Source organism: Ambystoma mexicanum, chromosome 3p (genome assembly GCF_040938575.1).
Source record: "Ambystoma mexicanum isolate Mex_15411 chromosome 3p, UKY_AmexF1_1, whole genome shotgun sequence".
NCBI classification, from domain to species: Eukaryota; Metazoa; Chordata; class Amphibia; order Caudata; family Ambystomatidae; genus Ambystoma; species Ambystoma mexicanum.
The window spans coordinates 165,838,785-165,910,619 of record NC_090925.1 but is presented as its reverse complement, the minus strand read 5'-3'; the positions used below and the strand labels follow the sequence as shown (position 1 = coordinate 165,910,619).

At 46.8% G+C, this 71,835-nt stretch overlaps 1 protein-coding gene and 1 non-coding gene across 3 annotated transcripts; both read left to right on the top strand.

Moving 5' to 3' along the window:
- Positions 1-13,519: 13,519 nt before the first annotated feature.
- On the top strand, positions 13,520-59,338 carry YBX3 (Y-box binding protein 3). 2 transcript variants are annotated; one of them, XM_069650558.1, is made up of 10 exons: positions 13,520-14,138; positions 23,900-23,963; positions 24,791-24,824; positions 28,614-28,703; positions 28,986-29,108; positions 29,695-29,898; positions 32,942-33,042; positions 33,529-33,712; positions 43,388-43,502; positions 58,693-59,338. In XM_069650558.1, exons 1-9 carry the CDS (start codon positions 13,976-13,978, stop codon positions 43,463-43,465), a joined length of 1,041 nt encoding a protein of 346 aa, XP_069506659.1. In that variant the 5' UTR covers positions 13,520-13,975; the 3' UTR covers positions 43,466-43,502; positions 58,693-59,338. The 2 variants fall into 2 exon arrangements, with proteins under 2 accessions (XP_069506659.1, XP_069506660.1); XM_069650559.1 differs by lacking the exon at positions 29,695-29,898 and having other exon boundaries at positions 13,753-14,138.
- On the top strand, positions 24,471-24,607 carry LOC138581610 (small nucleolar RNA SNORA57). The gene has a single exon (XR_011304671.1). It is a non-coding gene; the product is annotated as a small nucleolar RNA SNORA57 (small nucleolar RNA).
- Positions 59,339-71,835: the final 12,497 nt, after the last annotated feature.

Genomic DNA, 71,835 nt, shown 5'->3' with positions numbered 1-71,835 from the left:
GAACATTTTAAAGCAGCCAACATAAAATCAATAGAGTTCTGTTTAGTAGAGCCAGCCAATCCGGATGAAATCTGCCACATATATGACACCTTAATGAAAAACCATGTCAAAGTATTCTCATTTTCTAAACACCCTGGTAGAGGCGCCCGGGCCCCTAAAGGCTCAATAGGAAATGAAAATTAGGAAAAAAAGAGCTTCTACAAAGACGCGTTTATAAAACAGGAACCATCGATCTACTGAGTCAACGCTGCAAACCGGCTGCAAAACACAGGAACTTACCTTAACACAATAGGCCTGGGAATAACTAATAACCGCAGCAGAGGATAACTACAAATCCTCTGGGACTTGGGTTGCTCATAGACCCAACTTTCAGAGACCCCTCCCGAAGGCTATTTCACCAGAAGCATGTTTCAGTCATTTTGATACCCTCTATAACCCACATTCTACAAGCTTTACTGTATCTTGTGCTTGCTCCTCAACAGCCTCACATTCCGAGAATGTTGTTCTGCAGTTTGACATTAATTACATTTTAGAAGCTATATACATAATCATCAAAATCTGGTAAAATAGCGTAGGCCCTGACTTTTTATAAAAAGAGGTTTTTAAATTATATTTCATGCGATTTGGGCTTTGCGTCTGTTAGGGAGAATTCTCTTATAAGGCTAATTTCCGAAACCTAGTGAGTCCCCCAGCAGCTGTTCTGGATTTTTGGGGTTTGTTTTTTTCTCCTGCTAAGAGTGAGACTCTTTTCCTCGCACTCTTAGGCATGATTTGAGGTATGTCTTTGACTTTTTGTGTGCTTATGGGCTATGGGGTCTTTTACTCCATAGGGTATCATCTGTTTTTCATGTGGGTTACACAGCACCCTCAGTGCAGTAACACAGGGGTGTCATAGTGACCCCCAAACATAGACTCCATACCCTGGGACTGACTACTGTCTCCCAGGGCATGTAAAGTCACCATTGACTTTACTAGTCCAAAATTGTGAACAGAACCAGTACAAACCATCATATTGTGGAAGTACTGGAAGGGGTTAATTCGATTGCCCCTGGGTCTGTTTTCAAGGGGGCACTGTCCAGTTCCCCCCTTGTCGAGTTTTTGGCTGGTAGCAGTGGTTGCCACGCAAAATATTCCACCGGAATATTTCCTACGGGGATTTTACCATTGATTTTAAACGCATCACTTTTTGGTGCAATGTTAAAGATACCGCCAGTTTATTTAATATTAAATCAACGATTGGGTCTTTTCGCCAGAACTCTTTTCTACAATGGCGTTTGTGTCAGTCTCTTAACTCCAACCAAGGTCGGGCCCTTTGTTCCACTTTTTGGCGGGCTTCTCCACAGAAGCCCTCCAAATGGTGCCACTCTGTCTGGGTTCCACAGGATGTGTGGGGAGGGGAATTGGCACCCTGCACTGCGTTGCCTTAGCAACCCAAGTCGCACTCTATGCTGATTGGCCCAGCATGTTCGAGTGACAGCTAGGCTGTTGAATGGGTGTTTTTCTGCATATTAGCAGGGCTTTTGGGACTGGAACTTCAGAAGTCGCCACAGGACCTAAGAATCCGAAGAGGGAATAAGCTGAGCCATCTGCAACGACGACACCAGCGGTGGAGCCCTGCTGCAACAAACTCACCACTTTCCCAACGATAAGAAAAGATCTTCTGCTGGACGAGTCTTCTTTCTCGGAGCTGGTGGGATCAACCAGTTCGCCCCTTTCGCCTTCCAAAGACGTCTCCTGGTCGAATCGCCCGTGCCAAGCACCCCAGCGGACGGATAGCCAAGCTTCACCACTTTGACCGCGAATAAAAGGAACGCACCTTTTACCCGACAAACTCCGCGGCTGGTTTCATCCCTGTGCATTGCATCGACTCCAAGTTTCCACCTCGATGAGATCCTCTCTTCCTCTGGTCGAAACAACGAACTGCAACCACTGCCAGGAACAACTGCCACCGCTGGAGCTTCCTCTCTCTTTAAGGTACTGTGTTCTGCCTGGCCTCCCTTTCTCCGGATTGCTAAAAGTGACCCTTAAATCCATGGCTTTCCAACTGGGTTGGCCCCAATCCTTCTAACTTTACTTCTTGAATCACCCCAACCTCTTTTGAACATTCTGCAAAGACTTTTAGTGCATTTTAAACTGTGTGATCTTGTGCACATTTCGCTTTGCTCCATTTAAAGTGGACCTGGCCTATGAACTTTAGCTCTACAGTGTATACTGCCTTTACTCCCTTGCTTTGAACTTCTAAAAGTGTTGGGAACGGTTTTATTTCTATTCCCTGCCTTTTTCTCTCCCTTGAACTTAACTATTGGAGTGCCATTTAGGTTACGCGCTCACATCTGTTTTAACAAATCGGGGTGTTTTAACTCCGACTTGTCTAATAAGTTATCAAGGGAGGTGTGTATACTTTACCTGACTGTGTTTTAACTTGCTTTTTATTTAGAGTGCTAGTGTATTGCCTAAAGTGTGTTTTAAATAAATAATTATACACTTTTGATACAAAGCTCTGCTCAGTGTTTGTTTGCTCTACTGTGTTTTTAGCCCTATTGTGTATACTCTATATACTGCCCTACTCTTCTTGAAAGAAGTCTGACTGCTCAGCCACAGCTACGAGGTAAATAAGGGTGGAGCAGACTGCAACCAATTGGGTTTACTGCTTACTCCTGTAGTCTTAATCTTTTTGCAGTGTTCCCCAAAGGAACTGCACAGGATTCTGCCTAACAGCGTCTTAACTGGAATTTTTAATATATAAGTGAAAACTGACACACCAACATTTAAAAGTACCTGCTCAATTTAGGAGCAATGAAAAGACAGCAAATTACAGACCAATATCATTTATTGATAGTGTAGTCAAAATCTGTGGGAAGATCATTCTAGAGAGGATCAAAATGTAGTTGGGCAACAATAATATATTGGCTACAACTCTGCTGGACTTTAAAGCTGATCTGGTCACAGAATTACAGTTCCTGAACTTCTACCTAATTGCAGCTGGTTCAGTGTAAGCAAAGGTAGAAAATCTCTTTGTTGCTTTTATGGATGTAGCAGCTGCTTTCACCTCAGTGGACCGTAACTGCCCCTGGAAAACCCTAGCAAACATGGGGGTTCCTAATGACCTTCCTTGCATTATTCTAAGTTGTTATGACAATAGATATGCTAAAGTTAGACTCGACAAGTCGGGTGGGGAAACTAATCCAATTCCCATCATGAGGGGAGGGTGAGACAAGGCTGTCTCTTGGCCCACATTAGTTTAACCCCTCTACCAATTCTCTTTATGCCACTCTCTGTCGAGCCATAGTTGGAGTCCCCCATTCAAACTGTGTCAAAGTCCTCATCCTCTCTTATACAGACAACAGAGTGTTGCTGGCACGAACTCTAAGTTCCCTACAAAAAACGGATAGACATTTATGTCAGCTATATGAAAGATAGCAAGGATTTGGCCTTGGTGAATAGAATTTACAGCATCATTCAGGCATGGATGGCTACTCACGGCCTCTGCCTGAACGATGATAAAACAGAGCTTCTCATCCTGGGATCTGCATCTCTTCTCACTAGACTTGGCCTCGATTACTCATCATTTATCTTCAACAGGAACTCTATTAAGGTTGCCAAAGAAGTAAAAAACCCTAGGTTTTCACTTAGACTCCACCCGAACATTCACTAAACAGGTAAACACACTAGCCTCTTCTACAGCATAAACATGCAGATTAATTAGAGCTGGTAAAACAATTCCTCTCATCCAACAGTTGCCTGATCCTAGCCAGAGCCCTCATTATATCCAAACTCGATTACTGCAACACCCTGTACATTGAGGCCAACAAATACATTATTAACAAAATACAGATACTCCAAAACAATGTCCTTAGAGCTACTCTCTGTATTCTCTAGGCAAGAATAGATCTCTGAAACAAGAAGGAAATACAAGTGGCTATCCCCACATGAGAAAACCCGACTAAAAACAGCATCCATCATCCACAAATGCCTAAACAATAAAGCACCACGATATCTAAAAGAAAGATTTTCTAGAAAAACATCTAATAGACCCACGGGACTAGTCAACTCCAACTGCCTTCAGGTGCCTCGCTTTAAACTATCCACCAATGGAGGAACCAGTTTCCCAGTCAAAGCAGCTCAACTGTGGAACTCATTACTCATTGGAACAAAATTTGATTACATGGCTCCTAGAGAATGACGATAAATGAACTTGTAGAATATCGCCACACCTGTAAATAATCTTGCATCCTCTTGTATTTAGATTGTCTGTATATTCCTTACCTCCATTTACTGCATGTATCTTATATCCAATACCTGTTAGATTAGATGTTATTTGATACCACTGTAACTATTGTAACCTGTGTACCAAGCTTCATGACTTCTTACTTACTGCGCCCGATACCCTCGGGTCTGGCGCGCTTAATAAATATATACATAGAGATATATCCCACCCTATTATCTCAGCGGAAAACACAAATTTGGGGTGATCACTCAATAATTGCTTTACAGGTGACCTTAAAGTTGCATCAATCATCTAATAGAATTGTTTATAAACGTCTTAGAGTAATTGAGCTGGTTAGAGAGAGAAAACATTTTCAATAACATGTGCTTTTTAATTCATATAAATAAAAATAGAGAACATTAATACAAAAATATTCAGTGCTCAACATAGATGTCCGTGATGTATTCCATAGTGAACATATAGTCAAAAGAAAAAACATTTATCTTCAGGATTCATAAAAAAAAAACATTCCACAATCTGACAAACAAAATGAAAATATCAAAATGTGAATTCAGAGTGAGTTTTTGAAAGGGAAACATTTGAATTCAGTTCCCTGATTTGACCCCCTATAGTAGATATCTTGAAAAAAGCTCCCTATTTCGTTTCCTTGTAATTATTCAGCTTTGGAAGACGAGGCAGGGGTTAGTGAGGGTTCTAAGAATTGTTCTTGGGCTTTGCTTTAGCCACGTATCTGGGTCTCATCTGGTAAAAGAATTCTTTACGCATAATAAATAAACAAAACAAACAAACAGGGGTATGCCAATCAAACCATCAAAATCTGCAGTTGCTGGTGTTTGGGAGGAGGGCATTTGGAAAAGTGAAAAAAAATGCAAGGCTGCATGCATCCCACTAACCAGAGTAAAAAAATGTGATTAACTGGGGGTCTGTTTTACAGAGAATGTATCCAACTCTGTCCACGCCAAGAAACAGCAGGTCAAAATGAAACAGGCAATTGGCGGTATGTTTTTCGTTTGCATCCAAACTCAAAGCCCAACCACTAAAAATGATGCTCCCGGTATACAAAGCCATGGTAAGATCCAGTGCCCTGTGGGGTTTGTGAGGTGGCCATGGGGCTGCATATATGCAAACGTCTATTGTCACTGCCAAAATCAGCTCCAAAGTTAGCCATCCACAAAGCTTGGCCTCTGATACCTGGAAGATCAAGATGCTCTGTTTCTGATCTCTAGAAGCAACTCTAAAGCAACACCAAAACTAAAAAGGGACAAGAGTTCCATGGCTGCAATTTGAATCACAAAAACGAATGAAATTCCTTTTCCCCCACCCAAACTAATCTTTTCCTTAGATCCAAAAAAAAACTGACAGTAAATAGTCTCAACAAGCTTGAGGGTACTCTTAAACACGAGAGGAAATCCGCCAAACTTACTAAACTACTGATTCTGCGGTATACTTACCTAGAAGTCTGTTCTTAAAAGATAGATTTTATGTGACATGGCTACACTTTAACTACTTAGATGCAAGATTCATTAAGCATCTTAGCCCTAACATCAGACGCAGGCTGAATTTGGCTCCTCTTTTTCTAATATAACGGATAGTCCATTCCACATTTTGTTGTTTTGCGCAGAATACGATTCTTTGAGACAAGATTCATTCATCAAGTAAGAGTGGGCCATCCGGCTTTTTTTTTTTAACTGACACCTATAGTATCAGTTACTGACGGTACGTATTTACCGTTTTCTTTAGAAATCACTCACTGAGAGCACAACTGGCTGGAGATAGAGCACGGACACGGGGGGAGTGCACGCACCCCACTCCATGGTTACGCAGAGACCCCTTTTTTTTGCAGAACCCACAAGCAGGTACACCTTCATACCTTAGTTGGGGGTATCGCATTTACACTTGCGCAGTCTTATGCTTAATAATAAGATCAATACTATTGCAGACATAATGGGCTACAGTGTTTGTACTGTTTTTTGAAAGTATATACTTATTAACATTACGTAAGGTTGTCCAGCTAATGTTGAATAGAAGAACCAAGTTCCACGTTATAATTAATATCTGTGGCTGCCTCGCCTCCATAATGGAACCCATGAGAATCTAGATAACGTGATGGGGTTTAGTAGATTTGACCATGTAAATTAATTGAACTATCAGTGGTATGTGGTAAAAAAAAAAAAAAAAAAACACGTGGGATCCTTTACTTTTGTTCTTTTTTCCCCTCTTTTTTTATTTTTCTGTATGTCCTTATAACTACCTGTGGTCACACATGATATTGCAATCTTGTGTTGGTTTTTTTTTATTATTCTTTGTTTTATTCGTTTCCCCATTTTTTTCATTATCCTGTTGAACGCTGTTATTATCTGGATGTCTACTTTGTGAATTAACATATGGTGCTGTGGGTGTTTCACCTTGGATCCAATGGAAATGGTCTTGGTAATAATATTTTGAACTGAGTTACCGTGGGCCAATTGAATTGTATTATATTGAATAACGTGCTGGTAATGAATAACTTTCATGTTTCCACTTGTGTCACGGAGTGGTGTCCTCTGATTGTCATCAATTGCCTATGATGGCCATTGGTTGTGAATTGTTACAATTATGTCTTAACATGATCAGGTTCTTTTTTGTTTCTTGTACATATTTTAGCTCGGATAACTGGGCACAAGCTTGTCTGTAAATATATCATACTAGCCCTGAAGATGGACGAGGGTCCGAAATGCATTGGCAGCCATTTCTGGCAAAGGCCACATATACTGGCTCAGAAAATGTGGTGTGTGAAATACAATTGGTGTCTTTGCAAAATACTATGAGTTGCCTGGAGTATTATTTGGAATTAAACAAAGAAAGTTAGACAAAAGAGGTTTCAACACCTTGCATTTAATATCTATCTAGTCACTATACTAGATTAAGGGTGTGCCAACCTGCACCAAATGTAATTTTGACCTTGGTTCACAGTGCTACGAGCTTTATTGTGCCAAAGTTTTAGGAAATGGAACTTGAGACAATGCCACCCAGCTTTTTTATGTTTATTGTCAATGGACTCACATGTATGTTGGGCTCTCTACATTTCACACGAAGGCTCTGTATATTGATGAAGATGCCGGAGGCTACCCAACTCATAGGCCACGTAGATATTGATTACAGCTTACTGCAACTATTGTGCTTGTATTAATTTTTTTACTTATTTTATCATATCTAACTGTTTTTTACATTTCTTGATATCAACATTTTAACTTCTTTGCAATTTCTTTCTGGGTGAAATTGTGTTCATTTGTATATTGACATTCCTTGTATGGATATTCGTCTAAATTAACAAATAAAAGCATATTCATTCATCAGAGGGTACAGTGTAGAAAGCGAGAGAGATAATGGCGGGATAGAAGGGGGAAAAGAAGGTGGGTGGAGTTGAAAGAAGGAGGAGTGTAGAATATCACAGAGACAGGAATATCTGGGCGTGAAAGGAAGGAACAGATTCGGGCTTTAAGTGTCTGGAAGATATAACCTCTTAAAAAACGAACTCAACTTTAGTGTAGGTCTTATCTACAAAGTCCCAGAGGGGGGTTGGACAGATAAAGTGATTGCCTGTAGGCCCTTGTGGACAGCCAGGTAGAACTACACAGTAGGGATAAACAAACCATATATATACTAACCTGGAGAGTAGGGAAGCCCGGGTTAGGGAGCATCTTGGTTTCTCCAGTCAGAGATAGGGATGGCCATTAGAACACCATTTCACAAAACATAATAAAAACCCTTGAACTGGCTTTGGCAGTGTAATATGCAGGGCCTGAACGAAGACACAGGGACAAGGTATGTATAAATGGAAATATACTTTGTTACAGGTCAAAGGTAGAAGTTAAAAAGGAGAGCAGGCTTCAACATACTCCATCTCTCAGCTTCCATCCTGAAGTCCTGACCCAACCGCCAAACCCAAAACTCCCAGACTGCATTACCGAACACATTTCAGGGGCAGCCCACATCACAAACACCAAAGCATGCAGGATACCACACAGGCAGTCAGTGCGTTACCGAGGTTGATACTCAGATGACCTCATCACACTTGTTTCTTTTGTTGAGCATATTTTGAGCTTATCCAGATGAGATGTTTTAGACACACACATTAGTGCCCTGGTACTTGATGAAGGGGAAAAGAAACTTACACTAGAAAAATTCTCCTTTTTGACATGTTTCAATAAGGAGTTTTTTTAAATAGTCATGTTGGGTAGGGGGGGCAGTAGTAAGATCTGGAGAGAGTGGGGTTAGTGATAGTTAAGGAGATGCGGAGCAGAAAGGTGTGAAAAAGAGAGGGAGTGTGAAGGCTGGGGGCAGGAAAGGAGAAGAAGGACGTAGGGGAAAAGAAAGAGGCAGTAATTGTTATATCCTGCATATGTATGAGTGGGGTCTGAGTCAGTGTAAGAGCTGTGATGGAATGCTAGTGGAGCTTGGAGTGTTGGGGCACCTGGGGATTCCAAGGGAGACGGTTAGGGACTTGGAGCTGGGCAGGGAACCAGGGAAGAAGCTACTAATGATCTCTCTCTCCTAACTTCTATACTGAACCTGTAACTAAGACAATAAAGCGTGTTTCTACTTTCTACATACCTGAGTCAGCCTGGTTCCTGCTCCTTGTTATTACTGGCTCAGGGTAGATCCTGCAGGAGGCAGGATACATCATTTGGCGACGAGGATGGGATTTAAAGAAGCGAACATTGGAGTGAAGGTTGGAGGGAGAGAGATGCCCAATTTACCTGCGCCAAACAGCTCTGAAGTCGGTGAGCTGTTGGAAATAAATGTGGAGTTGGCGCTGTCTATGGAGGTGACTGACTATTTCATTGGAGGCACCAGTCAGGCTAGAGGAAAAGCCTGTGGTCAGTGATAAAGCAGCTGGAGGAGTATTGGGCCTTTGCTGGAAGGAGGCCGTGTGGCAGGGAGAAGGTGCCACCAGTAAGCAGCTGTCATCTTTTGGAGCCTGAGCGCCGTTGCGCTTTTGCTGGAGAAAGGGTCTGTGGAACTTCAAGTCCGGAGCAAAAGAGTTTCTGCTGAGAAAAAAAAAAAAAAAAAAAGAAAAGTGTTGTGGTACACATTTTCGTAAGTCCTGGAGGGTCGTATGGGGTCCTGGGTGGCGCGCGCCCAGTTGAACCCCTGCGTTCCAGCTCTGCCGTTGAGCTGGAACGCATGCAGGCAGCCCCTCACCATTATTTCCTCGGAGCTCAGGAGCCTGCAGAGGAATACAGAGGAAAGGACGTCTGTGCGTGTACAAACGTGATGACGTTTGCGGAAATTCAAGAGCTTTATTTCATAATGGAACTACGGAATGTTGGAGTGAATAAATTACACCGGCAGCTGCAGATTAATCTTTGACGGAAGAGAGGTGAAATGAAACATGAAGCCGTGAAGTATCGGTTGAAAATGGGAATTTGGAACACGCAGCTGAATTAAATCAAACAAACATGGTTGAACAGAGTAATTTCGATACGGGGAGTGCACAGCTGTTTTTTAAGGCATCTCCGTTTTGGAGTTTGAAGTTTCAGTGGACTGTGCATGAAGACAGATGGCACTTTGATTTACGGACCACGATGCCAGTATTCAGGTTAAAGTTATCTTGGCAGATGTAATGTAATACATTTTTGCGAACTCGAAATGGTTTTAAATTGAAGTTGCAGCACATTCAGTGCACACAATGACAAGATGCAGGTTATACGTTTATTTTTCGGAAGACGTCATTTATATATATGCACTAGTAATAATGTAAAGTTGTGTTTATTGTTGCATATATGGGCAGGCAGAAGTTGCATGTGTGCACAGTGGATTTGGGGGCGCTGTTTTTTTTTTTGGAGATGTTTTAATTTGCTTTATTTTTAAACGAACTGCACATCATTTCTGGAGGAACTTTGAAGTATAGAATGGAAGTAGAATTGACGTATGGCACAATAATATGGAAGAATTATGCATAAATGCTTGATTTTTTTGTAAGCATTGGGGGAAGCATTGAGCATGTTTATGCTTAATGTGATGTGCATTTTGGGGAAATGCAATTTGTGGGGAAACAAGAATTGAAGTTTAGCATTAAGAATTTTAAAGAATATGCAGAAATGCTTGATTTTTGTTAGAAATTGCACATGATATGGTTTTTTGGGCGAATCTTTGATCTTTCGTATGCATTATGTAATTTGCATTTTGGGGAAATGCAAATTTTGGAAAAGCACAATTTTTGGGAATTGCAGATTTGGAAATTCTAATTGTCTGATCTGCGTTTGCATGTGTTGAAGTTCTGTATGATTGTGGATTAAGTCTGCGTATGTGAGCGCAAGCTTATGGGGTGTGTGACACAAGGGTGCGCACAGGAGGCAGCAGGTTCTGCAGTTGTAGTGCATTTTTGTGCTAGTACATGTGTGAGAGGTAGCACGTGTGTTTTGTAGTGGTGTGTGTGTGGGGTGTTGTACGTTTGTGGATGTTGACGTGTGGGAGAGTACACGTTTATATGCGGTGTATGTTGCGCAAAATAGGAATATATAAATGGGAGTTGCATGCATGCAATGGGGTTTAGGCTTATACACCCTGGCCAGGTGTATTGGCAGTAGTATAAAACCTTCAGGAGGAACCCCAAGTTTTGTTTTGAGGAGGCTGGACACAGAAGGGTGTTCCAGTGAAGTTGACCTAAGGGCATGGGCCCTCTTCGGAGTTGTTTTGTGGATTTACAACGCAGTGGTGCGTTTGGAAAAGGAAGTGAAAGGAGAATTTTTTTTTCTCAGATAGTGTATGTTTACATTATAGGGGCTACACTAGTTGTCTGCGTTGTAGGTAACCGCACGGCAACATACTTCCTTTAGTTGAGTTTAGGGTTTTCCCTAGTTAGTTCTGTGATGCCAGGCGGTGCACTTGGGAGGAGGATTTTGTTGTTTTAGCACGCCAGTTTGCAAGTGGTATGGAATAGGAGTGGAGGGCACACAGTATTAGGCCAGTGTTTAGTATATAAGTTGTGGATTGTACACTGGTTTGGGTTACTGGATTAATTTCAGTTTTTATTACACTTTTCAAAATATTTTTAGAAATTCCAGGTCACACCATTTGATTTTTCATCCCAGTGGTGTGCCGGAGCTTTTGGGTTGCAAAATTTTGAAATTGCACTACACTACTGTTCTTTTTTCTGGTAGTGTTAAAATTTTTACATCTGAATTTTGGGTTTTGCAAAGGTGAATGTGCAATGCACTACTAATTTTGTCATTTGGTAGTAAGTGCATGTTAACATTTTTTCATAGCTTTTGCTATGCAATTTTTAAGCCACAATTCCTTCCTTTTGTGGTTGTGTTTTCTGTGATCTTGTGTTGTATGTCTCTTTCCTAGGTTTTTCATTCCTTTTTCATGTTTTCTTTAGGAGAGAAGGATGAGGCATGTTGTTGGGATATTTGTTAGAGTGCAATGGGATCTTTGTTGGCATGTTTAGGACTATTGTGATGGCCCTGTGTAAGTTTGCAACATTCGTGGCTACACAGTTTTGGCAAGGTAGTTAGCCTATTTTTGGGGCGTTTTGGGTTGTGCTCAAGTGTGGCAGACTTGAGGTCAAGAGTGGCAGTCTTGGCGGAAGGTGTTTAGTTTAGGAGGGTCGATGTCTGTAGTTTTGTTTTGTTTGTCCATGTGGCAAGGTAGTGCTTGGTGGTGGCGGCACTGAGACCCTGGTGTGGCAGGCCAGGGTGGAAGGAGTAGTAGAAATGTTGTGGTTGTTTGGTCCTAGCATGGTTGTGAGTTGTGTGTTTTCTTTTGATTGAAAAGGAGGGGGATGTGTTATATCCTGCATATGTATGAGTGGGGTCTGAGTCAGTGTAAGAGCTGTGATGGAATGCTAGTGGAGCTTGGAGTGTTGGGGCACCTGGGGATTCCAAGGGAGACGGTTAGGGACTTGGAGCTGGGCAGGGAACCAGGGAAGAAGCTACTAATGATCTCTCTCTCCTAACTTCTATACTGAACCTGTAACTAAGACAATAAAGCGTGTTTCTACTTTCTACATACCTGAGTCAGCCTGGTTCCTGCTCCTTGTTATTACTGGCTCAGGGTAGATCCTGCAGGAGGCAGGATACATCAGTAATATCAGGGAGAGGGGTGGAAGGTAACAACTGAGGCTGAGACTGGACCAGAGAATCTGAGATTGGCACTTTTCCTATCAAGCCACATTGACAGCCCTAGGACGTGTCAGGGTACGGTATCATCACTGGATGAGATAGAAAGATAAGGATGTTGCCTTTAGGCCTGGATTGCCAGCTAGCACTATAGGAGTTACCACCACTAGCGGACAACCCTGGGATTTAGGGTTGTCTGGGCTAGGGAGGTGAAAGCCAATGGGAGTTGATAGAGGGACACCGAACAACGTACCCCCTCCTGTATCAACACAGAAAGACATAGCTCTTAAACATTTGTGTTCCAAAGGCGGGTGAAATAAACCGATTTTGTTTTTGGCGGGTGAGACGCCCATTGAAATGAATGGGTGTGTGGAGGCTTGGCGGGTGAGTCAGCCTTTTACAAGGCAGGTTACACCCGCCAAAAGCGTGAGTTGAGAGCTATGGAAAGATGCCGAGTCAGGTTTTTTTTTAAAAAAAATACGTTGTTTTTCTGTACATGCTAGTCTGGCAAAAAATCCGGCAAGTTCCAACGTTTTTCAAAGTAACCATTTCGGAACGTGTGCTTAGCAATATTAACAAAAGTAGCATTTTTCATAGGTGTGCATTTATTTTAAATTTCTTGTACTCTTAATACATTTTAAACCATTAATTAAATGTACAGTAGCCTGAGAACTCTTTCGTGGGACTTTCGTAGCTCCTGGGCGATGAGAAACACACAGACGGAGAGTCCCAACAAAATTCACCTGCCAAGTTACTTTGCAAGGAAAGGGCTACTTTCTTTTTCTAGAGGGAGAAGCGATGATTTTTTTTCATGTGTCGGAACCCTCCATTCCCACGCCCAGCTCCTGAAATGATCACAAGAAAGTGTAGCGCGACTGTATAGAACGTAAAGGGACGCCTGCGTGTGACGTAGACCGTAGGACACGTGATCATCGGGGCACGTTACCAGGTCCGTTCCTCTAAGACTATAGTCACGGAGAAGAAAGACTGGAGAGGACAATTTAGAGCAATAAATGAGGGTATGAGTAATATTTAGGGGCGAAGACGAGACAAAAAAAATGAGGAAAAACACAACTAAGGAAGGGCGCTTGGGCGCGAAAGAATGAGGGGGAAAAATTGAAGGAGAAATAAATGCGGGGTAAATAGGGTTTCGAGGTCAGACAAGGAGGATGCGAATGATGAAAAGAAAGAAAGACTTTGGGGTACCCTGAGAAGCTGAATAAGTGGAAATGGGGTGACTGGGAATGGGGTTGTGCGAGCATTTTCCTTTAAAGCAAACACGGGTCACCAGTCGTTTTCCCCCCTCCTAGAGGCCGAAGGAGGTGGGGTGAGTGGAAGGCGGAGGGGGGACGAGGGGAGGGCGCACGGCGAGGAGCCCCTCCCACGTGTATAAAGGCCTGGCGGAGGCCATTTTAAGGCAGTAAGACCGAGAGAGGAGCCAAGGACGAAGTTAGAAACCTACTGAGACCCTCAGGTTACCACCAACGGCCTCCCACCCCCCGCCTCCCCAGTACCCACCATCCTGCACCAGTACCACCTGTACCACCAGGGTGCCAAGCCAGGGGAGGGGGCGCGCCAAGGAGCCGCAGGGGGAAGATAGTAACCAGAGCCAAGAGCAACCCCCCCGGAACCATCAGCAGCCATGAGCGAGGTGGGAGAGAAGAGCCCGGCCCCCCCAGCAGCAGCACCAGCAGCTCCTCAGGAGGAGAAGGCCCCAAGTACCACCACCACCACTACTAACACCACCACCACCACACCAGACAGCGAAACCATCACAACCACTGCCCCAGACAAGAAGGTGCTTGGTGAGTATGGGCGGGGGGCACTCCACCATCTTTCCCGCTGGTGTCCCTGCGGCAGCGCCCCAAAGTAAATCACCGTATAAGGGAGTCTCTGGGGGCCACAACCGAACTGGAAGCTATTGGTTATCTAACTTGTATCGTGACCCCCCACCCCGTTTTGTGATTCTGTAAACGAAAGGGTGCACGCACCACATGCAACTCCCCCCCCCCCCCCCCAAGACAAGATGGTGTCTCCGTCTAGGGCAGTGGGTGGAGCTGGGAAGCGGAATACTGACCAAGTAGGGTTGGGATTTATCGCTGCCATCATCGAGTTCCCAAAATATTGTCTAGCGGGTGTCCGTTCTTGCTCATCCACCTGGGGTTATGTGTTCACCGCCTTCGGGCGTGTGTGCACAGAAGGGGTGACTTCTGCTTCCTGGTCTCCATTCACCTCCACGTATCCTCTGGGAGGGGTCACACTTGCCACGTGTTCTGCTGCCCGAGGCACCCTGCTTTGAGACTCTTACCTACCTCGACGAAAGCGCCTGCCTTTGCCTGTAGTGGATCGTGGGGTTAATAGCGCGCCAACGGGGCATGGATTGCTTTCGGGAGGCGAATGCCTATCCTCTCCGTTCACGGCCTCTCGTCGGAGAGGTGGCTTTGGTAGAGACGGGCCACGTCCTCTGTAGTGTACATTCGTGTACCTGTTAGGTTATTTTCCCGCTTAACGCCCTACTTTGCGCTGTCAGACGAGCCACGCAGAATGGGTGGTTCCAAACACGTATGTGTAAACATGGCCGACCCGGAATAGCTCCGCCATGTGGCTGTTTATCCCTTGAATGCCTCCGCAATGGCCCACGTTTCAATGTGCTTCTGCTGGTCTGTGTGTCTAGGAATGCCTTGAGTCCGCGTGTCGGCTGTTTCTGGTCGCTAGTAACCAAGCTGAGCCCCGAATATGGTGCCCCCCCCCCTTAGTGCCCGATTCCGAGTTCATTTAAAGTCTTTTTTTTATTATGGACAAACAAAATTTTACTTGGATTTTAGTCATTCGGGGTGTGTTTTGGCGTATATATAAATTGGTCTTTTTTTATTGCACGCTAGCAATGCGGGGGGAGTTGCTGCTCATGTGTCATTTAAAATAACATTGACATTATGTAGTCTTTGTGTAATGTCTATTATGAATTGGATGTCGTCCCTGCGCCCCGTGTATTTATTTATTTTTTTACTTTGCCGAGACAGCGTCTAAACGTTTTTACAACTGGCGTTCTGGTATAAGACACCTAGTCGACCACCAGTGCCCCCCCCCCCCCCCGCACCCACGGCAATCTGGTCAAAAGTCTGGCTAGCGTGCCGGGGGGGGGGGGGACTCGGTTCACCGTTGGGTTACATGGTACTGGGCCTGGTAAACAGATACAGTTGCACAATCCAGGGCCTTTATTGCACAACTCTGCAGAACGGTCACATGTGGCACCTTCTGATTTGAGCTCCCCTGCCGCGTCTTGTGCGAGCATTCAATTTCACGCGCGCGCAGATCCACTGCCTTTTAGCGAGTGCTTGAAGGTGGCACTCCTATACCATAAGCTTTAATGCTACTTTGCGGATTGTCGGGGGAGGCGGGATTGGCAGCTCAAAAATGTATCTGGGAAAGTAGTCCATATGAGGTAGGAATGTATGGCATGAGTCTGGATACAAACATCCAGGTGTAGCTTTGCATGACCCTGCGGAGCTGAAGCGTCTGTTGCAGTTGTATAGTTCAATTTAATAGAATTCCACGGGGCGGGACTACATTCATGACGGATCTCGTTTGCCCAATGGCTTGTGATGAGCTGCAAAGCACCTCCGTTTGCAGGGCATATTGACTTGGATGCCTAGATGTGGCAAGTGCTGTATGTATGGTAAATCCGTAGTTTAGTACTACGCACTCCGCCCACGCATCTTCATTGTCTGCTGTAGGAAGCAGGTCGTGGTTCGTTAGTGGCCAAATCACGTCGGATTGCTCCTGCGTCCGCTCCCCCCAATATATGGCCAGTCTGTGATCTTCCGAAATGGGGAATACTGTGGCATTTATAACGCGCCTATCTATACACAAGTGTTTCAAGGCGTGACGAGGCAAGGGAGGGGGAACTGTGGCAAGGCGGGCAACAATCTTACTAGGCCAGGTGACGTTGAGATCGTGCAGGGGAGGGGGAAAGGGAAAAGTGCAGAGGAAAGGGTTTGTTGGGGCAGTACATGAGACGACAGTAAAATAAATAATTCCATACATAAAAAGTGCAGACATCGGGTGTCTGGTAGGGGGCTGTAGGATACAGATAGTCCCTGAGTGCAAGGGTATCATTCTTCTCTGCAGTTCGCCTGGAATAATGCTTGGTATGGTGACAATTAAACAAATGGGGTTATTAACAGCGGAAGTGATGCACATTTCTTAATCCTATTGGATCTGCAGCGTGAGTTCCTTGGTTGCACTTCTTGACCGAGGAGAAATGCGCTTGCCCCATGGTGACAGCATTGGTGTCTGTAAAATGGCGCGTGTCCCATAAGCACACCTCATATTTAGTGTGATCCTGCTAATCGGATCATGCAGTCCGATTTTTTTTTTTGGGAAACTTTATTTACAAAACTATAAAATCACATACATTACAATACACTCCATAAGACATTTAAAGTACTTGCAACCATCAAAACACATTTTTTTTAAAAAAAACGGTTTACATTGAAGCATATAACCACCCATAGCCCCCAGCCTAATTCACCACATCCCCAGTCACCCCCCCAGCCCCTATTTACATAAGTACAACACCAAGTCTAGTATAGCTGAAGAAATTTGCAGTCCGATTTTTACCATGCCAATGCAAGTGGGCTATTTGCTGCCAGCCCTGTAAACCCCAAAGAGCATGCTCTATGAAGGAATGGTATATTGGTTCTTGAGCAGTAAAGGGTGGGTCAGGGTTGGCATGTCCCCAATTTCGTGAGGTGTTTAACCCATGTTCACAGTGGGATTTTTTAATCCACAAGGGAAGCTGCGTTTTTGATGGGAGCTTCTCTTGAAGTGTGTATAATCGGAATTTATCTGACCAATGGCTATAATCAGCGCTTGAGCATCAAACCGGACCCCCCTCCCGAATCCTGCCTTTGAGGAACTGAGCTTCTTACATGGAGGGCAACCGCTGTTAAATGCCAATATTTCATTATGCATAACAGCTGTCATTGTTAAAATTTCACCCTTTATGTAATTTTCTGGGCAGTACATGTTACATGTACAATTTGGATGGCCCCAGAATGAAATGTAGCCTCTTGAATCAGATTGCCAAACTGACTAGGCTGTTCTGGGTCTGAACCATTGTAACTCGCTCAAGAAAAATATGGGCCCTTGGATTGCCTCAGAGGGCTAATGACTAGATTAGCGAAGTTGCAAGGTTGGTTGGCATGTGTCATGAGCTCATTGGGCCTGGCGAATGGTGTGATTAACTACTCTGGTGCCAGCAAAGTGAAATATTTGCCTCTAGTGTGTTCTGTGCACACTAAGAGGTGCTGATGGTTGTATACAGGTGAAGGTGGGGCTCCAGGTAAGATCTTGGTGGCATGTTCCTCCTTTTTAAATTATTCCAGACGTTTCTTTAAAGTAATTCCAATTCCGAATGTTTTTAAGACATTTTTTTTTTTTTTTTGCACGAGAACAAAACATCTCGAATGGATCTTCGGGCACCTTGTGATCTGCTGGTACCACTGATGCAAACCTATCCATATACATTTGTGAGTTGGGGGGGGGGGGTTGCCTTGTAGGGAGCTAGTTGTGCTGCCTTTCTGAAGGGTTTATTTGGTCTGATCTGAGGGCCCATTCTGTCCCTATTAACCAATTGACATTTGGTTGAAATCGGTGGGGAGTGCTGGGGCATAGAAACGTGTAGCTGCAGGGTTACCATTTAACCCCAGGTCGGGAGGATAGCTCTGGCAACGCACAGGTCTTGGAAGCAACACCACACTGAGCAAACGCAGGTTTGAATCCTGGACCCGCACTTGAAGAAGGGGGGGGGGGACCTGTGCGCATTACAAAATGGACCTAGCACCTAGATACATACGGGTTATGTGCGCTGTAAATAAGTGCATAAAATAAAGCAAGACAGCGCTGAGCAACCACTGGTTCAAATCCCAGATCGGTGCTTGAAGAAAAACAGCATACGTTATAAATAACCTACACTTCCCAGTGCCTAGATACCTACGAGTTATGTGCGCTAAACTAAAAACCTAACATGCTACAGATGGAATAGCTCTAGCTGTACTGTAGCAAGAGCTTGGTAGAGTAAAATCTGTATCCCATAATGCTTTCTGTTGAGTCTACTGTAGTGCTGATCGACAGTCACTGCTGTGCAAGAACAAAGTACCTGCGTTTTGCAGGAGCGCTCTGTTGCAAGTCCAGTGGTCCTTTCCATCAACTTACTTGGCATTTTAACAATGAGTATTTGTATATATTGGATTTTATAGTGTTTTAAGCCAAAGCACTTTACATGAATAAATTAAAGCAAGTTGATTCATGATTTGTATCAACAGAACATACTGAACAAGTAAACATGTGTGGCACAGTGAGAGGAAAGACAGAAAATTGTCAGATTGGTTATTGGAATAGTTAGGATTTTAAAGAGGTGAGACGGTTCTAATGAAGGGGAGCAACAAGATGGAAATAACAGAAGCAGGGTGTTGCGCTGCCAGCAGGTGGAACAGTGAGTAGGAAATGATCAGCAGATCGGAATGGGCAAGGAGGAGAGTAGAATGTGAGGAGGGAGGAAAGGTAGGGTGGGCCAAGACCATAAGAGATGTAAAGGTGAGGCAGGGGAAGTTGAATTTGAGTTGGGAATGAAAGGAGAGCCAGCCCAGTGAGGAGTGAAGAGAGAAGACAGAATGGGGGTCTAGATGTGAGGGGGGGGGACTGAAGAGCAGAGCAATAGAAGAGTTGAGGGAAGATTATAGAGGAAATTGGGAGTTTAGTGGCGTGAAAGGTAAGCAAGGGTCGGATTTTGCAGATGTTGGAGATGGAAGCAACGCTGGAGATGTGGAGAGTAAAGGAGGGGTTAGTCGTAGTGTAGACCAAGGTTGTGGGCAAAGGTGTGGGGGGGGGCGGTGTTAGCAGGAAAGAATAAGACTTTGGTTTTGTCAGTGTTCGGGGTAAGAAAATGAGGACCTCCAGGATTTAATAGCGGAGCGGCAGGAAGAGTTTGAGATGGATGTCGGGGGGGGGGGGGGGGGGTAAAGGAAGAGGGGTGGAAGAGCTGGGTGTCATCAGCGTATAAGTGGTGAGCCGCCAAAGGAAGAGATGATTGGAGCTAGAAGAGGTGTACAGGGAGCAAAGAGCCGAGCGCAGAACCTTGGGGGACACCAGTCGTGGGGGAGGTGCGGCTGCCCCAGGAAACTGCAACGGTGCGGTTGGTTAGATGGGTGGTGGGCCAGTTGAGGACAGAGCCTTTGAGGCCCAAGGAGGAGTCAATACAGTATCGAAGGTGGCTGGAAGGTCAAGAAGAATGAAAACCGAGGAATGTTTAGTGTAGCGGGCGGCAGTTCTCAAGCTGTAACAGCCTATTAAGACTTTTACTCCAGAAAAGTAATGCATGAGAATTCTGTGCCATTAGAAACTCAGTGGTTTTTTTGTTCCCTTTTAGCTTGTCTTAAAACAGAAGGGTAATGGCATATGTAAGTAATTTATAACGTGCCTGTAGGTGTGACCAGGGAGGGGAGACCAAGACAAACTATCTTACTAGGCCTTGTGTCCTTCAGATCGTGCAAGGGAGGGGAAAAGGGTGTAGCAATGCTTAGTATGTGCAGCCAGTGTGGCACGGCTCTGGATGGTGCAAGGAGAACCGGGCACTGTATGGTAGGCCCGGAGGCAATGCAACAGTGACTGATCAAGAAAGGACCTGATACCCAGTGAGACTCTAAGGGATAGCCAAGCATCCAGTCGGTAGAGCAACTGGGTAAGCCAGGTAGGTCAGCACGGGAGGGAGAGCGAGAAGGCAGATGAGAGGAAAGTTTTGAGGTGCTTCTGGAACTTCAGATGGTCTGGCTCAAATTTGAGAGGGGCAGGGGAGCCATTCCAGAGGGAGGCACTTGCGGGGAGACATCTAGCCACCCCCACTCTCTTTCTGGAGAAGCATCTACCCCGAGGTTGGAGGTAGCTGAGCGAAGGGTTCTAAGGAAGGTGTTTTGGAAGGGATGTGGTACAGGCTCCATCCCCAGAAAGCCTTGTGGACAATGCAAAGGGTATTGATCGTTGTAGCCGCTGGGAGCCAGTGGAGAGATTTCAGTGCTGGAGAGTGGCTGGGTTTGTCTCAGTCCTGTTCTGGATGAGATGCATAAGGCAGAGTAGTGGAAGGTAGATTGAGGGAGAGGCTGTTGCATTAGTCCAGCCTGGAGAGAACCAGGGATCTGGACACTGAGCTTTTGGGTGAAGTGAGGACAACTCCCTTTGAGGAGCTGCATCTGGTAGTGGGACTTCTTGGAGACCTCCCAGATGGGAGGAGAGAAGTCTAAGATGACCCCAATGTTTTTTGCCTTGGAGGAAGGCAGGGGTGAAAGAGGGCCCAAGGCGGGGGGCCAGCGGGCGTGGAGATGGGGTAGGGGTCCCAATGAGAGAGATCTAGTCTTACTGGCAGGCATCAATCTCTGGAGGCGCACCAATCCTGAATAGCGGCTACAGTTGCAATGCATCTTGACTTCAGACAGTGGATATGCATCACTGTTATCTGAGGCTGTTCCTGATATACGAATTGAGAAGCAGTGTTTGCCTTTTCACCCCTGGAATCTCAAGGCACCAACTATTAAGCAGCTCCTCCCTCCGCTCTTTTCTGAGCTTTCCAAATGAAGATTTAGAAAGCATACTGAGATTTATTTTTTTCTCATGTAATTATTGCAACAATTGTTCAGCTAAAATGGAAGCACTTGGACATATATAAATATGCAATGGGCCTTGACCCTGTCGGTTTGTGTTCCCTTGTAGCCAGGACACAAGCCAGTAGGCCAGGCTGGAATGCTCTCCCTTTTGGAGGCAGTACCCGAGACACGCCTCAGCCCTCTCTGTAAAAGCATAGGCAGGATGGAATTCGTCTTGATGGAAATCATTGGTGGCGACGAAGCCATATCACCTACTGCTTTGCATAAGGAAACGACCCTTTCTGCTACTTGTTAATTTTGTCTCCTTGTTACAGAGCTAGTTGGCTCAAAGAGCCTTTGCTATAGCAGTGCCTCTTCCACCAGGAGGGCCTCCGTCTTGCTGTTTGCTTCCACCTTCTTTGAGTCTTGGCTAAATTGTTGATTGCCTTCCCGGTCAGAGGAATTTGTGGCGTTGTCCAGTGGGTGGGGACATTCCAGTCACACAAATAGCCTTCTGGATTAGAGCAGGGTCACAGCTGCTGCGAGGGGGCTGGGGGGGTGTCGAGCGGGTAAGTAAAAAGTAGGGCCCTTGCTAGACTGTCCAACCATCTGACCACTTGTTACAGATGCATCAGCTGTGCCATGTCTGCAGTGCTGACAAACCTGTGGGGTGGCTTAACTTTTGTTTTGTCTATCGTGGTGCTGCTGTAGGCTAGAAATCACAAAACAGTGCTAAATCTGAGGGCCCGTTGAAGTCCAACGACTCGGGTACGTTGTCAGCTGAGTATTTACCCCAAAGCAATTGGTGACCAATTAAATTCGCACGGTGAGCTCCGTGATAGCACTCGACTGCGTGGCAGTCATGTCTAGGGACCCCGCCAGCACTCTGCTGGCGCTAGAATCTGCGCTGCATTTGACACTTTAGGCATCTAGTACCCAGTTGCTACATCGTGTCTCACGGCCCACACAGGATTCCTTCAGCACATTTCCTCGCAAGTACTTCTTTTCTCACCACACTGGTTTCCCACTGGGCCTTCCATTTGAGCCCCTCCAGCATGCACGTATCTGCTCTCGACACAGGACACCTAGAAACACATATCTGGAGTACTTACTGTTTGTGCGCATCAATCCAACTGCTCAGCTGTCTTATTTTCTTGCTCTTCTATGCTTAGGACAGACTAGTGCCAGGGAACGCTTTCATTTTCTTAGTCACTAACGTCCATAATTTGTTTGCTGCGTACAAGTTGAGTAGCGTACAGTAGCTTTGATCAGTGGTTTAAGCCCTCTTTGGCAGACTTGGTATTTTTCCAGGTACTTGCCCTTGCCGGTCAGGAAACTCCATATAAGTGCATGCACTTTCACTGATTGGGCTCAGCAAATACCTTCACGTGACTCGACTAGTTGGGACTGGGTTTGGCAATGTCTGGTCCAATGCATCTACTAAGTCTGCTGCTGGATAAGTGTTGCTGAACTATGGTCTAAAGGGTTACCCAGAGCAATGCCAAAGGTTACGATTAATTCCAAACCTTCCAGCCATCACCATTTGCTGGACAGGTGTTGGCCATTTGGCGGTCCATGATTGGTCAGTCCATAATGGAACAGGTCTTTTCCTCTGGTTGGCTCCATAACCCCAGCTTGAGTTTTGATGAGCGTTTACTTGGAAGTTGGCCATTAGAAAACAGGCCGAAGGCTGCTGACGGCCAGGCGGACCTCCACAGATAACCAGCTGTACCCAAGTTGTCCAGTGGTGTCTGCTGCTTCTGTGTCTCCTGCCGCCAGACAAGACCCTCAGTGATTTTTAATTTTTTTCTTTTTCTCCTTATGAATGGAAGGACCGGTTCTGCATCAATGATTTGGAGAATGCCCCTGCACCCATCCTGGTGGCTGACCATTCCCTGACCAGGCTTATTGTTACTACAGTTGCGAGCTTGGACTTCAAGTATTAGACTTGTGGCCAAGTGACGTTGCTGCTTGCTGCTTCTCCACTGTGAAGAGCAATCTTTCTACTGGCCCTGCTGCCTCCTGATTAGGATTTCTTTGCTGCCCTACAGTCTGCTGGTTCCTATCGAGCTCGTTGTTGCCGTCAGGCTCATGCTTTGCCCATACAAACTTAGACAGGTTTCCTTCTAGTGGTGCTCAATCCTCCTGGTGGTCTTCAGTTCAACCAGCCCATGCCTTGGCAGTACTCATCCGGTATTTCTTGTATTTGCTGTAGGTTAACCGCAAAAGCACTCTACACATGTACTCTTCCCTACCGACCAGCCTGTAATATATGTAGCTTTAAAATGTACTGATTCTTATTTCAAGTGTTTGATCGCTAAAGTGCAGGCTTTGTTTAGAACAGGTAGCTGGAAGCGGCACACTTCCTACCCTAAACGTTCCATACCCCTAGTTCCACCACTAAAGTGTAGTAGGGGTTCCTACGTTGGGTGAACCTGTAGGCCCCCTTATTTCATTGACTAGCAATTGGCAGATCACAAATGCACGTTCAGTGTCTCCTGTGTAATCTTCTGCTGGGGTGATGTTCTGGGAGTAAGCAGACATGGGTGATATTTACCTTCGTGGGCACCTATAAGCGAGATCCTTCTTGGGTTGGTGAGCATGACCCTACCGGTTGCGGAAATCAGGTGGGGGTGATATTGCCTCCACCCGTGTAGTTACGACTGGTGTTTGCTGGATAGTTGAGGATCAGCTTTTTTTGCGGGAGGGTGGCCATATTAGTCTGTCATCAAGGATGCTAACACTTGGCAGAGGTTCTGGGTAACTGTGGTGGAGGAAGGTTATGCTTTGAGCTCTGCCTTTTAGGCTACCATAGATCAGGCATGAATGGAGTGAAGGACTTGCCCACCATCTTGTTGAACGTGTATTCTCATTTCCCCACCTTGCGTTTGTTTGTTTTTTAGTTTGCCTTTTTGTTTTCGTTCCTTTAGCAACCAAAGTCCTGGGCACTGTCAAATGGTTTAACGTGCGAAACGGCTACGGCTTTATCAACCGGTATGTCCACCCGCTTTTTATTTTCTCTTTCCTGTTTGTCTTTTTTATTTATTAACTTTTATATTTTGCTCTTTGTATTGTAACACTTTCAAGGGGAGATGTGTATTAGCCCCCATGCCCTTTTGAGTTTTGTTCCTCTGCACATTCATTAGCTATGAATTCGTACTTACTTTTAGTTTTAGAGGCAAGGGGGGGCATGCTTGCAGGCACCCCATCATTAATGGCCATGAAGCCTGGGTGGTGTATTAATGGCCATGAAGCCTGGGTGGTGTATTTTAGTGAGCAGTCACAGGGTGGCTTGTCCTGCAGTAAGAATGTTCTTGCAGTTGTCTTGATTGTAATGGGTTGTAGTAGATCTGCAATCGCATTGCATGATTTATCACAGGGACTCATGTTTGTAGTGGTTGGTTGGGCACTTCACACCATATGTGGTTTGCACGTGCGCAGTGGTTTTGTTTTATACAGGCGAGTTGGTGTTTTGATGTGGGTGGTTTGGGGCGAATGAGGCCTCCATTTCTTGGCATGCCTAGGTTTCTACATACCTAGGTGTGTAATGTTCGGAGGTAGAGTAAATGAACCAGTGCTATGTCTTCGGTGCTGGCCACTGCTATTGGCTGGTTCTATCCTCAATCGCTGGTACATGATACCCCTCATAGGTGTGGGGCACCCCAAACACTGTAATTGAAGGTCGTAAGGCTTAGTCTAAGCAACACATAACCATGCCTCTGAGCATGTACTGGAGAACCCTTTATTTGCTGGATGCTAACTTTGTTTCTTCCTTTTCTGGTTCCTGTGCTCCTCTGCACCTGGTTGGCTGCTCTTCACAGAAACGATACCAAGGAAGATGTCTTTGTACACCAGGTGAGTTAAGCTTTCATGCAGCCACTGCTCTGGCGGCTGGACATGGTGTTACCATCCATTGGATGAACTCATTGTGACTTATTGGGTTTCTGTGCTTGCCGCCCCCTGTCTGGGAGTGTCGGAGTTAGGGGCACTCTCATAATTTACAGGAAGCAAAATTTTATAGCTGAGATCTACCATAAATGTTAATGAACTAGGTGGTGGGATGGCCACATTAAAGCACAGACCAAATTTCATGTAATGGGGAACATTGAAATGTAGAGCCTTTTTCGGCCATTGAAGGACTACCATGGTACATAAAATGGCCAAGGACCGAGACTATGAGCTCCAAGTTAATATTGTACAAGCAGGAGCTAACGGCAGCTCCTGGGTATCGAGCGTTCACCAGGTACCGGTGGACAAAGCTATGTATAATCTAACATTTGTCCACCATTTAAGGCCCCTTGTGCTTTGACTGTGCTGTTCAATGTTGTATACAATGTTGTATAGATGTGTGCTAATGTGCATTTGTAAATTGTCCCAACAGTAGCCCCTGGTAGCTGTTGGTATCCAGCTACAAGCGGCAGCTAAATGGCTCGCCCTCAGTTTCGAACTCTTATTGTGCAAAATGTCCAAGCCCATAACGGAAACTAGTTGATGCGTCTTTGATTTTCAAAATGTTCCTTCTGTAAAACGGAGGGGCATCCATGTGTTTTGAGGGTGATGTCTGCTAAATAGAATATTCCGTTATCTGCCCTAAACAAAATCTATGCAGTAATTATTCAAAAATTCATTTGAACATATTGCGCCCAAAAAGCAGGGTTGATATTCAGGTAATTTGCAAAAATGTGCTGCTCATCCAGGAGAGCAGCAGTAAGCATTCCCTGGGCATCAGAAAGGCTCATTGGTCTGGGACATGAACAGTCCATGTTCAGAAGCAAAACTTGTCTAATATGGTGTACTTGTATATTGCAGACAAATGATTGTGGCGCCGGACAACCAACCCTGCACTTACACCCCCCTCCCCTTTTTCCCCCCCCACTGTGCACACTCAGAATGTAGGACGTGGTTTCTTTTATTCATTGTCTATGTTCAATGTTTATTTGCTTCCTTGGTCTCTTCTGCCGTGTGCTGCTTTGATACGGTCGTGCTGTAAGCGCCTTGTAAATATCCAGCCAATTTAAAAATAACGGCTTGTGGGCATATCTGGATATCTTGTTGGCCAGGTACAACGGAGCAAGACTACTCTTCCTCCTGAGGCTTTTTAAATACTAAGCAGGCCAGCTTGTAGTAAAGTAGTTGGTGCTGAGATCTCTCTAGACCTGAAACAGGGCACAGTTTTGCATGGCAATCATGTTCATGACTTCTGCCTGACTTTTAGCAGGCATTACAACTTTGAGCTTCTACTGAGACTAAATGCTGTAGCTGGAAGTTGAGAACCTCTACCCCAGAGGCTCATTCTTGCATTGGACTAATGTTCTACCACTGCTGACGCCTATTGCTCACAAGGTTTAGTATTGATGCTTCAGAGTCGGAGCTCCATTAACCAATGGTCGTTTTCAGTTCTTATTTTTTATTGCGTTTGTAATATTTCATGTAGCGGCCATATACCCACGTGTTTCGTAGTGCTCAACAAATAAAATATAGGGTTTTTGGATCGGACCTAAGAGTAATGGCTCTTATTTTCCATGCACGGTTACCCAGTGATATTTTTTAACTTGGACTCTGACTTCCACTAGTCTCCATCTAGTGGATGGGGGGGGATTGGAGCAGGTTCTGGTAATCTGGTTCAATGCCTTTTCGCACGTAGCCACAGGACACGCGAGAAGGGCTCTGGGATAAACTTTGCTTCGTATCGGAAAAACTACACTAGGCAAGGCACTGCTTTAGGTCAGTAAAAAGAACATTAACAAAACTACAAGGAGTGAGAATGCTGTAGCTCAAGCAAGCACATTACACTGGTCCCTAGTTTGTTTCATTTATGGCAGGAAGGTTAACTACTTGCCTGAGGGCCTCTGAAAAGCCTCCATTAGGCTGGGTCACAGTTTTCAGGAGCATATGTGAACAGTCAAAGGTGGTGGGTATAATTTCCGCCCAAACAAGACTGATATTGCAGTTAAAACACATTGCATTGTGAGGAGAATTGCATTATGGAGGGGGGAGGGTTCTTTTGCAAAATAGGAGTTTGGCACATGGGCAACTGCCTACCAGTGTCTACGAGTGGGGATATTCTTTGATCATTCGTGTCCAAACATGTAACCATTGCGCAATCCACCCACCCATGGCTGCAGAATTGGGCTTCTGAAGCAATTGGAAACACAGGTTGTACATGCAGCATTGGTATACATGTCACAACGCCCTTCCCGCTACTGACTTAATCTGATGGAAAATCTTTCAATCGAGTGCTAATCAATTAAAGTTGTTTCAAGTGATGGCCATGCTAATTAAACAGTCGGCCCATATACTATTCCCTAAATTCAAATGATGTTCTCCCACAAATTAAACCAACTCTTAACTGCACCGCTACTCATTGCATGAATGCAATTTTTGGGTCTTGTGGAATAGTGTAGTGACTTACGTTTTGGTCAGACTTGACTATTTGGAGAAATTGGGTTGCACATTACCCAATACCTTCAACTATCCCTCTATGAATATCTCCCATTTCAAATTCTTTGCTCCTCCCACGGTGAGTTGTTTTTGAAATAAACGAGCTGGGGGGTGGGGGGTTGTCTGTTTTCTTCAGCTGGGGCCTCTTTGGAACATCCTCCCTGCCACTAACTTGAGAACCATCTACGGTTCCGGAAGAACCTCAAGACCTTCCTCTTTGCTTCTGCCTTTGCCCCCCCCGTATCTGTACCCATACAGTCCCGACCCCCCCCCCCCCCCCCTCTTCTGCACTTAGCAGACATAACCTGTCTGCTAAACGCAGCACTTGCTGGCTGCACTACCACTGTTTATTGCCTTATTTTGTTTTTCCTCTGCACCCTTCCCCCCATGCACTTTTCCCCTTTATCACGCACCTGCATGTTATCAGTGTCACTGGGCCTAGTAAGATCGTTGTTTACGTTAGCTGTAGGATATATCTGGTTGCTCGAGGTGGTCTCTGCACAATGGACGGTGTTGGGATCATTCTTGGCACTGAATCCCTGTGTTTGAACTCCTGAATGTTACTTGTTTTTGCTTCTGGTGGTGTACTGATTTGAAGCCCTCTCTGCAAACCCTTCTTGGCACACAAGCCGGCAAAGGCTGCCAAATCTGATGCTTTTTATATCGCTGTGGAGGAGCTGGTTGTTTACGCTTCATTTGTATTCAGGGTACATGTGACCTGTCCTGCTGTTTCTTCCCATGACTAGTTTGGGCGAGGCCAGATGAGCAACTTTATCCCGGTGGGAGCCGACCTTTCCCATAAAAGCATGTCTCGTGATCCGTGGTGCACTAGTTGCCTGGCAGTTTACTGCTTAATTATGCTGCTTATGAGGCGAGTGGTTGGTTATGACTTCCAATTAAAAAAATTGAATGCACGCCTCGAAGTGACACTGGTTTTGGCCGATCCGAGTTGGAACATAAAGTGTTGGTGAGCCTGGGCCTAGTACACGGGGCACTTATCTGACCATGCTGTGGGTGGAATAGTCACACACACACACGTGAAGTATCTGAGCAGACACTTTCAGGAGCTTTATTCACTTGCACAAGTACAAGACCTAGCAAATCAAGGGCTGTGAACTCCTCTAATTGCAATTTCAAAAATCAATTGCATTCATAAGTTTTGAGCAAACATTAATATTTCCCTCTTCTCCCCCTGTTTTCCAGACTGCAATTAAGAAAAACAATCCCCGCAAATACCTTCGTAGCGTAGGAGACGGCGAGACAGTAGAGTTTGATGTTGTTGCCGGAGAGAAGGTAAAAAGTGGCCCTGCTTCATTGTGGGGAGGGCGCGGTGGGGACTTGGATGTTTGTTTCTATGGACACTGTGTTCATCCTGACTTCCTGCATTGGTTCGGTTTGTCTGGCATCCCCTTTTGATGGCCTTTTACAGCATGGTTGGACGTGATGAGTTGCTGCCTTGCTGAAAGCTATGGGGCAGTTCAGTTGTCCCTTATTGATTGGGATAGACTTGTCTGTTCTTTCTCCATGCTTCTTGTATTCCTGTTTTCCATTTCTCTGATTTGCTTTTTGATGTAGGGAGCAGAGGCGGCGAATGTTACCGGCCCGGAGGGTGTCCCGGTACAGGGAAGTCGTTATGCTGCTGACCGTCGCCGTTATCGACGTGGTTATTATGGACGTCGCAGAGGACCCCCTCGCAATGTAAGTGATTGCTTTGCTCAGAGTGAAGGCAGCAGCTTGCTGAATTTGTCGAGTGAACTAAGTAAACCTTGTTCTATGCTAGACCTGGGACACACCTTGTTACATCATGGTCATTACTCTAATGTCTGCCCAGGCACTGCCTCAGCCGGTCCAGCAGTGCAGTGGGTACAGCATGGACTACGAGTGCACAGTTTACTCCGTTGGCAGAAGCTGGGCATGCTAGTCTCCCTCACTTGTTCCAGGAAGGTGCAGGGCAAATTTCCCCCTGCATTCTACAGTATAGAAGCTAGCAGCAAGGCAAGCTTCCCATGTGCACCATGTGGTACAGCCGAGGTAGAAAATGTTCACCTCGGCCCGCCATGTTGGGTACCTTCACTAAGGTGGGGCGGACATGTAGTTTGAGCCGGGGGGGGGGACCCTGCTATCATACAGTGAAGTGGGAGTGCATCTGGGTCATCGGCTGTAGTGATTTTCCGTGTCATAGAAGCCACTCACGCATACCTGTTGTGGGCTTGTGTGCCCTGGGTTACTCCACCGCCCCTTGGTTGTGACCCCCCTTGTGTCGTCTTTGCTTCCTCCGCACCAGGGGGAGGAGGAGGAAGACGAGGAAGAGGAAGAGGAGGGAGGTGGCGGCGGCCCCCCACCCCACCAAGCTGGCGAAGGAGAGATCCCCCGTGGGCAGGGGCAGCAGCGTCGCCCGCAGTTCAGGCAGCGACGTTTCCCGCCATATTATGTGCAGCGCGGCTTCAACCGCCGCCCACAGGGCCCTGGCCAGAATGCCGGCATACAGGTAACTACTGCACTCCCACAGGGTGTTCTCAACTTCCCCTTCCATTTTTATTCTTTAGCACGTTCGTCATTAATGGTCTAGTGACTGCTAGTCTTGTGGCCATACCCTTTTGATAGTGGCATTGATTTTCATGTAGAACATTATTCCTTGTAGTCCGTATTCCCACTTTAACCCCACCACCGTTTAACCTTTTTGTATTCCCATGTTTGTTTCCCACTTCATGAAAGGGAGCGCTAGTCTTTCAGGGGCCATGGGCTCATCTTAATCTGTTGGTAACTGTTTTGCCCATAGCACAAGTCTTGATTTGGGAGAAAATCACAATTGTACACAGGCTGTGCTTAAAAGCAGGTTAATCCTGTTGCAGAAGTGACACCATCCAGAGATTCATTCAAGGTAGTTACATGGACGTCGGTTTTTTTCCTCTCGAACGTGCCAATATTGCTCTAATTGATCAATCTACTGGTTTTTTGCTTGGCAGAAGCTGGAACACTGGACAGAGGGTGTCCTTTTTGGCTGGGGTGGGTAGGGTTACCAGTTGAAAGCATAGCTGTTGCAGTCTTCGACAGCTGCCCTTGTCATGACTGCTAAATTTAACTAGTGATGACGCTTAGATGGAAGTCGCGCATCAAGACGGATGCCTCCGACATGCACATGGTCCTCCAATGAGCTCCAATTAATGCCCTTCGTGACTGCAGTTGTGTTGCTGGGCTTTCTAGCTTTGCCAGTTTCTGAATATAGCCTGTCTTGTGCTTTGGGATACTCTTGCCCCGCCTTTAACTGCACCACAAGCAGACTCTCAACCATGTAGCTCTGCAGAGTTTTCAGCATTGTATGGTATAATGTTGGCTTTGCCGGGAAGGATTAATGGTCATTGGGAGAAACAGTCAGTTTCTTTGTTGCAAAGTATGCTCCTGTAGCAAGGTCTTTCTGGCCAGAGTTGAGAACAAAAACTCCAATGTGTAACTACTTATACACTTAGTAGATGTTACTTGTTAGTTGCTACTGTAGTCCAGATGTATGGTGGACTAAGGCCTGGTTAGTCCACTGACTGGGTGGGAAGAGGTCTGTGCAAGGGGTGCAGGAATAAGTGGGATTTGCATAGACTACTCCGAAGACCTTTGTGGCAAGCTAATGGTTCTGCGGCTTTAGTGCTTTAACATAAATATAACTGAAGGCGGTTGCCTTATGGCGCTTGAGGCAGAAGAGTGGTCTATGCTTTCTGCATGTCTTGTGGCAGCTAGTCTCTGGGCATCTATATACTGGCGTTTTTAAATATGGACGATCTGAATTATGCCTATACAGACCAACTGATGCTGTGGAACATGTGGCTTAATCTTTAATCCGTCCAGTTAGTATGCCAGAGGTATGGGGGTTTACTAAGAGTGTACCCGTTCAGCTCCCAGGGCCCAACAACCCTTCTTCCCCCAGTAACAGACGGCTCAGCCAAGGGCAAGTTAGAATTGTCGTTTATTAAGAAAACTGACAGGGATCGTTCAGGACATTCAGAAATCTCTAGTCACTGCGACTACACCCATGTCAGGCTGTCTTGCTGCAAATGGCATCGCAACATTGGCCCTTCCCGATAACTAACTTTCTGGTTGGGCGATCAGAGTGATATACCTTAGATTGCCCCTATGGATCTGAAGTGTTTGGCCCTCACGTCAGGTGGCTGGCCTGCCCCCTAGTACATTATTGCAGGATGGCCATAGGCCCTCTGCCATCCACCCCTGGATTTGTCCTCCCAGGCCTGGGACCCAGCTGTCCTCTGTGCACCACTTCAAGGTGATTAGTCACTGTTCCCACTGTATCTGTTAGCAGGACCACTTTTGCCTGCGAGTGCCCTCAACCCATGTTAACTTCGTCTGAGTTGCTGAGAACCAGTTGTCTTCCCACTGCAGGGAATGCATCACGTGGTTGAGGACGACGAAATCTAGCTTCTGGTCTGCAAGATTGCTTCAGTTTTTCTGCATATGACACCTGTCGTTTTAGTTTTGGAATGTGTTGCAGCCTTAGCCTTCCTGTCGTGTGCAGCCTGGTTCTGCTTACACTGGTCTCTCATCCTGCGGCTTGTGGCCTTGTGTGGTGATATACTTATTTCTACGTATCTATAACATGCTATGTTTCGCATAAGTTAGATGTATTTGGGCCTTCCAGGCTCCTTATGTGATCCTGTAGTTCCATAGGGTGGGTTGCCAGAAGCATCTTCAAGCTTGCGCTGCATCGCTTCGTTGCCTTCAGTGATGCTGCACTAAGCTAATGAGAAAAAGAAGCTTTTGACAGTATGTATAAAATAAAATGTGGTAATGTGTTTATTTGTACTCATCTACAGAACTGTGTAGGCGTGTTCTTTTGTGTAACTCGTGGCTGCGAGTTGGCTGTCATGTCACTGACATCAGCACATTGGTTTCTCAGCATTAGTCCACGTCCTCCATTGAGGCATTTGTATCCCTGACCATTGTTGAAGCACCTGTATCTATAAAGACGGATTGGTTAACGTAATCTATCTCTTATCTTGCCACATGTCAGTCACTGGTCCTCCTGAGGGCTGGCTGAATAGTGAGTAGCTTCGCGTGTTTGACTCTTTGGGCCGTCATGTTCTTGGGGGTGAAGGGCATTCTAGGGACCCTCCAAGTTGCACACCATATGAGAAAGCTCTGCGGCACGATCTGAAGCTGCTATGAACTTTTTTACTGCTCCCCTGAGATGTGTACCATCTCCAAGGGCCTGAATACTCTACCGGAGTGCTTTTTCAATGTATCTTGATTGGTGCAGATATAACCCGTTGAAACTAGAATTGTCGTACAGTCTCTTGGGTTTGGGTGGGGGGGGGCGCATGGGCTGGTATTATTGGGGCCATCCCAATAACTGCATATTCTTTACCTTGATACTCAGACGCTGCTAAAACCTGTTAAAGTTGTCCAAGACTTTGTGTTTGTGTGGCGACTGGACAAATGTACAGTAACTGGGTTATTTTTAGCTTAAGAACTGTGATCATTGCTGCCCTCACAGCTCACATATGCACAACATTCTTTCACCTGTCCAGGGTGGGGAAGGTGAAATCATCAAGGAAGGTGTCATGGAAGGAGGCCCTAATCAAAACCCACAGCCAGGACGCCAGCCAAACTACAGGCCACGTTATCGCAGGTAGGGATCCGTCATCAGATTATTGCGCACTGTGCCAAGAATGAGCTATCTTCTAAGAGCGTAGCTGCAAAGGTGATGTGGTAGGGTAGTATAACCTAATGTATAAATGGGAGTGAAGTTGTGTATTGTGGAGGTGCCAACATTGGGGGGACTGCTGGATGGGAGCTGTAAGTCCGGATCCTCTGAACATATTACATAATGGAGATGAATGGTGACCACGAGTTATTGCCAACATGGATGTTAAAAGTACCCCTATAATGCAACTGCATCCCCAATGTGAGGTTTTGCCAGTAATTCTAGGTGCTGGAAAGAAGTTCTAAAAGATCCCTCGGGGTGTAGATGGGAGAGTGAGGCTTGGTAATGGGTTGGGGTGCAGATGGCTACAGGGTAGTACTTGTGACTCTTGTGAGTTCTGGGGCCCCAGGTCAACATGTATTATTGTGCGGCACATACATAATGAAGACTTGATTATCTTTCCTTTCACAGAGGACCTCCCCGTCCCAGACCACCGCCTGTTGTAGGGGAGGGTGAAAACAAGGAGAACCAGGGTGAAAATGTTGCCATCTCTGATCAGCAGCACCAGCCACAGAACCGTCGTGGCTACAGGCGCCCCTACAACTACCGGCGCCGGCCGAACCAGCAGAACACACAACCCCAAGATGGCAAAGAGGTAACCTTTTGAGGGATTTGGGGCACATGCTTGGTGGAAGCCATACTTGGAAAATATGTATACGACTTGACATCTGAAGGAGGATGCAGAAAAATCCTAATCTTAAATTTGGGCTTGAACCGATGGCTGTGGTCTCTTCAGTTGAACTTTAATCGTTTGAATCTGAGTTTTCTCTGCCCTGCCACTGCTTAATGTCTCAGTGGTCTTATGTACTTGAATTTTTCTCAGTGCGGCTTAATTTTGCTCTATATCATTGTGTCCAGTAGAAGAACCTACTGGTAATAAAAGAATTTAAAAAAAGTTGGTAAAGCAGTCACCTCTAAAGGGTATAATTTTCTTAGCACCGAATAGAACAGTGGCCATGGGGTGCTAGATTCATGCCTAGGTGCCATGTTTTCCATGTCCATGATTGGCTCTTGTTCCATTTGTGGCACTGATTTACATTCCTGTACAGGTTTAATCTGAATTTGTAAGTTTGCTACCCAATAGCTATTTAGTACCCCAATGGGTGGGTTAACTTCGTCCTTAACACGCTTGGAAGTTGGTACCCCAGGGATCAATTTAGCAAAGGCCATGCTTTGCGGATGGGTAAGTCAATTTATTACCATTTGGAGCAATCTTATTATAGTATCTGGTGTCTTGGTTTTCCTAATCTTAACACTGTTCTCTAGTGTCCAAGTGGGGAGGGGCTAAGATTTTTGAGACTAGTACCAGTGTAATATATTGGATGCACCCAATAAAAAATGTAATGGGTCTCTTTTTAAAGGTTCGAAATCTCTCAGCTAATGGAAGGCCTGGGTGGCTTGAACCCAAGTTACCTGAAACAGTTTGTTTGGCTATGCCGACCAAAACTATTCCATGACTCTGCATTTGGGATTGTGTATAAAGCTGCATGGAGATATATGGATTGTATAGTAGATCAAAGCTTGCAAGTTATTTACTACCTCCTTTTCCTGGGTAGCTCTTGCTTACCGGCTGATTGAAAATGCTGGCTGCATTTGGCGCTCCCATTTTTTTTATTGAGATTGGCAAAACAGTGGAAAGTCTCAGTCACTGGATTTCTTGGGTAATCTTTCTCCAGCATGGGGTCTGGCATGGATTCACATGCTCATGAATATTGCCCGTCAGGCTGGGAATCGGTAAAGGGAATCAGTTTCACTTATGAACTTTCTTCTAACCAATCGCTGGTCTCTGGGTCATACTGCCCCCAGCCAATGACTGCCCACCTCTGGCAGCCCTCTTCAGATTTTTACTGCACGTTTGAGTGGTGGGAGTCCTCGTGATTAGCTCTCAGGCTTTTAATGCGTTTAGCATTTTTTTTTTCCCCCCAGAGGTTACCCGAGCCTCAAGCTCCATCGATCCATCATCCGATTAACAGGGACCAGTTTTCGGATTTTCCAGCGCCCATATTGGCGGAAATTTCATGAAGATTCTTCAAGGCCTGCTCCGCATGGACATGTCAGAGGAGAAAGACTGCCTCTGTTCAGGGTTTCCCCAGGATGCGGCCTACGGAACATCTACTGGACGATGGGGCATTCCCTGTCTTTATTGCCTGCATTCCTACCAAACGCATGACCCCCCAATCCTCCCCTCCCCCCCCCCCCCCCCCCCCCCCCCCCCAGCCACAAGAAGAAAACTGAGCGGTCTTCTAAGAACTTTGAGGGCGTTTCCGGCGACGGGGGCCCAACATAAGGCTAAGCACCATGAGTCCACGGCACCGGTTGCGACCGGTTCCCTCGGCGGCCAGGGCAGGCTCGGTGTCCCCAGCACCTTCAACCACGAACCAATGTTTGGGTTCAGTGAACAGGAAGTCTGACCACCCGGGCAAGCTTCTGGAGAAGCCCTGGACAGACCCATTGGTGAAGGTCATGGGCGGGGCCCTGACCTCACCCCCCCACACAAGAATGCGGCCATGGTCATGAAGGCCCAAATTCAAGCCTTTCATTGGAGGATGCATGCTCGCAGGGAATTGTCTTTTCAGCCCATAGAAAAGACACGGAGAAGGTGCTGCCAGTCATCTCTCTGAAGCCATCTCCCCTGGTCATGGAGGTGGCGGGGGGGATGGAGGAGGGCACAGTAGTCCTACAGGGCAGACATCTCGGAGGAGGAACTTCCACACTCCAGATCATTTTGGAAGAAAAGTTCATCTAGGCCAGGTCCTTCGGGAGGGATCCCGATGAGGGAGATGTCGAGAGTGGCGACGAGACAGACTAGGAGCAGGGTGTAGAGTATTTGTAAGACCCTACACCTCAGCAACCACTGCCACCCTGGCAGATATTTCGGTAGATCTTCTCAAAGCTCTACACACTTGTGCTTGGAGATCCGGACGAGGATGCCACGTTCGCCAGCGGGAGACCCCACGGCACCTGGGCCATCAGGCAAACCCCCAGCCAAGAGTTCACCCTCACTGCCTTTCACCCTTCGCCTTCCTCCCCCGAGGGATGAGACAGACCCGTAGACTGGCACAGACGGCGGGTTAGGAGACCTGCCTCCGCCGCTCAGGGCTTCACCTCCTGACGAGATGGGCTTGTTCCACGCCATGATCACCAGGGCCTTGGAACTGTTTCAACTTGTCCACAAGGAGAAGAGGTGTTATTTAACAACGCCGCATGGGTAAGAGGAAGACCCTGCTTTCCGCTCTTGGATGATATTTTGGACGAGGGACTCTCCCTAATGAATCTGTCCTTGGCCTCGGCGAAGAGGGACCAATACGAGAAAAAATACAGGGGGCAGGACTCTGTACCAAGTGTTTGAGATCCAACCTTGACCAGATTTGGTGGTCTCTGTGGCGACTTGGAAGAAGCTTTCTGACTCTTCTTTGACATTTTTTTCTTTTTTGCTTGTTTTGAACCCTGTCCTGACTGAAACCAGTATAGCCTCCTGCTTTACTTTCTGTTTTGCTTATTCCTGTTTTTTTTTTTTTCTATGGGGATTTAACTAGTCCCTATGGGTACATAGCCTCTTTAGGAATTATTTTATTCCGATCACCTTAGTGAAGTGCAGTCAGGGCACTATCCTTTTTTTTAAACATTTTTTATTGGCATTACAGGTTATTCCATTTCTCATTTCAATGCCCCCCTTTTTCTTATCAATATTTAACTGTCTTCATCCATCACTTCCCATTTTTTAGCTGTGTTTTGTGAGAGTGGCTGTGTTTTGTGAGTGCTGCTCCGCTCCATTATGTCAATCACTCAGGGGGCGGTGCAGTGAGGTCAGAATTCTGCTTATAGTTTTCATTCTACATTTGTTCCTTGGGGCTAAGTTGTTCAGTGGGGCATATCCGACAGGAGGAACATGTCTCTGATTAGGGCTTTCCATGCTTCAAAAGTGATGCCAACATCCCCATCATTTCCAACTGTGCCTGCTCCCCAAGCCTCTGTCACCGCTGCCACCCACCTTTCCTTTTCCCCCTCTTCCATACTGCGTGTTGCGGGCCCCCCCTTGGTTTCCATGCTATCGCTATCGTCCTCTTGGCCAATATGCATGCCATGCTCATGAATTTGTTTACGTGTTTTATCTTGCGGAGTATAGGATGGGTGCCCAGAAGGCACTCTTTTGGGGACCATTCAGCGATTCCGGCTCTCCTGTATTCTATTTTGGCCTAGAAACTTTGCACTTTCTCACACACCCAGAACATGTGCATTAGGTTGGCATCTCCTCTATCACACCATGGACAATTTGGTCTGGTTTGTTTAAGTTTGCCACCTTCATAGGTGTCATGTAGGTTCTGTATAGAACATTTAGCTGTATTGATCTGCATCTAACATTCCTGGACACTTCTTTGGGGTGCAATAGCATTCTTTCTCTGATTGCTACTTCCAAATCTTTTTCCCATTTAGCTTTTAGCGTGGTGGCGCAGGGTTTAGTCTATCATTCAGTTGGGCACATAATCTCGACGCCGGCCTCCAACCATCACTCAAGTTGTATAACTCCGTCATCAGGGGGTTAGCTATTGGTTCCTCTGGCCATTCATCCCAGTTTGTCCTAGCTCCGTGTTTGACTGATACCATAAGAATTGCCCCTCTGGTACCACTTCTTTCTCGTGTAATGAGTCCATCTCTCTGAATGTTCTGTCTTTGTATGTCTCCCCAGGTGTACAAGCCCAGTCTTTACCAATATCTAATGGTGATGAGGTCAGTAATGGCCATTCCCAACTCTGGCATTATAGGCATTTCTGGTGAATAGGGGTGCACCAATCACATGACTGTTTTGACCCTGTTCCACACACATCTGCCCAAGTGTCACTAGCATGGGGCCTGTCCTATGATATTGCGGGGACCACAGTATTTCCCTCATGTATACTGTGCAACCAGGTTGCCCAGTAGTCTAGTTTCCCCTGTTACTTCGTCTGATAGCCGTTTGGTGACATTGTTCATTTGTGCCGCTAAGTAGTATCTTTCGAAGTCAGGGAGTTGTATACCCCCTTCCTTGTGGGTTAGTGTTAATGTGGTCAGTGCTAGTTTGTGGCGTGTCTTCCCCCAGAAGTCCCTCACCAGTGTCTCCAAGGTGCGCAAGAAGGGTGGCTTAATGTAGTAGCAGATATTTTGGAAGTAGTATAGGCACCTTGGCAGTATGATCATCTTGGGGTGCTCTCACCATCATTGACGGTGGTAATTTGGACCAGAAGAGTTGCGCAAACCCTGTGTCACAGCCACTGTATTGTGTTCATGCGTGAGTTCAGGCGTGTGCCTTATCTTCACCCCCAGGTATCTGAACGTGTCTGGGTGCCATTGTATTCCAACCTCTGGTAATTTCTCAACACCTATCCCACTCAGGCCTGCAAGTGGAAACATGCAAGATTTGTTTGCTAAAGTGTATTCCTGAGTAGCGTGCAAAGTTATCTAATATTTCCAGTTTTGTTGGTTCTGGGTCCTTCAGGTAGAGTAGTATGTCAGCATGGAGTGATATTATGTGATGCTTCCTTCCTACTTTTATCCCAGTATCAAAGAATTGCTTTCTAATGTAGATCGCAATAGGTTCAAGCCCCAAGATGTAAAGCATGGGTGAGAGTGGGCATCCTTATCTGGTGCCCCTTATGTCCCAGGCCCCTGAAACCAGCTCACCTGACTTTATCCTAGCCTTTGGGTCTTTGTATAGTACCTGCACCCATCGCACGAAGGAATTCGACCCCCACCCGAATTCCCATAGGACCTATATCAGCCATTATGGAGTCAAATGCCTTGATGGCACCTTGTTGTGTCTGTGCTATTAACATGCTGCAGTCTACGTAGGTTTGCTGTTGTGTTGCATCCGGGTACAAAGCCGCATTGATCTTAGTTTATCAGGTTCCCTATCACTTTGGACGAACGTTTGGCTAGTATGGTGGCTAATATTTTAGCATCATAGTTTAGCATGGCTAAAGGGCGGTATGAGTCATTCTTCCATTGCTTTATTTGGCTTGGTATTGGCACTATCAACGTTTCTCTCGTGCTTTTTGGTAGTATTCCAATTTCGTATGCCTCTTGAAATACCCCGTAGAGTAACGGTGTGAGTATTGGTTCAAATGCCTTGCATTGATTTGCAAGTGGACAGTGATCTTATTGCGTCAGTCACATCCCCTGGAGTTATTGCCACATCAAGTGCCTCTTTGCGACTCGCCCAGTTTGGGTAGTCCAATTTTCATCTAGCGTGTTTCTTATATCTGCTAGCGGTACTGGGTCATCGTGTGTCTTCCTTCCCTTTTTATATGCTGGCTTTTTGGTAATTTAGCCAAGGACAAGCCTGTGGCAATTCTGAGATGTGTACTATTTGTGTTTCTTGTGCACTAAATGGCTAGTGCCTTATGCAACAATGATTTTTGATTGTTCTTCAGCCATATTCGTTCTGGAGCAGGCATGGGAATGCTTTGGCTTTCGGGAATGCGTCTGTCGGAGAATGGTGCTGGGACTGTCTAGACCAAATGGTCGATTGCGATCTACCAGTAGCTCGCCTCTTTAGTTGCCCGCACTGGAGATTTTGAAAAATGAACACAATCTGAATCACTTGTTTTCTGTTGTGTTTTGCGGTTACTGTCCGTATTCAGGATCTGAACACTGGTCATCCCACTTGCAGGCGAGGAGCTTGCCTGCTGTGCCCCATAGAGCTGCTTTTGAATTCACTGAAGGATGTCAGTATTACTTTCTGCTTCTGCGGCCGCCTGTAGTACCACAGATGGCCTTGTGCGCCCCCACCACTGTCTTGCTTGAGCGAGCTCGCTCTTGATTCCATTTGTGGTAATTGCTGATCAGTGCTTAAGTGGAGATATTTTCCTCCGAAGTTTAAATACATGGTACATTTCAACGAATTCGGCCTTTGCTGAATCTGGCAAAAGTGTGCCCTTCACTCTACACATGTATATTCTAATTTACAGTAAACTGCAGTAATATGTTCCTATGCTTCTCTCTCATGTATTACAATTGCGGGCCTCTAACAACCTGAACGAGCGCATGACCTGCCTAAAAAGGGTCCTACGAGCCACAGATATTCACCTCCCAAAAAATGATCATGGCATCAGGCTGGGGACACCCTAGCAACTTCAGCTAATGGCAAGGGGCACTCCTTTAGCAAACGAAGCATGTTTTCAGAAAGCGCCCAGGCTTTCAAGGCTGCTTAGCCCTAATACTTCCCACAGCCAGTATTCCCTTTGCTGATCAAATTTTCACACGTTTCAAAATACGCATTAATAGGGGATCTGGGATGGCGGCTGCATCTGCATGAATTTTCAATTGGAATACATAAGACTGGCACCATTTTTGGTGGGAGTCTGATGTATCCGTAGAGGGAGAACAAGCCACAGGGGGCGAGCGGCAGAGTAAAGAGGACTCGCCATTGGCTGTTCAGCCCTGTTTAATTAGCATGCCTTACTTTTTGGCAGATTATTTCTTTAATCAAACAAGAGTAGGCATTTTAACACTGCCCAAAACAAGCATTGCCAAATCCAATGGTTTCTATGGGGAGCTGGTATGAATTGGGGGGTGGGGGGGTGGGAAATCGCCCCATAGGATTCAAATGCTTCCTCTCTACATATGACCATTTGCAAAGTGTTTTTGGTTCTGCCATTGCCCAGCGGTCCAATACCTCTACCTCATGATGGGGGCTGCATTATCGATATCCTTAATTGCACTGGAGGGCACAGCCCCCCTTTCAACTTAAGAGCAAAATGTCTCCTGCCATTTTGATCATTTCTGAACTGAGTGAAAATGGTAAGAGTAAAACCCCCCCGCAAATCCACCATAACGTTGCACGTTTCCACTGTTTTGCAAAGTGTTTTGAGCACCACTAAATGTCACCTTGCAGGCAGCATTACCATGGATTCCTGCTGCGTAGTTAATATCAAGCGGTCGCCCATGAACCCACAGTTTAATTACCTAAAAACTGCTGTCGGCACAACAGAAGCATTTATTTGTGATTAAACAGTTTGACAAGCTTATAACATCTTTATAATCTGTGCGAAAACAGAGGGGCACGCAAATAACAGTGTGGTGTCTGACAAAAAAATTTCAAAGAAAATTAGTGCACGCTAGTAGCATTTTTCAGTTTGGAAATGACTTGTTTTTTTACGGTAGTGTGAAATGCACATTGGGGAAAAGTGTGCCCAGCATGTAGAAAGCCTGCATAAAACACAAAGGGGCGCACACATTGCAGGATATTTATGTGGTAGTCCAACAAAGCTTTCTTTTTATGAGATGGCTACTAATAATGAAGTTCTTAATATAATCATGAAGGCATTTGTTCCACCTATTTACAGAGGGGGCAAATAATGGGGCCGAAAATTGGTAAAAATGTAAGGTTTCTAAACATCTCACCCCGATATAGCCTGCTAGTAGCTCTCCACTGTTGGCCTCCACTACAAGTGGCTCTAGCTAACATAAAGGTTGGAGACCTCTGGTCTAGTCCCAACACATCACTGGTGCCTGAATGTCGGTTGCTGGGCAGAGGTGGTGACCAGTGGCCATCCTAGATTGGATAGCCACTGGTTGGTTCAATGGTGCAGAACCTTGAGATTGGTGAATTTGCTCTAAGCCGTTGTCTTGGATAAAAGGATTCCTGCGACTGTTGGGCAGATCATGGTTGGGACCAAGATTTCCAGTGTTGCCCCGGTGAAGCTCTGCTCCTGTCTTTTTATCTCAAGAAGGCCTACATTGGTACCTGAACCAGTGGGGACACCCAGCCTTGACCCCAGCTTGCTGAGCCTTCAGAAGTGGTCCTGAACCATCTGGTGGACTGACGGCGCTCTCCTGGGCTACCTCGCTGCAGCTGTCGTTCCAAGCGGAGCCATGGAACTTAGCAGATCAGCTTGTGCAACAAGTCTGCTCCAGCATGTTCAGCCATCTCACTCGAGGGAATCTCTGCTGGGGTGCTCATGTCTTCGCTGGGTGAGCATCTTTCTTTGACCTCCGTAGGATCTTTTTTCATGTCCAGAGGTGCCAAGTAACTCTCTCCCACAAGTCTTCACCGATCTTCTTCTTCACCGATCTTCGCCTTCAACTGGGAGCGGTCTACGGATTCTGAAGCACTGGAACTGTCTATCTAGGCAATGCTCCCAGTAGAAACAAAGACGGAAGAACAAGCCTAGAACGAAGTTTCGAACCTCAACATGGTATCTGTAGGCGAGTGCACGCATTGCTCGCCCTAAATCGCCAACTCCCTGCTATAAGGTGTGCTACAAAAAACAAACCATATATAAAATCTCTACAAAATCAGTCTCGCTGTGTTTTAAGTACACCCATGGTCTTTATCTGCATTCTTACTGATTGAATGGCTTGTTTCATAATGGTAAGCCACTGGTTCCAGTAGCAATACAGTTACTAAATCCTTACTATTGGTTAGAATGGCTTTGGTCTCTGCAATTGGGAAGTAAATTACTATTTACTGACCAAGAAGTAGGGTGGTGCCTTACCCTGGTGCAATCGTCATCTATATGGTCTTCCATTGGTCTTGACCCTCTGACGCAGTGCAGCAAAATGTGATTTTAAAATAAAAGTATTTCGTAGCTTCATTAAAAGCAAATTCCTTGGTTTGTGCGATCATTCAACCCAAGCAGCAGTCTACCGCTATAGCTAGCACACGGATACTAGGGCTATTTAGATTTGTGCTTGTGATCGGGCCCTCTATACGCTTAGCGGCATTGCTACTAGCAGCCTACAACACACATGAAATCTAGTAGTCCCTTATACAGTCTGATTTGTGAATTCCTCTTTGCCCTAGCTGTAATCATTTGATGTCCTGTTGTGCGAGTTGTAAATTGACTTAGGATTTTCTATATATCAGTTCAAGTTTTAGCGCAGCATGGCTATATGGAAAAGGCACTGCGCAGGATATATTTGAAACAGATTATACAGACCCAAAAGCTACAAGTGTAGGTATACCAATAATGACATTGACAGCCCCTGAAATTGCTATCCAACATCGGATATGCTTTAATATAACCATATCTGTCGTTTTTGTTTTTACTGAATGGTGTGGAGATTATAGCACAAGTTAAATGTTATTGGGTTGTATTTCAATGTTACCCTGGACTTAACGTGTCGGGGGTGAAGGAAGGGTTAGCAGTGGTGCCAGATGGTCTCCATAGTGCATGGGTGATTTGTTTGTTTCTGGAGTTGCATTCATAGTGTCTCGTTTTTAATGTTAAGAAATGGTGTTTCCTGTTTCTTTGATTTACCTGCACAGGTTAACTTTATATTCTCTCTCCAGGGCAAGATGGCTGAATCTACACCAGCTGAGAGCCCAGCTGCTGCAGTGGTGGCCAGTGGGGAGAGCAAGACTGAGTGAGGTCTGGCTCCCCTAGACACCTCCACCATCCATCCAGGTAAGTTGGCCTCAAATTGGTTTGTCTTGTGGGGGGGGGGGGTTGGACTTGTGTCAGCAGCGGACGCATTTAATTGTTTGGTATGTTAAGTGTCATGTGGCATGGACCATGTTGGAACTACAAGACCATAATATGGTGTCTTCGTTCATGGCAGTCGTCGTTTCATGAACATGAAGCAGCAGTAATATAAGTCATTAATGGGGTACAATAATGAGGTTGGTTTAGCTCAGTAAGGGTACGCTTGAAACGCCATGAGCAGGAAGCGTTATTACACACCTGTCTTTATTTTTTTTTACCCCATCATTTCTTCAAGTTTGGCTGTCTTGATGTGTGCACTGCCTTAAGAGTCCTTCTGCAGGAATACACCCTAGCCTCCAACGAGCGTACGGTCAGACGTGTGGATGGGTTTTCCAGCTGTGTAATGTGGTTCTATACAGTGGAATCTTTACCGCACTACTCTTGAAACACTCCTCCAGTCTTCAAAATGGTGGTCTTTGCGGCGGCGACTTGAGGTCAGGTCACATGTCTATCCCTCCCCCTACCCCCATCTTTCAGTATGGAATCGGGAGGTAACCATCGTTCGTTATTGGAGCTGTAGTCGGTCTGAAACAGTCATCACTGGCTTGTGTATTCCTGTCTGGGACTGGATTCACACCTTTTGAGTCTCCATCCTGTGTGCATGGGTCTGCTTGGAGGGATGACTGGCCATTGGTACACCACCCTTATGTTTTAATGATGCTTGGTGTGCGATTGGGTGCTGTGGTCATTCACTGCCTCCCGAGGTGTAGAAAAACTGCCCCCGCCAATCCATGTGGAACCTGCACTCACCCACGCTCTTCAGTCCTTGTGGCTAGTCTCTCTAGGGCGATTAAACATTTCTTGGGTTTCTCAGGCCGACCCATAAGAAGTTTAAACTTGTGTCTAAGGGGCAACCTGGCGTTGCAACTACTCAATGCAGCATACGTTCCTTTGTGCTCCTCAAGGCCTGGATATCACAGGATCATTATTCATCTCTTGCCAATAGCTTTGAGGTGTGGCAGGCTGCCCTCTTGTACTAGTGACCTTTTGCCAAACCATGCACACAGCAAGCGCATCTTGAAACTGCTGCCAATCTGCTGCAGAAGATATTTCTGTCCTGTTTTTGCTTTAAGTAGCCAGAGCTGCTTTTATATTTATCCTTGGGTCACTTTCTCCAATGGTACTCCAGGCCCTGGCACTTTGACACATGGCTGAGGTAGTGAATTACCTAATTGCACGGCTTTCTCGTGAACTTCCGGCCTCCATCCTTAGCTATACTGCCTTTTTTCTTCCTGTGATGGACTTCATGTACTCTAAAGGACTTCTGCTTAAAACCTTTTGGTTTTTCAGAAGATCTGTGAGTGTATTGCTTGTTCTATTTGACATTTCGTGTATATAGACTTAATTTCTAAGTAGTGCCTGGACCCTTGAGTACTAAGTGTGTAATGTACCTATAAACCAAACCTCTCACCTCCTACCAGTGTTTAGGCCTAGGCTGCTCTGGCAGGACTACCACCTGGGGAGTTTGAGGGAGTCATCCTAATCTGAAAACTGAAAATCGCCAGCTATGCTCCTGCTGAAAATGTTGAGGAATGCTTTTCTCCACCCACGCACTCCGAAGGAGGCAGCCCAGGTTCATATGGCCTCACGGAATACGATTTTGGGTTTCTTTCTCTAAACTTTGACTATAGTTACTGACTTTACAAAATCTAAACGTAGGCTGTAATGGGGAAGTGGGGATAACCACCCTTTTTGGAAGGTAGTTCACTTTACAAAATAGTTGCTCAGTTACTATTGATGGTTGGCAGTCACGCTGTGAGTTCCCACGATTGAACTACTTGGTCTTTATGTTCAAATATTCCCATTTTGTTTTACTCCCAATTTAAACTAATCTGAGTAAAATACTGCCTCTATGCCAGGTCTCAGGTTGTTCTGCCTAATATCGGACTGAATGAAATCAGACATAGCCAGTTAAGGAATGGAGTTCCTAATGTTGCACCATCCCCAGAGTGGTGCTCTGGTGGATTTGAAAGGTAAGGGGGGGGGGGTAGGATTGGTTAGAAGGGCATAGCAGGAAGGGTGAGAGTTGTGATGTTCTGTTGACCACTTCAGTTCAGTGTGGGATTTACAAATCGGCAGACTGTGCTGTTTGGTGTGCGGTACCATTTGTTTTTTGTTGCAGTGCTTGCGGATTGATGTGGTTGCATTTAGTGTTTGAGAAGTGTGTGCAGAGTTGAGGTTTTAGTGGTTCGGTGGCTTTTTCTTTACCTCGTTGCTTTGGACATCTGTGGTGGGTGAACTGGTGCGTTTTGTGGTGGGTCACTTGCTGGGTTCTGCACTATTAGCTTGTCTCAGTAATTGTCTAGTGGTCTGTGGGCAGGAAGGTGAAGGAAGGCCTCCCCAGATCAGGGTGGAGATGGTTATGGTTGAAGGGTTTGCTCTTAGGTTGTCAAGGGGTGTGTCCTGCCAAGCTCCTAGGGTGGGGGAGCTCTAAGGTCATGGGATGGCAGTTCCCTCGTCTGCAGCAAAGGTGTCCCTGAGGGGATGCACAATGTAGGGGTTTGGCTTTGGAGTGGGGATATCCTTGACTCCGCCCTGGATTCTTCCTTCCATGTACACTTGTTAAGATGTGTTCTTTACAGTGGTCTTTGTATCGCCCAAGTTTTTGTTTTGGTTCCAGGCGTTTGTCGTTGCTTAATCTGAGTGCTCTTTTCAGTGGGTAAATTGTGGTTTTCCTTTGTAGGAATTCTGCTCCTTGGCCATGGTTTGCTCAAATTGCTAATGTGACCAGGAGTTGGATTTAGCAGGTGTGACAGGATGGCAATGAAACGGGCAGACTAGTAACTTTATTCCATCAGTGTTAATTTGTGGTTTCACCGACTGATGGACTTGGGTGGATTTGGTGGATGGGCTGTTTGAGTGAGGGGCGGCCTTAATGCCAATTCACCCATCTCTTGGGTTGGCCGCACCCTAGCCCAGGGAATCCATAACATTGGTTAGTTAACGCTCAGTGGCCTCTAATGTCTGGTGCTTGGCATCTGCCACGATTTCCCCATCTGAGATGATTGGCTGACCATCTACTTCTCATATCCCCACTTGGTATTCTAGGGGAGTTTAGGTGGTGCAATATATTCCTCTCTGCATGAGGCACTTGCCACACACATCCTTCACACGTTCGCTTTCCCACCATGCTTCTGCCCAGTTGATCCTTTGCGTATATTGCCTTCACATTTGGATCGCTCCCATTTCCTCCTACTTGCCTGCTGTTCCTCCACTTGCCACTTTCTACTACACTAAAGCTACTCCACTAACTTCATCCTTACTTCCACTTTCTCCCGTCCTTACTGTCCCGTATCCCCTTCAAATAATGCTTACTTATGTTTTTATTGACATTTAAATAACATACTGTTACAACCAATCGCATATTGCCACTGTTTTATCATGTTAGCCATAACTGTTAACAATAACGTCATGTCCACAAAAAAATCATGTGGACAGTGGATCATATCTGGTGCCTGTCTGGTCTCATTTGCACAGGGCATAGTGGACAGATTTCCATTTCTAGGCTTGGGGCACCTTCCAGGGGATCACAATACTTCTATTGGTTTCCACAGTGCCTGATGTACAGATCTAGTGTTCAAGGGGGCTTGTCATCGGACGGGTGGAACATATTCCATATTAAAGTTTTCCAGGCTTCAAATGCTGCACTCGCACTTTCACCATACCTGGATACACTCTTCACCCACTCCCCCCCCCCCCCCCCCCCCCCCCCCCCCCGCCCCCTCCCCCAATAGCCTGGTCTCACCTCAGCCCAGGGCTCAACTGTCATCTCACAATGCGGGCAACCAGCAGACTTCCATGCCGTGGGGATAGTTCTCTTAGCCGGTATGCATACCATGTCCATGAATTTTACATTTTGCTCATTCTGCGGTAGATGCCTAGTAAACCTTCCCTTGGCGTCCACTTGTATCGCATTATCCTGGCCCTTCTGCAGGCCTCTTCTATTCGACTACAGAGCTGTTGCACCTGCCTGCATTCCCAGGACATGTGCATTATCCCTGCTGCTTCTGCGCTACACCAGGGGCATAGTGGGTGAGCAGTGCTATTAAATTTGGTCAACCTTTAGGGGCGACGTATATGTGCGGTACAGAACAAGTTGAATCAATCTAGCACTTCTGGACACTTCACAAGGGTACGCGAGTGCTCTCTCCCATTCCTTTTCAGTTGCATCTCCACCCAGATCAATTTCCCAGTCAGCTGTCCAGGTCGGGCTCTTGGGGTTGCCAAATGACTGTAGATTCTGGACACTGGTCTCCAGCCATCACTCAGATTGTACATTAGGGTCAACAAGGAGGTCTCTTTCGGTTCTTCCGGCCATTTCTCCCACCTTTTTGGCCACCTGTCTAATCTTCTGGTACCATAGGAACTGCCACCATTTCCTCCTCCCCCTCGGTGTGTACTATGTCTCCGACAACCCTCGTAAGTCGCTTTGCCAATATAGTAATTAATATCTTGGACATCATGGTTGAGCTTTGCCAGTTGGTGGTACTAGTATCACTCATCGGATGCTTTACTGTTTGGGTATTGGAATCACTAAGGCTTCCCCTCATGCTTTCCGGTAGTACCCTTTTATATTACACTTCAACACCTTGTGTAAGACTGTGGTCCCGGTCTGAGCACGTGTTATCAATCGTTAACAGAAGTCTTGCTTACCAGGAGTCTTGCTGGTGGCCAGTGATTTAATCTCCTCACTTGCATCCTCAGCAGTATTCGTGTTTCACATTGCATTTGACCTATTTTGGGTAATCCTGTTTTCTCCAACGTGCCCAATATATCCTCTTGGGGGACCAAATCATCATGGCTGTACAGGCAAGAATAGCATTCCATGAATGTTTCATTAATTGCCTGTGTTCTATGAATTCTGCATCATCCTTAAGCGCCGTCGTTAAATGTCTCGGCTGTTCCCTTCTGCACAGCCATGACAAGTCTGCCCGGTCTATCACCTTCTGCGTGTGCCATGGTTTTTGCAACATAGTCAAATTTCGACAATCTCCCCAGGCATCCTGGCAGCTGCGTCTAATTTCAATTCCTCTTCTCTGGTTCCCTGGGTGTTGGCCTCCATTTGTTGGATCTCCTTCTCCCACTGCTCCAGGTCTGTTTAATGTTTTCCTAATCACCCGCGCTAGCAATAACCTCTTGCCTTACCACTACCTGCAATGCCTCCCACACTGAGCTCCAGGTCTGGATGCTACCCACATTCCTATCAATGTATTCAACACATTTTTTTTAAGGATCTTCTCTGAATGTCTAGTCTGTATGCGCATCTGTAGGCATGCGCCATTATGGGATAGAGGTGGGGGGCATCTAGGTCCCTGCATCTTCCAATCTAAAAGGAGCGGTGAGTGGTCAGATACTGACCTTCCAAGATATTGGGCCGATTCTATGTGTCAGATGGGATTTGCTTATACATCTATTCTAATGTACAAACCATGGAGCAGAGACAAATGAGAATAACCTCGGGCTGCAGTGTGTAGCTCTCTCCACACATCTGTTGGGGCTGCCTCATCCCCAGCAACCGGAAGCATACAGCAGCCAAGTAAAGATGCCTCTGGCATATTTGGAATACATAGATCCGCATCCCTGTCTCAATATTCTATCACCTTGGCGTCCCTCGTGAGATGTCTGTTGCAGCAATACAATCAACACTTTCCAGTTCCTTCGCAGGTATGAGACCATCACCTTGATGTTCGATTTTAGTACCTTAATGTTTGTAGCCATATTTCTGCAGTGTTGCCTCCCTGTGCTTCCCCTTGTCCATTCGCTGTAAAGTAAAGAACTACACAACTGCCAGGTGTCCCTGCGCCACTATGACCCATCTGGGTCTTTGTGTGCGGATTGTGTCGCGTCACCAACAGGCCAACACTAATCGTGTCACAGGTTAGACCAATAAGCCCCGGTCCGGTAGTCCAACCAACCTTCCGTCAATTTTAGTTACTAAACATGTATACAATAAACATCAAGAATTTTCCAGTTAACCCCAGACTGTAAGTTTTAGATCTGCCATGCGTCCCAGCCTCCATCTCTTTTGGACTGGGTGCAGCTCATGTAACTGCTTACTCCCCACTGGCCAAGTTGTTGTGCTCCAGCCACATTGCTGCCAGAGTTTCCAAGAAGATTGCCTTTCCCTTGTATTTGTATAACCCCCTTCAACCGGGTTGGGTACATTAACATGATTTAGCTGTCTAAGCCTGGCTTTAATCGGAACAAAAGCATTCCTCGCCCTTTGGACTGCAGGTGTGTAGGGCGGATATAGCAATTTTGGAATGGTCCCGGCTGATCTCCCTGCCTTCTCTCGAATTTTAGTATTTCTCTATTCCGGAAGTTCAGAATCTTCCCAATCATTGGGGGAGGGTGTGATCCTGGTGGTGGCTTTTGGATCTATTGGATTTCAACCGCAAATCCCAGTGAAAGGTGGCCAGTGCCAATCTCTTGTAGTAATAGTGTTTCCACGAACTCTAGGGTTCGGCCCTTCCATCCCATCAGGGACTCGAGCAAGCGCACATTATTGCGTCTTCTGCATACTCTGGGCGTGCTTCTAATGTTGCTGTTCCTGCACTCTTAATTTCAAGTCTTCTGTGGTCTGTCACTTCAGTCCAGTTTCTGAAGTAGCCAAGCTTTCTGACAGATTGCGAATGTCTTGCTGCACATCAGTCTTCACCGCTCCAATTTTTGTCTATGAAGGATCGCAGCGCCGCTATATCCTCCAGCACTTGGCCTTATTTGTTGCCATCTTCTCTGAGTGTCCGGTTGCTCTGTGCCGTAGTGTTGCTCTGCACAGGTTTGCATGGTTTGGCTGCAGCGAGGGAGTCGATGATTGTATTTGGGGTAGGGACATACCCCTATCTGTTGGTCTAAGTGGTTACTGTCTGAAGCCTTTTGTTTTCCTGGTGTATAGGAGACTAGCACCAGTTGTGATTGCACTCTGCTAGGTCCTATGCGTCCGTGGTCTTGTTTTGGCGCAGCTGTAGTTGCTTTGAAGACAGGCATATTCCACTTTGGTTGCTGGGTGTGCAGTGTCTCGTGTGGGTCCTGCCTGGCCAGCGACCTCAGCAGCTCACAGGTGGGCAAAGAGCTGTAATGTTACTTGGCCTGAGTGAGTCCCCCCCACACCGCGTGGTGCGTGCCTAGTCCACACCCTGCATAGGTTTACTTGTCCACCTCTTGTAAGTCTTGCAGCCACAGTGTCTTGCCCCATCCCAAGCCGTGCTGCTAGCTTCTTTGGCTATACGATGCTGTCTTCAGCTGCAGCAGTGTCTCTGCTTGCCAGGTTGTCGCCTGTAGTGCGGGCCACGCATAGGGAGTGCCTGTCATGCACGCGTTTGATTTGCCTCGTTACCCAGAGATCACCTGTTGGTGCAGTCCGTTGCACAGTGTGTGTATGATAACACCTACACGCCTTGACTTGGCAGTGCACTGTTCCACTGTCATTTCCTTCTGGCAGAAGGGCCGTGCTAAGTCAGTTGTTTGCTGGCCTTGGTCTTCATCGGTGCCAGGGCCCCTTGTGTGCCAGTCGCCTATTTTACCTTTCGTTTATGTCCCAGTATATTGGTAGTCAAGGTCCTCTTGCTTCTTCCGCGTTATCACTTGCCGGCACCACCAGCTTGGCGCACGACCTGTTCTATTTGTGCGCTCCACATTCCAGTTTGTAAAGTTTGCCCTGGTGAGTCTGCTTTAGTCCCTACTCCTTGTGTGGTCAGATTGGAACGTATCACTGGCCCAGAAGTTGGCATGCACCGCAGTATCTAAACCTTGCAGATCAAAATGCAATGTTATTGCTGGTGCTTGTTAATCTGCTTAGAATCACATGCTGTGCATATGGTCTGACATCCAGTGGTAACAGCGGAGTATTGCATCTTGTTTTTCGTAGACCGAAAGGGGACGTCGGCATAGGCAGGTCTGAAACACTATCCCTATCGTGACGTGTGTAGTACCCCAAAATCCCTCATGTGCCGCGGTCCCTCAGATTGTTTTTTTCCGCCCAGATAACTGGTCACCCTATAGTGGAGCGCTTACTGGAGATATTGTTTGTCTTTAACGAATTGTCGGTTTATTCCCCGTTAAGTCACTTCGCCCATCAGGAACTTATTCGACGAAGACTACGGGGAATCTCTACGGCTGTGGGTTCCGACGCCTAGGATCCGGCGTTCGGATGTCCACGTGGTCAGGCCTTATGGCTGGCCTACACAGTAGGGAGAGTGGGCTCGGGGTTTGCCATACTGTTATTATGTCTTTCCTCTTTTCCACTGCTTTCCTTTTTGGTCTGGTCATCCTTCCCTTCTGCTATGGAAAGGACTCCATTTAGATTCTGCCCAGTGTGTAGGGTCAGATATCCGTGGAAAGACGAGCACACTTCGTGTAACGCTTGTCTCCCCCTAGAGTACGACAAAAAGCAGTTTTCGGCGTGTACTCCTTAAACCTAAGACTCTTAGGAGTGCTGGCTAAAGCGGTGGGCCGCATACAGCATGTCACGCGTGGAGCTGCCTTCCCGTGCCACGACACCAGCTGAAGGTGATGAGGGCACACCGGATGACCAAACGTCCAACGTGGCAGATGTTTCTAGTTCCGCCATGCCCGTCCCCGACCCTTCCAGGCACGACTCTGGTCTGGCTACAGGACCACACCCGGCAGCAGGGGCGTACAATCGCACCGCACAAAGCACATGCCCCAAGCGCGCTCTTCGCTGTACAAGAAGGCGAAAGCGCTAACGGGTCCCCCGGAAGTTTCGACGGTGCCCATGGGTCGGTCTGATCCATAGCCTTCCATGCATCCGCAGCAGCGTTTTACTGGGCATAATAAACATAAGGTCGCTAATCCCCAAACTGCACACGCTGAAGTTTCTGTTCAAGAAACTTTGACGCTTTCCAAGGCCCGAAAACTACGAGTAGGCCTCTACCCGGGAAGCCATCCGCAGACCCTTCTGTTGCCGCGGAAAGAGTTTCCACTGCCGACACATTTTCAGAAGCTTTGTCTCCCGAAGACTGTATCCGTGTCAATAGGATCGCTACGGCGGTGGGCCTTACCGGTTCCGCCCAAGTTATGGGCCAATCCGCCAAAGTTTTCCACGGATTTGGCGACGATCCTGAAGAATCGTATCAAGAAAGCCAGGCACCCCTCAAGCACCTTGAGACCCTTAAGGCGGAGACCTCAGGCCCTTCTCAGGTAGGCCCATTTGGATCATCCAAATGGACCACAGAACAATTTGAGGGATGCATGGATCAGCTGCAGGAATTTTTCAGACTCCGCCAAAGAAAGCTCGGGTAGACCCTAACCCTCATACACAGGAAGATATCCAACATGAAGTTGATTATCATGAAGAGGTCCAGATGGATACGTATAGGGACATCTATACTGAGGAAGAGGCCTCCTTTCTGGACAACTTTGGGGAAGATCAAGGAGCAACTCATGGCTGGGAGGACTCCCAGCAGGACAATCAGAACTCTGATATCATTTGCCTTGACTCTCCCCCGTCCACCCCGGTTCGACAAGCTTGCCCGGTGGATGACCAAATGGCTTTCAACATGCTGAAGAAAGCAGTGGAATTTTTTTAAATTGCCACGCTTGGAGCCTTGCCCGAACAAGATTTTGCTGAGGACATTAACGAAAAAACCTCTGGCGAGCCAGTCTATCCCTCTTTTGAGCTCTTTCAAAAGGCAACTGGCTCCTTCCATACACTCACCCACTCGGACTAGGGCTGTGAACCCGAGGGTCAAAGCTTTTCTGACCCTCCCCACCGACACGTTATATATCAAAGGACATGCAATCCCAGACTTGTTGGTGGTTACCAACACTCGCAAAAGAGCAGGGGTTCCCCTTGCCACGGGTGAGTCACCCCCGGACAAGGAGTCCAAAAGGCTGTACGCCTTGGGTAAACGGGTTATGTCAGCGGCGGCCTATACCGTCCGGATTGCCAATAACACGACGTTATTAACAAGCTATGTCGACACCCAATGGAACCTACTCTGGGAAGGCCTTCAAGAGGTTCCGGAACCAACCAGAGCAAAGCTTCTCGCCGTTGTCTCGGAGGGTAAACTTGCCAATCAAAATGTGGTCAATACCCTGGACACCGCGGGTAGGTCTCTCGCACAGGGTACTCTCCTAAAGAGGCACGCATGGCTGCGCACGTCGGGCTTCAGGCTGGAGGCCCAGGCTTCCATCATCAAACCCATCGAAGAGGCCAACCTCTTCGGGGAGGCGGTAGACGATGCGTTGGAGACAGCCAAGAATGAGCACGAGACTATGAAGTCGCTGCACCAGATTTCCCAGAAGCCCTCTCCACATAGGGGAAATAATTCTTGGCGGTCCTTTCGAGGACAGGCCCGCGCCGCTCAAAACTATTTCGGCACGGGCAACTTCAAGTCAACCTGCCGCAAGCCCACTTAACTACCCACAGAGGGGTCAGTAGTGCGTAAAGAATGGAGGCAGAGGCTCCAATTCCAGAGGAGCGACAAACTCGGGTCAGAAATGACCACCAAGTCCAGGTCCCCTCCCAAGTCTCCCCGGTCGGGTGGGAGATTAACCTCTTTCCTCAAGGCATGCGAGGGACTTCAGACCAGTGGGTCTTAAAGACGGTCGCCCACGGTTACTGCATGGAATTCGCCTGACCGCGACAGTTCAGACCGCGAAACATCAACGCCTTTCACTGGAACATATGCAGATCCTGATCCAAGAGGTGGAAGCGCTGCTGGCAAAGCTAGAAGCCGTCCCGATTCTTCAGGTAAACAAGGGTATCTATTCAGTGTACTTCCTTGTACCCAAAAAGGATCTCGCCATGCGTCCTGTTCTAGACCTGCGCCCAGCGAACAAGTTCATAAAGCCCCAGAAGTTTTGCATGGTAACACTGCAAGAGGTGATCCCATTGCTAAAACAGGGAAACTTCATGAAAACATTGGATATGAAAGATGCATACTTTCATATTGCACAGAAAATTCCTAAGGTTCGTGATTCAGGACAAACACTACCAGTTCAAGGTACTCCCCTTTGGCATAGCCTTGTCGCCCAGGGTGTTTACCAAGGTCCTGGCAGCGGCACACCTGCACAGACTTTCAGTTCCAGTTTACCCCTACCTCGACGATTGGCTCATCATGGGGGACTCGTTCAACGTTTGTTTTTTCGAACACCCAAAAAACAGTGGACCTACTGTTCAGTCTGGGATTTTCATCAACAAAAAGAAATCCAGCTTAGTCCCCAGCCAGGTAAAAGAGTTTTCCAGCGAGAGGGTTCAGAACATGCTCTCTCAGGTTCCTCAGTATGTGGCCAGTCGAGAGGTGACAGTACACAAAGCTATGAGTTTGCTAGGGATGATGGCCTCATGCAGATACTTGGTTCCCCACGCGTGGCTGTGCATGCGTCCCATGCAAGAGTGGCTCAACAGCCAGTGGTGTCAGGCCAGCGGACAATGGGAAGATCTGTTAGTTGTCTCTCCAGCCCTCGTTCTCTCTCTGCAGTGGTGGTCGAGGGGAAAACCTCTTGAAGGGGGAAAACCTTCACCGCCCCTGCAGTGGAAGCCACTCACCAGATGCATCTCGTGGGGGGGGGGCGCAAACCTTCAGCAGACAACAGTTTGATCCCCTCAGGAAGCGTCCAATCATATAAACCTACTGGAGCTACTAGCAGTGTTCAACTGCAAGGGAAGACGGTGCTGGTCCTAACCGACAGCAATGTATTGCCTGAAGAAACAGGGACACACTCACTCTCCAGGGCTATCCAAGCTGTCCCAAAACATCTGGATATGGGCTCTCAAACACAAGATGTTCCTCATATCCCAACATGTTCCAGGGGAACTCAATCTTCAGGCAGACATACTTAGCATAGATTTTCCTCTGCCAGAAGAATACGAATGGCGACTGCATGAAGACATTGTCCCCAACGTCTTCGCAGAATGGGGGTTTCCAGAGATCGACCTGTTCGCTACTCAGGAGAACGCCCAATGCCAAGACTACACCTCCAGGTACCCCAGAACCGATCCAAGGGGAACAGTCTCTGGATAACTTGGTCGGGGAAATTTGTCTATGCTCCCACCCCTCTGCGCCCCTGACTCCCCTTCTCAACAAGATGGTGCACAAGATGCACCAGGAACCAGTCACCATGATCCTGGTGGCTCCCATATGGGCCCGCCAACCTTGGTTCGCGCACCTGATGGAAATGTCCTGCTGCCCTGCCCGTACAACATGTCTCAGGACAGGGGGGAGACTCTGCACCCATGCCCACAAACTCTGAACTGAACAGCCTGGCTCCTGAGGTCATAGAGTTTGGACATCTGCAACTCCCGCAGATGCATGGACATACTGGGGGAGGCAAAGCCTAACACGTTATTGCTATGCCAGCCAATGGAAGCGGTTTATTTGGTGCGGTTCCAAGGGTGTCAATCCCATCGATTGCTCGCCTTCACACATTGTGCTATATCTAACCCATTTGTTAGACTCTGGTTTAGTCTTAATTCCCTAAAGATTCACCTACCTGCATTGTCAGCCTACACCACGTCACAGCAGAAAGTGACGTGGTGGAAGATGCCTATGATTAAGGCCTTTATGGAAGGGATTAAGAGAATCTATCCTCCAATCACTCACCCAGCTCCTGGGTGGGATCTAAATGTGGTTTTGACTAGGCTCATGGGAGGTGGGGGGGGGGGGGGGGCGCCCCCTTTGAGCCTATGCATAAAGCAAGTCTGAGGGACCTGACTTGCAAGACAGCCTTTCTAGTAGCTATCACTTCTATCAGAAGAGCTAGCGAGCTACAGGCCCTCTGTTCTACAGTCCACAAAGATGAGGTAGTTCTGCGCACACACCCCAGGTTTGCGCCGAGAAGTTCGAAGTTCCATGTGAACCAGTCAACCGAACTACCCACGTTCTTCCAGAGTACTACTAAAGCAAGAGAACTAGCAGAGAACTGCCCTTCAAGCCTAGAGCACATTATACTTGAGGCACTGGGGCATCCATAGCATTTATTGTAAATGTTCCCCTAGAGTCCATTTGCAAAGCGGCAACCTGGAGTTCTGTACACACCTTTACAAAACACTATTGCCTAGACACTCATTCTAAGTCTGATTCTCAGGTGGGACAAGCAGTACTAGGACATCTTTTTTTCCACTGTTCCTTCTCACAACCCACCTCCAACTCCTGGTACTGCTCGCTAGTCTATGCACAGCATGTGATTCTAAGCAGATTAACAAGGATCGGAAGACATGCATTACTTACCGTAATAGCATTTCTGATGATTGTATCTGCTTAGATTCACATGCGCCCTCCCCGCTCGGGGTGGAAGGAACATAGACTTCTTACTACTTTCACCTCATGTACTCACTATAGTTTTGGGCTCCCTCTGGCAGAAAAAATACAATCGGAGGGACCTTGGCGCGTGAGGGATTTTGGGTACTACACATGTCACGATGGGGATAGTGTTTCAGACACGCCTATGCCGACGTCCCCTTTCAGTCCCCGAAAGACCAGATGCAATACTCCGCCGTTACCACTGGATGTCGGACCATATGCACAGCATGTGAATCTAAGCAGATACAATCATCAAATGCTTTTACGGTAAATAATGCATGTCTTATGTCCATGTCGCCTCGCCGACTTCTAGTGCAGTTTTGGGAAACACGTGGGATTCTGTTTACTTGTTTTAATGCTGGCTCACTGTACGGTTTTCTCATACATGGCACATATCCCTTTGTTTTGATCATCCCTACTCTACCCGTTCTGCCTGGGCACACCAGATGCCAGTGTACATGGCTGTAACTACTTGCCAGGTAGGCAGCACTCCTTCCTTTGGGGGTGTGGGGGGGAGAAGCGCATTAGCTGCGTTGCGACAAAAGCTCTGTGGGGTCACAGCCCCTTTCATGCACGCTCTCTGCTTTACCTCGGTCTGGCGTGCTCCCAGCCTTCAGTGTCCGTTCTGTGGCAGTTACTGCCTGCTTCGCTTCAATCCGGCCTCTCTGGGTGCCTTGCCAGCCTCTCCTGGTCTGCCTCAGGGCTTCTCGCTTCACTCAGTCAAGGGTCCTGCAGCGGCCGCCTGTCTCTGACCTGTTGTGCAGCCCCTACAGTGTCGGAAGGAGTCTGTAAAGATCCTCTCCTCTGCTGTATCGTTGGCGCTCTCCAAAGCGGGAGCTACAATGCTCGGCTCTCGCTGCTTCAGGCATGGGAGCTCTCTGCTAGTGTCAGCTCCACCTCACCGCAAGCCGCAGCATCAGTGGCCATCTTGGGTCCTCCGGAGAACCACCACAAAAGCCAGTTTCCAGATGTTCGCCTCCGATTTTAATTGCTGGTGCTTTGCAGTGCTGGGCAATTGCTTCACACATCAGCCGTTGTTTGGCTTAAGGTATATGGAAGAGTGCAAAGCACATGCAAGTTCAGGGAAATGACCCTATGCATGGCGAGTTAGTTCGCCTAATTGAGCCTTAAATGATTTTAATGGATTGATTAAGAAGTTTATTGCGAACAAAACAGTGGTACATAATGGTGCGGGCAATAACGCTAAAAAATACAAGATTAAATATAAAGGGTAGTGGGGTTAAAATGGGACGGCTTTCAAACGGTGGGGGGGGGGGTGAGGGGAGGGTCGGACACCCCAAATTTTCTCTATGTACCTCTAACCATTTCACCCCTCTGTATAGACCTCACACTAACCAAACACAACCACAAGCCTACAACACCTCAATCCACACAAACTTCACTACACTGCAACAAACCAAACCACACAGACTTTCACTCGCACAACAGCACACGACTATCGACCAAACACCTCCAGCCCAGCCAACGGACCCACCGGGCTGCAGCTGCCAACAACAGATCACTGCTCTCTTGCACTTTTCCACCTTATTCCCACTAACTTAGCCCCTTCCCTTTTTCAGAGCGCCAGGGGACCACTCCGGTGGTGATAGTGCACGGTACAGATATCCTTTAACATAACCCATTCATTACTGCTGATTTGCAATGCAGGCCACCTCTTCTGTACTGCAACAGGTTGCACCCTTATCTAGATAATATCCCATCCTTTGATTCTTTTATTGGTCCTTGGCCCTCCTATTGGCGCTTTCTCTGCTTGGTTTAAAATCCTACTAGTTCTGCGAGTCGTCTTGTATCTTGGTTGTAATGTTGAATTTTGTCCCCCTCTACAGGTGTCGTAAATTCAACCAGAATTAAAGGGAAATTAAGAACGGAGGAATGGAACGTCAGCAAATTGACCATTAATGAAATCAAGATGACACCAGGAAATGAACCACCAAAGATTTGAGATGCAATTCTAACAGCAGAATAAATTTTAAGAGGGGGAAAAACCAAAACAGCTTAAAATCGGAGTGAAGAAACTCACGAAGGGGGTAAACAGCTGAGGAGAATCGCGGAGAGGCTCCTGTGCGTGACCTTAGTATGGGGGAGTGCGGCAAACGACATCCCACCCCAAGATGCGCAGAGAATTGCAATGTCTGCAGGGACCCTCCCTTTTCCACGTTTTTGATTTAATTCAGGGTTTATTGTAATACCAAATTTTTCTACTTAAATAAAAAAATAGAGAAAAAACAAGCACACTTTTAAGAGAACCACTCATCCTGGTGCTAAAATCCCCAGGTGTGGCTTTTTGTGTAATGGGGAAGCTTATTTTTGTAAAATTCAATGCCGCACCCCAGGCTCTATGGTAGGCTCGTTTTGCCGCAAGCTCACCATGGCAATGATTTTTTTGTGTGCAAATTAAAAATGTGAAAAAGGGGGTACTGATAAGCGCACAGTGAGTGCTTCGCAAGCAATAAAACACCAATTGAACTTAAACTTGTCTCTTTGTCTTCACTTGTTTACCAATTCCTTTTCAGCATCAGGGTATTACATCCCTCCGCCCCCCCCCCCTTTCTCCTGTCCTGGAATATTCATATTCATTTGGGTCTGGGAGGGCTTGAGTAATAGAATTGTAGGTTTCGCTCAATGTTTCTAGAACCATGTCGCGTCTCTGTTAGGACTGGGTGTTTGCACGTCCTATGCATGCGTCCATCTACTTTTTTGATGGGACCCCAAAAATATCTCTGCATCTAAACCTGCCCATCTTCCGTGAGTCAGAGGCACCCTTTACCCAGCACCTGCCGTTTTTGTAATGGAAAGCTGCACACAATGTGACCAGAGGACTATTGCACTGGATGGCTTACAAATCTCTAAATACCCAGAGCCTGCACAGGCCACCCTCTGGAATTGGAGGCCGTTAGCAACTCGTGTGCGCTTTCCTTGGGCTTTTTCAACTGAGAATCTGACGGAAGAAATCCACCCAAGTGCCTGCACTTCATGACTTGTCCTCTTTCCTTGGGATGCCGCCACCTTTACTGGGCTGCGCACATGCAGTGCTAGCATTTGCTTGTTCCGGATTCTCGCAACTGCTTGCTGTTGAGAGGGGGGCGGTGTTTCAAACGAGTTTTGCAGCATCTGACAGTCTGCAGAGAAGTCGCAAGTCCCTTCCTGAGAGCTGGAAATCTATCCCCTTAATGTTCTGAACATAGCCACAGTTATGAACAAGACTGCATGATGTGAGTTGGACCATCAATGCAGCATTGGGGCCAGATAACCCCACTTCAAGATCATGACCTGCACTGTATGGCTAGTGTTGGCAATATTACCCAAGTAAACCCCTTTTTGCGTTCCTACCGATCAGTGTTATATCTTCTTTTACAGCCTAAAAATAGGCAAATCCTCCCCAAAAATGAAAATTGACAGTATTTTATTTATGTAGTGCCGAAAGCCCATGGGCACTGGGACACACAGTAGACGGTCCATAAAGTGCAGTACAGGTTTGGGAAGAACAGGATGGTCGGTATACTGGTGGGTGGCAGGGATGATTATCTGTAAAGGTGAGGCGTTACGGTTTTTAAATGTTTTCTGGTTGCTGATTTCCGATTATGTGGGCAAAATATTCCATGATTTGACAGCTTTGACTTTCCCGAGCCCTCTTACCATTTATATCTGCGACATCTGATCAGATTTTTCTGTACACTTATGGGACAGCGACAAGGTCTTGAATTGTCGCTTAGTCAACCAGTGTAACATTTTTTTCTGTGCTGTCTTACGATGTGTACAGCATTGTTACCTGGCATTTGTTAATCTTCGTTTGCGTAATACAAGCTTCCCTGTTTGCGAAAAACCACTTTAGTGCTTGGGCTGAGCATTGACCGATGAGAATGCCACAGTCCACCAAATCAAAGGCGGTAGATCCAAAAGGGCCAACATGCCTGATTTTGTGGGACTGGAATCCTAATGGTGTTGTCTCGTACTGTAGTTGGGTCTAAAGCCTGATTGCTTGAGTTGTAGGATGTTATGTCTTGATTTTGTTTGTATGCTGCTTTATAGAGTATTTTTAATGTTACAATTTGTGATCTCTATAGTGACGTGCGTAGTACCCACAATCCCTCACGCGTCGAGGTCCCTCAGATTGTTTTTTTCCGCCCAGTTTCTGGTCGCCTTTCGCGGAGCTCCTAGAGAGACATTGCTATACTTGCCATGGACCTCGGTCCTTTTGTCATAACTTAATATACTGATAACGATCCCTCCCCGTCGACGTTAGCTGTGAAGCTGTTTCTCCGCCGAACTGATTTTTGACGGAGAGGAAGAGCGGAGGAGATCCTTCGGCGCTGCCGAACACGTGGCCTGGCCTCGACGGCCAACTTACAGTAGGGAGAGTGGGGGTTAAAACTTTGTCTCTTCTCTTTGAGAATGTCTTTCTTTCTCCCCTTTCTTTCCCTTGGGGTTGTTATCGCCAGCTATTGCCTCAGCTATGGAGAGGACACCATTTAAGTTTTCCCCACGCTGCAGGGGCAAATATACTTGGAAAGATAAGCACAAGCTCTGTAATCGTTGCTTACCCCTCGATCACATAGAGAACAGCTGCGCAGCCTGCAAGCTCTTAAAACCCAGGACTCTTAAAGAACGTAGGGTTAAGAGGTGGGCGGACTACGCGATGTCGAAGTCAGTTTCCTCACCCGCTGTTACTGAAAGTGACGAGTGCGATAACTCGACATCCGTTACGGAAGTCATGAACCCCCAGAAGGAGCGCTCCCGCTCGTCGTCCGTCCCCGGCCCCGACGGGCTCGGCTCACGCCTTGCTTATGGGGATGAACACCCCGGCGACAAGGACGCACACAAACCCCATAAGGCTAAACACACTACCCACGGCTCTTCGTCGAGAACGAAGGATCCATCAGCGCCGAAGGGGACGCAGGGCACTCCGGCGTCTACCGCAGACCGTAAAGGTCACAAGCCCCACCCGCAAACGCAGCCGCGACCAGCGATTGGGCTTCCATCTAACTAGGGCGCTACCCCAAAAACATCCGACGCAACGCTCCATAGAGCGACCGTCGAGGTACAACACGCAACGCACACAACGTCGACACCAGAGCCCTCGACGGACAAAATCGTGGTCGAGAGCCTAGCGAGAATTGTCGCCGAAGACAAACGTACGCGGACGACGAAACAAACATCGAATACCGCGTCGAAAAAATATAAAAGTAGCCAGGAACTGCCCCTTTCTCCAAAGGACGCTTCCGAACTACCTGAAGGCTTTTCAGAAGGAGACGGGAACCTCTCGTCGATGTTGTGGGAGCGTTCAAAACGATTCGAAGGCGAAAACACTAATTTCCCCCTCTAGACTATTCAGGGGTACCCCATGAGACCCTTGAAAGACTCCATTCTTGCATGGAGAAAATGGAAAGGTTTCTAGGAAACCAAGACCCACCCACTCACAAAAGACAAAGACAAAGAGAATGGCCACAGGATGACCCTAGAGTCAAGATTCCTAGGCTGGTTGACCTCACTGAGGAGGAGCAATACCTCCAAGAAGATGAGGAGTGTTTGGGTGGAGAAGAAGAGGTAGAACTTGAGGAAGAGGGGTTCGAAGAAGACCCTTACACCACTGCTACAGGGTTTGATTGTACGTCCTAGGACTGGAGCCGATTGCCATCTACTGCAGGAAACAGTTCTTTGATGCAGGCATAAAGCTGGGCAACAGACACTTCATAATCTCCTTATACGCAGACGACGTACTCTTATACCTACAGAACCCACAAATGAACGCGCAGGTTCTGCTCGATGTCCTGGACAACTATGCCCGGTATTCCGGAATCAAATTCAGCAGATCAAAATCTTGTGCATTCCCGCTAGCCAAACTCAACAAGACAACAAAGGAAGATTTGCCGGTGGTGGGGATAAAATGGCAACCAGGAATGTTCCGCTACCTGGGAATCAACATAACGCATACCCCAGAACTCACCCACGACCACAACACTGAAAGAGCAGTAAAAGCACTCCGCAACTCCATGAAGTTCTGGTCAAAGTTGCCCCTTTCCATGATGGGTAGGGCAGCAATCGTGAAAATGATTATCCTACCGAGATTCCTCTACTACTTTACAAATGTCTGCCACTACATCCCTATATCCTTCAGAAAGCTGGATTCGCTAATCAGAGACTTTCTATGGGGCCCAGCTAGACACAAGCTACCCCTAAAGATCCTCATGTTGCGACACAAGGAGGGGGGGGGTGCAGCTCCCAGACCTACACATGTATTACTTAGCAGCTCAGCCACGTCACAAAGTGGCTCCATGACGACCCAAATGCGGAATCAGAACTACTAAGGCTTACACCTTCCAATCTGTTTCCCAAGGAATCACTCTGGAACCCACTGAAACAAACACGAGAAGTCCCCATGATTGTGCAGCTGGGTAGACAAATTTGGACTGGAACCTGCTCCGTCCTTCAAATAACTCACCCGTATTCTCCTGACACCCCCATCCTTGTGGACACATGCCAAACCATGTCAGGGTGTCGAGAAATTGGGAGCGCGCGGGGATCTACACTTGGGGCGATATGTACGAGGACGCCAAATTCAGAGAATTTGAAGCAATCCTGGAGTCAGAGGAACTAAATAGAGGCCAATTCCTGTGGTATCATCGTCTTAAACAGGTTGCGAAAACTAAATGGCCTGAATGGCCAGAAGAACCCAACCCCAACCCCCTGCTCAACGAGATGCATGAACTATCGGACGGCTGGAAACCAATAACCCGTCTTTACGGCCGCCTAATAGACAGACCCAACCCTAAAAGTGCAGCACTAAAAGATAGATGGGAACTTGACCTCCGGATCACGCTCACGGACACTGAGTGGGAGAGAGTATTACTTTACCCCAAGGAGGTCTCCAGGAACATCAGGTTTCGACAAATCCAACTCAATGTTCTCTACAGAACATACATGACCCCGAAGAGAGTCGCCAGCTTTAACAAAAAGATATCATCAAACTGCCCTTGGTGCGGCACCAACGCAGCGGACCTACTACACATGTTCTGGTCCTGTAACAAAGTGTCACAATTCTGGTCCAAAATGAAGCAAACTTGCATGGAAGCTGGCATTACCAGATACAACTGGGACCCCAAGGAATGCCTGCTCGGAGCACACCCCAGACTGAGCAAGATCAAACACGTGGTCAAGCTGATGGACATTTCCTGCATCCTAGCCAAAAGATCCATAGCTATGGCTTGGAAGTCAAAACCAGGCCCGAGATATGAACACTGGCTCAGAGAACTAGAACGCTGGACCACAGCCGAGACCAGAGCCTGGCAGGATGGGGCTAACACTGGAGTAGCCGACGTAAACAATACCCTTGAAGCATGGAAGGCCTTCCTCCGAGACATACCCTTTTCCGCAGACTTCAAGCCCCCCTGAGGTGCCTGCCCACCCTAACATTACACAAATATTGAGCCACCCAGAACCTGAACCTCGATCATCTGCGAGCCCTCGAACTCTGCCTTTGCACTTCTTCCCTCCGGAACACGAGCTGAACAAGGATACCCACACAAAGACTGCATTTTTGTTGTTGTTATTTGTTAACCTCTTACTCTTTATGGCCAACGAATACCTTCAATAATTGCAGTTTTGCGGTGCAATTTTACCCAAATGCCAATAAAAAGTGTTTAAAAAAAAAAACCACTGCTACAGGGTTTGAAGAGGATACAGCTACCTCGCAGCACTGGCAATCCCCATCAGTACATTCAGACCCTGATGCCTCTCTCCCTTCTCCTCTCAAGGATTCACATGGGAACTCCTCTCCCATAGATGACCAACCTTCCCTCAATGCACTATTGCGCAAGGCAGCAGCGCATTTTGAGATTGATACAGGGGAAACTCTTCCAGACATTGACTTTGTAGAAAAAGTCATCAAAGAAAAAGCCCCTGTTAGCCAATCTATTCCACTCCTGGCTTCTATTAAAAGAATTTCTCCTTCCCTTACTAATCCAGCTTTAGTACGAGGGGTCAACCCTAGAATAGAAAAGCTCTTCAGCCCTTCATCCTCTGACCCTTTATACATCAGAGGACACTATTCCAGACTCCCTTGTGGTTACCAACACAAGAAAAAGAGCAGGGGTGCCACTATCGAGAAGTGAAGCACCTCCAGACAAAGAAGGCAAAAAACTCTACGCACTGGGGAAGAGAATCACGACCTCCGCCGCCTTCTCTACTAGAGTTGCTAATAACTCACTTTTAGCTAGCTACGCAGATGCACAGTGGAACAAGCTGCGCAGCGAAGCAGAGGAAGCACCTGAACCTCTGCGTTCTCGCCTGCTAGCTATAATATCAGAGGGCACACTGGTAAACCAGGGCATCGTTAAGAACTCCCTAGATGCCGCTGAGACGGCTGGCCGCTCCCTAGTGCAGGGAATACTTCTCAAGCGCCACGTTTGGCTACGCAATTCAGGTTTTAAGCCCGAAACCCAAGCCTCCCTCATAAATAAACCCATTGAACAGACGCATCTGTTTGGGAAAGCAGTAGATGAGGCCCTAGAACATGCTAAAAAAGAGTTTGATACCATCAAGACTCTTGATCAAATTTCTAGGCCTCCTAACAGGCGAGGCTATGGTAATAAACGCTCCTTTCGTGGCCAAAGACAGCAGCAGAACCAACAACATTACTCTGGCTCCAACTGGACCACTAACCAGGGTAACACCCAGTTCAGTCAAAGAGGCCAACGCCGTGGCAAAGGAAGAGGTCGTGGCTCCAGCCCCAGAGGTTCCACGCCCAATACCAGCAAATGACCCGAAAATTCGGGTCCCCTCCCATGCATCACCGGTCGGGGGCCGGCTAACATCGTTCCTTTCAGCATGGGAGGGAATCACGTCAGACCGTTGGGTATTATCCACCATAGCCCACAGATACTGCATCGAGTTCAACGGTTCCCCGAAGTACAAACCCCCACGGAACCGACGCATGACACCGCAACACCTCTCCATTCTTCTTCAAGAGGTGGAAGAACTACTGAAGAAAGAAGCTATAGAGCCCGTCCCCCTATCACAGGTAACAGAAGGTATTTATTCAATGTACTTCGTTGTACCCAAAAAGGATTTAACCATGCGCCCTGTATTAGATCTGCGCCCAGTGAACATATTTGTCAAACCCCAAAAGTTTCGTATGGTGACCTTACAGGAGGTAATCCCACTGTTATCACAAGGGGATTACATGACAACACTGGACATGAAAGATGCATACTTTCATATTTTAATGTTGACATCGCACAGAAAATACCTCAGATTCAAAATAGAGGACAAACACTACCAGTTCAGAGTACTACCCTTCGGGATAGCATCTGCACCAAGGGTATTCACGAAAGTACTGGCAGTGGCAGCGGCCCACCTGTGCAGATTATCCATCCCGGTATACCCTTACCTCGACGACTGGCTCATAACAGGGGATTCTTACGAAACATGCTTCTCCAATACCCAAAAGACCGTAGACCTTTTGTCCCAACTGGGCTTCTCCATCAACGAAAAAGTCCAGCTTAGACCCCAGCCAAACCAAACAATTCCTAGGGGCTCTAATTCGAACAAAGGACGGCCTCGTATTCCCCTCCAACGAGAGGGTCCAAAACATGCTGTTTCAAATTCCCCATTATGTAGCAGGCCGAGAGGTGACGGTACGCAAAGCAATGCGCTTGCTAGGGATGATGGCGTCATGTATTTATTTGGTACCTCACGCGCGCCTGCGCCCAATGCAAGAGTGGCTCTACAGCCAGTGGTGTCAGGCCAGCGGACAATGGGACGATCTAGTGGTGGTCTTGCAGGCCTTGGTTCTCTCGCTACGGTGGTGGACAAAAGAAAACCTGTTATTAGGGAAAACTTTTGCCACACCCGCAGTGGAAGCCACTCTAACCACAGACGCATCCCTTACAGGATGGGGGGCTCACCTATCCCATCAGACGGCCCACGGAGTTTGGACTCCGAGCTTAGCATCCAAGCATATAAACCTGCTGGAACTACTAGCGGTGTTCAAAGCACTAAAAGCCTTTCAGAAACAGCTACAAGAAAAGACCGTGATGGTCCTCAGACAGCACCACAGCCATGTACTACCTCAACAAGCAAGGAGGCACTCGCTCTCCAGGACTGTCAAACTGTCCCAGAATATATGGAAGTGGGCTCTCAGACACAACATGTTCCTACTGTCACAACATGTACCAGGGGAACTCAATCTTCTAGCAGACAAACTCAGCAGAGACTTCCCCCTGCCCGGAGAGTACGAATGGCAATGACACAAAGACATTGTCTTAGACGTCTTCACTCAATGGGGATTCCCGGAAATAGACCTGTTCACAACTCTGGAAAACTCACAATGCCAAAGTTACGCCTCCAGGTACCCCCAGAACCAGTCCAAGGGGAACGGTCTGTCGATTCTATGGTCAGGGAAATTTGTTTACGCCTTTCCCCCCGACTCCCCTTCTCAACAAAGTGGTGCACAAGATGCATCAGGAGCAGGTTACAATGATACTAGTGGCCCCAATGTGGGCCCGCCAGCCATGGTTCGCTCACTTGATGGAGATGTCCCTATCTCCCCCAGTGAAACTTCCCTGCCCGTACAACATGCTGTCACAAGACAAGGGCAGAACACTGCATCCATGCCCTCAGACCATGAACTTAGCAGCCTGGCTCCTGAGATCATAGAATTTGGACATTTACAACTCCCACAGAGATGTATGGACATCCTCGGGGAAGCCAGAAAACCTAATACTCGACACTGCTATTCTAGCAAATGGAAAAGATTCGTTATCTGGTGTAGAGGTACTAGCATCAACCCAGTTGACTGCTCTCCTACTGACATTATTCTATACTTGACCCATTTACTGGATTCAGGTTTAGTGTTCAATTCCATTAAAGTCCACCTAGCGGCACTTTCTGCATACACCACTTCCCAACTTAAAGTGTCGTGGTGGAAAATACTAGTTATCAAAGCCTTCATGGAGGGGGTAAAGAGGATACACCCTCCGATAGCTAACCCAGCTCCCGGATGGGACTTAAATGTGGTACTTTCCAGACTCATGGGCCCTCCCTTCGAACCCATGCACAAGGCAACTCTTAAAGATATCACCCTTAAGACTGCTTTCCTAATAGCTATCACCTCCATTAGGAGAGTAAGTGAACTACAGGCTCTTTCCGTACTAGACCGCTTCGTAACAGTTCACAAAGATAAGGTGGTTCTACGCACACACCCAAGGTTTGCACCTAAATTCATCTCGCAATTTCATGTAAACCAAACTATAGAACTACCAACGTTCTTTCAAAACCCTTCCAGCTCGGGAGAAAAGTCTGCATACACTAGATGTATGCAGAGCTGTCATGTTCTACATGGAAAGAACCAGACCACTGAGAAAGACTAATCAGTTCTTTGTCTCGGTGGCAGCAGGAAGAGAAGGAGATGCGGTCTCAAAATCCACTATATCTAGATGGATTGTTCAATGCATCACTCTCTGTTACACTCTTGCTAAGAGAGAACTACCCTTCAAGCCAAGAGCACATTCCACTCGAGGCACGGGGGCTTCCATAGCATTCATTGCAAATGTTCCCCTTGAGTCCATCTGCAAAGCGGCAACCTGGAGTTCTGTGCACACATTTACAAAACACTACTGTCTAGATGCACACTCTAGATCTGATTCCCAGGTTGGGCAGGCAGTATTAAGACATCTTTTTTCTACTGTTCCTTCTCATAACCCACCGCCAACTCCGGGTACTGCTCGCTAGTCTATGCACAGCATGTGATTCTAAGCAGATTAACAAACATCAGAAGACAATGCATTACTTACCGTAAAAGCATTTCTGATGGTTGTATCTGCTTAGATTCACATGCGCCCACCCTTCCTCCCCGCTCGGATGGAAGGAACATAGACATCCTTTTATATATTTCTCTTTTCTGTACTCGCTCACGGCTAAAAGGCTCCCTCAGGGCAGAAAAATACAAACAGAGGGACCTCGGCGCGTGAGGGATTGTGGGTACTACGCACGTCACTATAGGGATAGTGTTACAGACACGCCTTGTCGACGTCCCCTTTTCGACTACGAAAAACAAAATGCAATACTCCGCAGTGACCACTGGATGTCGGACCTATGCACAGCATGTAAATCTAAGCAGATACAACCATCAGAAATGCTTTTACGGTAAGTAATGCATTGTCTTACAATTTGTGATGGGTCTAAGATTTTTGGGGTAAAGGTTGGGTGCCTTTTGAATAGGGGAGATTGGCACTTGGTGGTCCCGGAAAGATGCTTTAGTGAATCTGGTTAGGAAGGGTGACAAATGCTGTTATTTTGGAGGGAACAATGGTTTCATATTTTGAAGGATCTTGATCATATTGCTGGTTTCTAACATGGCGAACTTGGGTATGACATGTCTAGCTTGTTTTATTTGGTGTGGTCTGGCTTATTATGCAACCGTATCTCCTAACATTTTGGATCTGGCTTTGATTTTTCACATTCAAGGTGGCTTGGATTGTAATGTCGTTCGTGGTTGGTATTTGGGTGGCAGTTGGTTTTTCAAGGGATTTGACTATCTCAAAGAGCTTTCTCGAGCTGTTTGCTGCTTGTTTAGTCTCTCATTTTTAAATCACATTATTCTTGTAGTTTTATCTGCTTATTTCCAGACAACCATATTAGGCCAGATAAAGTTTGTGTTTCCTCTTAGCTCTTTATATTTAAACCATTTCTTATGTATGGGGTTTTCCTGTACCCTCCTACTGTTCACGGGTGCTACTTGGCTCACCAGCATTGATAAGTGTTCTTGGTATTTTTGAGGAGATTGTCTTAAGACGGTTCCTGGCAGATCTGACTGTTCCTGAGCCTGTCGGAAGGATAAGGGGAGGATGCTGGCGGACTCCTGCACTGCACAGGGACTGGTCAAACAAGCTGGCAAAATGGAAGATCTTTGGTTTGAGTAGCTGTCGAGCACACAAGTTGGTGCCCTTTGTCTGGTTAATCCCAACAGCTCTTAGGATGATCCGATGTCTTACGAGTTGATTGGTCACACCAACTCAAAGGAAGAAGTCATCCTTGAAGGTTGCTTCTCTGTTAAGAGCTTGGCGTGTCGGACCTGCAGCAGGGCTTCACCGGGCAAACCGTCCAGGAGTTGCAGCAGTAGTCCTCTTTCGGTTCTTTCATTCCAGTGGTCGACTCTGCTTTCCAGTCCTAGAGACTTGCCTTTTAAACAGTTTTGCCCTTTCATTCCAGCCTAGTTGCCACTCACCCAGCAGGGTGACTGTCCTTGCTGGACAGTCAGCCAATCACACCAAGTGCATTTGGGTCTCCTAGTAGACGAAGCACAGTTTTGGGCACCTCCCTCACTTCTTCCCACCCCAGACACTTGGATGCCAGAGGCCGTCTTCAGTCCTGAAGCCCGCCAAGGCATAGAAACAAAGGGACCAAACCTAGTTTGGCACGCAGACGGACCTTTCCAAAAAGAAATGGCCAAAAGACCAGGACCCGTTTAAACAAAGGGGCTCTTGAAAAACATGACTCTCGCAATTTTTAGCTACCGTGTTCGCGATTGGGAAAATCATGAGTTCGTTGTAAAACCACGGCCACCAGCCATTTCGATAGGAAAGGGTAGCATTTGACATCTACATGAGTGTCTATGCACGGGGATACTAGGTAACCCCTCCAGCACTCCATAGGAGGATAGTGTGCTGGGTCTAGGAATTTAAAAGGACAGTAAAGTTAATTTAACCTTCCATTCTCTGGGAAACAATAGTTTATCCCAGAGAAGGTACTTAAACCTTGGGACAGCCTAAAATCCTTCCCTGTGTCACTGCACTGAGGGTGCTGTGTAACACGCATGGAGAAATGTTGCCTATGGGGTTGTCAAATTCCATAACCAAAAGAAACACAGAAAACAAACCGGTTTAAAAAGTTCAAAGTTTAGCGAAAGAGCTGGGCCTCTCTAAGGTAGAGAGGTATTGGCACGAATTGTCCTTAAACATGTGTAGATGCAAAGATAAACATTTGTTCATTTTACTCCCAACTTTAAACCAGCATTGCCAGATGGTTTGTTCTTTTGTGTATATGGGATCAGATGTGCAATGCCATTGAGCTTACTGTGCTTCAGTCCTCCCACTGGAGGGTGGTGTGGCTTCTGCAAATAGCTTTTGGTTAGCCAGAGGGGTCTAAAAGCCTTTCCTGAACCCTGCTGCTTGAAGTCTTACTGTGTTTGTGTAGTTAACATCAACTTGGGGAGATCCCAGGGCTAATTTGATATAGCAGTGTGGGGGGCGGGGGGGTGTTTATCCCTGGCTTTACACAAGCAGTCCAGGAGGGTTGGTTAAGTCTTCATACTAGTTACCTGCATTCATTGCTCGCCCAATTTGTTTCAGCAATTTTAATAATCATCCACTAAAATCATGTTCACCCTTAATTTTCCAAGCTATCGGTAGATAACAAAATATAGTGGCTACTAAAGTATCACTGTGTTGAAGTGCTTTCAATTATCTTAACTAACTGCATTTTTGAACAAAAGGGAGGTTAAGGATCTATTTAAAATGCCTGACATGTTTAATTAGCTTTCTGCTGACCTAATCGAAAGAAGTGCTTCAGGGGCTTACTGCTTGCTATAATACTTGGGGTGGTATGTAACCTGACTTCTTTTCACATACGTGTTACTGTTCTATGCTACATGGAGTCGTACAAAATCCTTTCACAATATTTTTCTTTTACATACATAGTTTGCCATTTTTGTAACATTTAGTATTTTACTTGTAGTTAGCCTGCACATATTTACAACTAGATTGTTGGCCATGTTGGTAGCGTAAATTCCAGCTGCTTGCTGTATGCCATGCGTGACTCACTGGGCTCTAATCCTCGGACAGGGATCCAGTGTGTACATTTTCTATCTGTACTTGTTTGAGAAGAGTATGCCCGGTATATGCTGTGCCAGCGAGTTTTGTTTGGTGTACTTGAGATCAAAATTCCTATAATCTGCAGAAAGACCAGTCTTATTG

Coding starts and splice junctions, on each gene's coding strand:
- YBX3 (XM_069650558.1), top strand. CDS start 13,976: ATGAGCGAGGTGGGAGAGAAGAGCCCGGCCCCCCCAGCAGCAGCACCA. Junction 28,704..28,985: donor ATGTTGTTGCCGGAGAGAAG/GTAAAAAGTGGC, acceptor TTTTTGATGTAG/GGAGCAGAGGCGGCGAATGT. Junction 29,109..29,694: donor GCAGAGGACCCCCTCGCAAT/GTAAGTGATTGC, acceptor CCTCCGCACCAG/GGGGAGGAGGAGGAAGACGA.